The sequence below is a fragment of the Giraffa tippelskirchi genome, chromosome 14, assembly GCF_054371585.1.
Source record: "Giraffa tippelskirchi isolate mGirTip1 chromosome 14, T2T-mGirTip1v1.2.pri, whole genome shotgun sequence".
Lineage (NCBI taxonomy): Eukaryota > Metazoa > Chordata > Mammalia > Artiodactyla > Giraffidae > Giraffa > Giraffa tippelskirchi.
The window spans coordinates 15069305-15136986 of NC_137288.1; the positions used below are offsets into that span (position 1 = coordinate 15069305).

General features: G+C 53.0%; 1 long non-coding RNA gene, 1 other non-coding gene and 1 pseudogene across 2 annotated transcripts; 2 read left to right on the forward strand and 1 right to left on the reverse strand.

Annotated features, from left to right (window-relative positions):
- The first annotated feature begins 30415 nt into the window (after window positions 1-30415).
- LOC145534924 (uncharacterized) lies at window positions 30416-43040 on the forward strand. The gene is made up of 2 exons (XR_014075077.1): window positions 30416-30716; window positions 38437-43040. It is a non-coding gene; the product is annotated as an uncharacterized LOC145534924 (long non-coding RNA).
- On the forward strand, window positions 34212-34283 carry TRNAC-ACA (transfer RNA cysteine (anticodon ACA)). The gene has a single exon. It is a non-coding gene; the product is annotated as a tRNA-Cys (tRNA).
- Window positions 43041-43907: 867 nt separating the features above from the next.
- LOC145534836 (sodium- and chloride-dependent glycine transporter 1-like) lies at window positions 43908-55933 on the reverse strand (annotated as a pseudogene).
- Between the last annotated feature and the right edge of the window lie 11749 nt (window positions 55934-67682).

The following is a 67682-nucleotide window of genomic DNA, read 5'->3' on the forward strand; positions in this document are numbered from 1 at the left end:
GAGCTTGATCCCGGAGGTGATGAGCTCAGAAAACACAAGCAAATATTCAGAAGAATATCCGTGCACGTTGTCCTTTGCTGACTGTGTCTTTCTGTCTCTGCCCGCACCACCTACACACGCTGCCCACGCCCCCAACGCGTACACACACAGCGCACGCACTCCCCCACGGCCCTACGCAGCACCCGCACACACGCCGGCCACACCCTGCACACCCACTCACACACACACAGCGTTGTCCTTGGACTGGCTCTCTCTGCCCGCCACCCCCCACACCCACGTGGCGCACAGACACACCACCACCCCGACACTGGCCCCCTACACACACGGCCCTACGCGCCACCGCACACAGGCACACACCCCACAGGCACACTCCCACCCCCCACCCCGACCCCCCCCCACTATGTTGTCCTTGGCCTGGCTGTGTGTCTCTCTGCCCGCCGCCCCCCTCACACCCACGTGGCACCCGCACACAGCACAGACACACCCCCCTACACACACACTGCCCCCCCCCGCGCGGTCCTAGGCGCCTCCGCACACACGCACACACCCCACACGCACACTCCCCACCCCGCACCCCGAACCCGCCCACCCACACTACGTTGTCCTTGGCCTGGCTGTCTCTCTCTGCCTCTGTCACTGCCCGCCCCTCCCACACCCGCACCCACAGGCACACACACCCCCGTGGCATTCGCACACAGCACAGACACAATACCCCCCCACACTGCCCCCCTACACACACGGTCCTATGTGCCATCGCACACACGCACACACCCCGCACGCACACTCCCACCCCCCGCCCCGCCCCCCCCACACTATGTTGTCCTTGGCCTGGCTGTGTCTCTCTGCCTCTGCCTCTGCCCCTCCCCCCACTCACACCTCCGTGGGACCTGCACACAGCACAGACACCCCCACACACACACACACTGCCCCCCCCACGGTCCTATGGGCCACCGCACACACGCACACACCCCGCACCCACACTCCCACCCCCCCGCCCCCTCCCCCACACACTACGTTGTCCTTGGCCTGGCTGTCACTCTCTGCCGCTGTCACTGCCCGCTCCCCTCCCCCACACCCGCACCCACAGGCGCACACACCCACGTGGCACCCGCACACAGCACAGACACACCACCCCACACACAATGCCCGCCCCCCCGCACGGTCCTAGGCGCCTCCGCACACACCCTGCACGCACACTCCCACCCCGCACCCCGACCCCGCCCACACACACTACGTTGTCCTTGGCCTGGCTGTCTCTCTCTGCCTCTGTCACTGCCCGCCCCCCCCACACCCGGACACACGCCCGTGGCATTCGCACACAGCACAGACACAACACCCCACACACGGTCCTAGGCGCCGTCGCACACACGCAACACCCCACACACGGTCCTAGGCGCCATCGCACACACGCACACACCCCGCACGCACACTCCCACCCCCCACCCCGACCCTCCCCCACACTGTGTTGTCCTTGGCCTGGCTGTGTCTCTCTGCCTCTGCCTCTGCCCCTCCCCCCACTCACACCCCCGTGGGACCTGCACACAGCACAGACACCCCCACACACACACACACTGCCCCCCCCACGGTCCTATGGGCCACCGCACACACGCACACACCCCGCACCCACACTCCCACCCCCCGCCCCCTCCCCCACACACTACGTTGTCCTTGGCCTGGCTGTCTCTCTCTGCCGCTGTCACTGCCCGCTCCCCTCCCCCACACCCGCACCCACAGGCGCACACACCCACGTGGCACCCGCACACAGCACAGACACACCACCCCCCAACACACTGCCCGCCCCCACGCACAGTCCTAGGCGCCATCACACACACGCACACACCCCGCACGCACACTCGCACCCCCCACCCCGACCCTCCCCCACACTATGTTGTCCTTGGCCTGGCTGTGTCTCTCTGCCTCTGCCTCTGCCCCTCCCCTCACTCACACTTACGTGGGACCTGCACACAGCACAGACCCACACCCCCACACACACACTGCCCCCCCCACGGTCCTATGGGGCACCGCACACACGCACACACCCCGCACCCACACTCCCACCCACCCCCCGCCCCCTCCGCCACACAGTACGTTGTCCTTGGCCCGGGTGTGTCTCTCTGCCCGCCCCTCCCCCCCCACCCCCCGCTTAACAACCACTTGGCACCCGCTCACAGCACAGACACCCCCCCCACACACACACTTGCCCCCCACACACTGCCCTCCTTCACACACGGTCCTGTGCGCCATCCCCCCCACGCACACACCACGCACTCACGCACCCACCCACCCCCGCCCCTCCCCCCACACACATTATGTTATCCTTGACCTGGCTGTGTGTCTCCCTGCCTCTGCCTCTGCCCGCCTCCCCTCACACCCGCACCCACAGGCGCACACACCCACGTGGAACCCACACACGGCACAGACACGCCCCCCCCACACACACTGTGTGGTGTCCCTGTCCCTCACTTTCTCCTTCCCTTCTTCATCGTCCCTCTGCCCCTTCCTCCCCACCTCCAGCTTCACAGGACAGGGTGCCTCTAAGGTGCCTCTGCCTGTTAATACACCCTTGACGGAAGATTTCTACAGTCTGACCCGTCACGCCTGTCACCTGGGGGGGGCGGGGCGGGTGCGTGGTCAAGCATCCTTGGTATGCTAGGTAGAGCTTTCTCTGTGGAAGGTGGAAGCAAACGCTGTTTGCCACTTGGGGCATACCTTCCACGGTCCCTAGTGGTTGACACGCCACCCACTTCACTGAGCAAATCCTAGGAGCCTTCACCGAATCTCTTGCAAAATTCTTCAGAACTGTCAGTCTTCCGGTCACCCCCCATCATCATCAGGCGACGTGTAGAGGACCGATGGAAAAACGGGAGGATTGACTTCTTCCATGGGATCGGATGACCTGAGGAGTAGGATGCTCAAATGGATGCCTGACTTCTTGACGAAAATACGTTGGGGCGGGGAGGGGCAGGACGGTCCACTTAGGAGGTCGGGTTGAACGTGTACACATACGACATGTACATCATACAATCCACAAGCACCTACTAGGCAGCACAGGAAATGTAGGCTTCCTACTTTGGATTCACCTCTGAGGGAAAAGAATCTGAAAACCCGAAACGAGCACGACTTTGTAAACCCACTCTAGACTTCATTTCTGCCATAAGGGTGGTGTCATCTGCATATCTGAGGGGATTGCTATTTCTCCCAGCCATTTTGATTCCAGCTTGTGCTTCATCCAGCCCAGCGTGTCTCGTGATGCTGTACTCGGCATATAAGTTAAATAAGCAGGGTGATGATAGAGAGCCTTGATGGACTCCTTACCCTATTTGGAACCAGCCTGTTGTGTTCCATGTCTAGTTCTTACCTGTTGCTTCCTGACCTGCAGAAATACAGATTTCTCACTACTTTTGTTGTTGTTGTTGTGAATTCCCTAACCTGAGTGAAAAGCGCGAGAGACAGAGAGAAGAGGGGGAGGGACAGGCAGACAGGCAGGGGGGAAAAATAATCATAATCATAAAAAAAAAAAAGGACCTTACCGTTAACTCTGCTGCTTTCCAGATCCAAAGAGACCACAAAGGACCGGAAAGGACACAATGTTTAAAATGGGAATTGGAAAAGACGGACATCCACTTGGTCGCTTCAAACAATAATGCCCCTGTCAGCGGAATAGAATCGTTTCTCTTTTTCTCTCTACCTGGTCCTTCCAGACTTCAGAAACTCTCAGTGAGGATTCTTCTCTCCTTGGCGAGAGAGTGATTTCCATACGTTCCTTAGGGGCCCAGAGGATGTTTCTGTGAAACGGGGATATCCACTTCTGGATGGGAGATTCCTGGGCCACGTGTGTTTGGTCCTTTGCCTGTGGTGCTTCCCCCGAAAGTGGGACTGGATCCTGAAGTTTTCTGAGTTGCCTCCGATATCGGAAGCTCTGTCAGAGGGGACAACCCTCTCTGGGGGGACATTTGCCACCATCTCTTGCCCTTCTGACGGAGAACTCAAAAGGCCCTGTGCCTGAAGCTCTGCAGATGGAAGCTAGAGTGAAGGAGGAAACAGACAGAGCTGGACTCCATCTTAGGCCAGGCTGCGAACATGAGGCTACACGCACGGTCACCCTCCCAATGGACTCTGAACTTTGTGCCCAGTGTCTATAGAAGGGGCATACCAATGGAAAACCGGACACGCACACACACACGCAGGCGCCCGCGCACGCACACACACACACACACACACACACCCGGATAAAACAGCCTTTGGGGCTTGTACTTGGACTCTCCGTGGCCTAAAAGAATATGCTAATTATCTCTGTCACAGAACAAAGCCATCAGTTCCATTATGTGTATCGGGATATGACCACAGGCCTGTGAATAAATGTCCACTGTGTATCTCGTCTTATAACACATGAATGATGGGGTTATCGGGATTGTCTTTACCCTTCCTTTGTTTAGGTAAGTCTCAAGGAATTTGGGGTGGTGGGTTCAGGCACATACCCCTGAGGTATAAAAGATTTTCACGAATGCTGGTCGGGGTCCTTGGCTAAGAGAAGACTCTGCCTTGGGCCCGCTGGTGTAAGAAACTGCACTCCACTACCTGCATGGTCCTTCTGAGTGAGTTTGTTTCCCAGAACGCGTGGCTACAACAAGAGGACTCGGTGAACAGTTCCGACGGAGCTTCCTTGGTGGCTCACACGGTCAAGAGTCTGCCTGCGATGCAGGAGACCCGGGTTCCATCCCCGGGCCAGGAAGGTCTCCTGGAGAAGGGCATGGCAACCCGCTCCAGGACCCGACCCTGACATCTAGAAATCTCCTTGACTGACTCCCCCTGCACCGACTGGTTTCGAATCCGCTCCAGGGATGAACCTGTGTATTTCCTTGGTTTCCCTACAAGTGCCTCTGAGGAAATACCTGATTGCTTGCACCCCAGGCCTGCTTTCCCAAACCCGTCCATCGACATCACAGCCTCCTGAGAGGAGCTATGAGAACTGGTTCACTGAACGGAGGATCTGTGCTCAGAGACTCTTTTCCACGACAGGGAGGCCCGTACTAACTAACCTATTTGGTCCCTCCCTCTTTCCTTCCCTCCTTCCTTCCCTCTTTCCTTCCCTCCTTCCTTTCCTCCTTCCTTCCCTCCTCCTTCCCTCCTTCCTTCCTTCTTTCCCTCCTTCCTTCCTTCCTTCCTTCCCTCCCTCCTTCCTTCCCTCCTTCCTTCCCTCATTCCTTCCTTCCCTCCTTCTTTCCTTCCTTCCTTCCCTCTTTCCTTCCTTCCCTCATTCCCTCACTCTCTCCCCCTCCCTCCCCCTCCCTCCCTCCCTTCCTTCTTTCCTTCCCTCCTTCCATCCTTTCCTCCTTCCCTCCTTCACTCGTTTCTTTCTTTCTTTCTTTCTCTCCCTCTCTCCCCCCGTCTGTCTTTCTTTATTTCTCTCCTTCTTTCTCTCTTTCTCTATTTCTTTCTCTCTCTGTCACTCTCTTTTTCGTTCTGTCTTTCTCTTTCTTTTTCTCTCTCTCTTTCTTTCTCTCCTTCCTTTTTCTCTTTTTCTCTCACACACACGTGCCTTCTCTCATGGACACATGTACATGCACGCATTCACACACACCAGCTCAGCTTTTCATGGGTTCCACGCAAGTGTCAGAGGAGGGAACTCCTGGGGTCCGGAGTAGGCCGCCGCCCCCACCCCACCCCACCCCACGCCACGCACGCACCCCTCCGTGCCCTGTGGAGTGTTTTGGATTCAAGTGACTTAAGAACCGGCCAGCGCCAGCGGAACGCTCTGCCCCTCCCTCCTTTTCTGTCTCTCTGAAGGCAGGCAGGAAGGAAAAACGCCTCTCACGGAGGAAGATGTCAAGAAATGATGGCTGCTTCGACGCACGTCTGTGATCCTCACATGCATTAGCGGGGTTTCCTGGGTTACGAAAAGGAGGGGACTCCTTTGGCCTGACCCAAGGCGAGTTTGTCCCTCTGCCTCCCCCCCCCAGGCCCATTCCTCCACGCTGTGCGGAAGGGGCAGCCTCAAGGTGGAGAAATGGGGGTGGGGTCAGGGCGGATCACCATTCAATAGGGAGAAGCTCGAGGGAAAGTCCAAAGGCTCTTCCTTGACTGGAAAGCGTTCTGCATTTGAATGAAGCTATCCCAGGAGGGGCCCTGCAGCGGGAGTGGCAGCGGGAGCGGGAGCGGGAGCTGGAGGGATAGGGGGACGGGGGAGGGTGGCGGTGGGGATGGGGCCCAGAGACAATAGCCTCGGCTGGCGGCTGGACTTGCCGGGCTGAGGACCCCTCTCGCGGTGGCGGGGCCACGCCCCCGACTCCTGCAACTCGATCCCTTCAAGGAAACTTCTGAGGTCACTCCTGTCCAGGGGAATCATCAAAGTTGGCCTGTTTCTGAAAAAGGCCTGAGTCACAGCTGTGACGGATTCTCTGGATCTCTTGACACATGGATTGACCTACACCCTCCCATCCTGGCAGATCCTTTGGACACGCCTGAAGAGGTCTTTGGCCTCCGCCAGAAAACAAGCCAAGATAGACACACAAATACGTTCTTGTCTAGTTTTGTTGACCAGGCCGAAAACGATGCATGGCCTTGGATTGGAGAGAAAACTGCTCCTCTCACACGCCTGATGGCAGGAAGGTCTCAGCAGGACAGAACCTGCCTTCACGTATCAGCAGGACCACGGGGGATGGTCCCCTGGCCCCCACGCACCCCAAAACCCTAGCCCAGCTGCCCCGTCTCCTCTCCCCAACCCCACGACCCACGCCCTCAGCCACCGAGGGCAGCCCGGGGAGGGATGGCGGTCGCAGCCCCGGTTCTTAGATGTCACTTGTGAAACCGCCCTAGCTAGGCCGAGATGCCAGATGTGGCTGCCCTGCTGCTTCATGTCCATCTCCGTCAGCTATGCCCAAAAGGCATGTGAAATCATTGAGAGCAAATAGCGCCCCCCAGAAAACGCAAAATGATCCTTCTGAACACCAAATGGCCGTTTTGGTTGATCCACGTTAGAGGTCGTTGGAATCCCCACTTGATGCATGAATAGTATTCACACGGACTCGATTTCTTTTCGCTTTTCCTGGGTGCCCTATCCAAAGAGATCACGTGGGCCAGAGAGCAAACACAGAACAGAACAAAACCCAAAACCACAGCCAAGTCGATGGGGTGCGGAACCGCAGGAACTCACACAACCTGTGAGGTGACCCAGATGGGGAAGAAGCGTTTGTGCTCACGTATTTCTGTGGAGGTTGGAAGGGGCACTCGCCAGCGATGCAGGTGCCGCGCGAGTGGCCAGTGATGTTTCTCCATGGGATGTCTTGGGATGTCGCAGGGTGGCGGGTGCAGGTGCATCCTGGGAGGCCCAGTCCACCGAAAAGCCCGAAAAAAAAGTCTTCATGTGGGGAAGGCACGGAATGGTTTCTTGCAGGCCGGGCGAGGAGAATTCAGGGGCCCATTCCTCCAAGCCCCACAAGTCTTGAAAGTGTTCCACGTGGCATTCTGAAAGGCCAGGCAATGGAGGGAAGGGGTTCGTGGCTGCAAAAAAACGCCTGGCTGGAGGAATTCTTTGTCTTTGGCGACGGTTCACCCCCTGGGTCAGGTCATAAGGTTCCTCGACACCTTCCACGGGGCAGATGTTCACAGGAGGAGTGGGAACAGGAGAGTGGTTTCGCAGGCCACCCTCCTGTCCCCACTGCTCCCCTCCAGAACTGGAGTTCGAATCTAGATGGGCCTCAAACCGCACACATCGCTGGGTTTACATCATGCCGGCTTGACCTTCGGTTCTCACAAACTGGCACTCTTGCTGCTTCGTGAAGTGTCCTAGAGAAGACGACATCGGTTTCCATATTACATCAGCTTCTTTGACATGACCCTTTGGAGTCTGTGGCTTTGGCTTCAGGTGAAGCACGCTGCCTGTCATATAGCCTGGCCGGGAAGCTCATCCAAGGGTTCCTAAGGATTCCGCGAGCCTCGAGTTTTCTCTTTATGAAAGGCGTTTTCTGGAACCAGGAGACTTGGGAGAACGTGTCACTGGTCTGGAAAAAGGAAGGCCGCTGTCAGAGGTTTCAGTGTCCTTTACACTCCCCCCTTTCACTTGAAAGGTTTCTTCTTTTTCTCCCCCGCCAAACCCCCCACAACACACACACAAGCGAAAGCTTGCCTGACTGTTGTTGCTGGGGAGATGAAATCCCAGGAGACAGGAGGCGAAGTCCCTTCACACCCCGGGGAAAATGATAGGAACAGGTCCCCAGACGTGTGATGTTTCTGTGTCTCAGGATGGCCGATATTCTTCTCCTCTTTTTAGGTGCTCCTGTTCCTCCAACCCCCACCCCCTATCCCACCCCTTCCCAATAGTACAGTTGCTTTTCTAGACGGCCTCTTTGTCCTCGAACCCATAGGAAAATAGATTTTAGGTTTTGCCATGTCTCCGACTGTTGCTTGGTGTTGTGAAGAGGGCTCGCCCCTCAGCCGCCACCGTGTCACGTGTCACGTATCACGTTGGAGCTGGAAAACAGAAACGAAGCATGCTTCGCTTCTCTCCTTGCTGGTGAAGCGAACCTATGGACGATCCATCAACACGTCCAAAGGAGGAGAACCGTGGGAGGGAGGGCTGGGTGAAGGAATCCTGGAGGCCTATCATCCCACACCTGGCAGAGCCCCATGAATTTCTATCTTCACGTCTGAAAGACGCTTCGGTTCGGTTTGGTTCCGTTCCATTCCATTCCATTCATTTCAGTTGCTCACTCGTGTCCAGCTCTTTACGATTCCGTGGGCTGCAGCACTCCAGGCTTCCCTGTCCGTCCCCGACTCCCGGAGCTCATGCCGACTCAGGTCCCTTGAGTGGATGATGCCATCCAACCATCTCATTCTCTGTCGTCCCCTTCTCCTCCCACCTTCAATCTTTCCCAGGGTCGGGGTCTTTTCCGATGAGTCACTTCTTAGCGTCAGGTGGCCAAAGATTGGCTTTTCAGTGTCGGCATCGGTCCTTCCAATGAATATCCAGGACTGGTCGCGTTGATTTAGGATGGACTGGTTGGATCTCCTCGCTGTGCGAGGGACTCGCGAGAGTCTTCTGCAACACCACAGTTCAAAAGCATCGTATTCATCGGTGCTGAGCGTTCTTTAGAGTCCAACTCTCACATCCATATGTGACTCCTGGGAAAGCCAAAACTTCGACGCCACGGGCCTCTGTTAGCAAAGTCGCATCTCTGCTTTTGAAGACGCTGTCTAGGTGGATCGTGACTTTTCTTCCAAGGAGTGGGCGTCTTTTCCTTTCCTGGCCACAGTCACCATCTGCAGTGATTTTGGAGCTCTGGAAAAAGCAAGTCTGTCACTCTTTCCGTTGTTTTCCCATCTATCTGCCATGAAGGAATGGGACTGGGTGCCGTGACCTTAGTTTTCTGAAGGCTGAGTTTGAAGCCTTCGGTTTTGCGCTCCTCTTCGACGTTGTCACCCAGAGGCTCGTTCGTTCTTCTTTGCTTTCTGACCGACCCGTGTACAGATTTCTCAGGGTGCAGGTCAGGGGGTCTGGGATTCCCACTTCTTGAAGAACGTTCCACAGTGTGTGGTGATGCACACAGTAGAAGGTTTTGGCACCGTCAATCAAGCCGAACTTTATGTTTTTCCGAAACTGTCTTGCAGGCTCACAGAGCGAGCATCGGATGTGACTTAGCGACGGCACGACAGCCACAACAAGTGGGATGGACAAACACAAAAGTTGATTTCTTTTGGACTATGGAGCCCACCTCTGTTTGTGTGTGTGTGTGTGAGAGAGGGGGTTGGGAGGGGACCTTTGTGGTTCCAAGGCAAGCACTGAGGATTTAAGGACTTTCTTTAACTAACATATTTTCCTTCATTTCAGTCGTGATGGTCAATGATTTGGATGAGGACATTGAATGTTTCATGGTAGATGATTTTCGAAGGCTGTGAAGGGACTTCCCTGCCTGGTGGTCCAGGGGTGAAGAATCTACCTGCCGAGGAGGCAGGGGACAGGGTGTTTTCGATCGATCCCTGATCCGGGAAGACGCCACTGGCCTCCGGGAAGGTTCGATAAAACCTACAGGACAGACAATTCCGGGCGTGAGGGCGAGGGCAAACAGGGTGGTGGGGGGGACGACTTAGGACGAGGAGGACTGACACTGACATCTCGGTGTAGATGTGGAGTGGCCAGCACACTCATCTGGGGCATGATGTTCCTAGGACTGTGGGGGAGCACGCACGGGATGAACAGGGGACCTAAGGGGACTCTCTCTCCTCTCTGCTGCATTTTGCCCCCAGAACCCTCATCTGCTCAAAGAGAGGATTCATCCTATGGAAAGACAAACCCACACGTGAGTGAACCTCCTTTCGGGTTCACTTGGATTCAGAAAGCGTGACGATCAGATTCACTCAACTTTCTGGATTTCTGTGCTTCCTGAGATCCCGGCCTACTCACTGGAAGAACACATGGAGCCGGATGAGCTCTCCCTCTGCACGGCGGCTCCAGTGTGCACACATTTCAATGGCTACAGCTTGTGGACATCGCACCGAGAGCCTCACCCCAGTGTTTCAGACGCCTGTCTCCACAGTGAGTGAACAGGTCTAACAGCAGGAAGCCCCAAATTTGCCACTGCCTGTTCGATCTGCAGTGACTCTGTCAAGAAAACACGTGCCCGGTCTCGTGACTGATCCCTTTTTCGGAGCCAGCCTGGTGCGTGATCTGTTTTTCATGCCAAAGGCACGCACTGGCACTGGAAAGTTGTGTTCCTCCTCTTCCTCCTCCTCCTCCACTCTGCCCCCACTCTCCCCCCCTCCAACATGGACGCTCCCCCACCCCCACCCTGCCTGGCCCCGGCCCGTCCGGGTCTCCCCACCCGTGGAAAAGACCAGGAATAAATGGTCCCAGAACAACACAGCTGAGAAACAGTGGAAGTCCACTTGGATGCAGTTAGGAGACACCTGAGCATACCCTAGGCCAACAGTGCCACCGTGTGGGGTGAGAGGCCAGTGGGAGGAGAGCTCAAGAGTTCGGAGGAGGAAGGGGAGCGAGAGGGAAGGGAGGGATGGGAAGGAAGCGGCGGGGCGGGGGGAGGGACAGGCTGAACCTGTTTCAGGGCGATGACGTGGGTGAAAACGTTCCCCTTCAGAAGGGGAGAGACCTTGAGAGCACAAAGGGCTTCCTTTTGGTGGCTGATCTTCAAGCTGGGAACGGGGGTGGGGGAGGGAATCATTCAGACATAGGAAAGACAGCAGGCTGAGAAGGCAAGACAGATGCTTTCCAAAAGTGAATCAGATGCTTTTCTGTCAATGTTTTCCATAATCAGACGATCATGGAAATTCATCCCTCCATCCACCCACCCATCCACCCACCCACCCACCCATCCATCCATCCATCCACCATCGTTTCGCTCCTTTTCTGTTCTCTACATTTTTAACAGCAGCGAGTGAGCGAGAGAGTTGTTGGGAGCCGTTCTGAATCTAGCCAGATGACAAAGTCATGGCACCACTCAAGAAGAAACTGCAAAGCCGTTGCTCTCCAGGATTGGAACCTTCCCTCCTTCCTGTTTCTATGCCTTTGTTGTGGCTAGCTGTGTTTCTTTCCTTGTTGGCAGGATTTAAAGCGGCTTCTGTATTGATTTCACGAGAGTTTAGGGGAAAGAAAAATGATCCTCTGTCCCAAAGAAATATTCCCCAAATGATTAAACCTACTGAGGCCCCTGGCTGACGGGTCCCTAACACTCAGCCAGGGAGTAAGGCCATGTTCATTGAAAGAACAAGCCGTAAGCCTATTGTGATTTGGCCTCATTAGGAGATGATGATTGATGACCGAAAACTTGGATCGTGTCTTAAGAAAAATTACAGAAACTAATCCAATTGCCTTTTCTCGTAAAGATTGGGATGCTAGAGATATTTGTGCTGCCCCACCCCCACCCCCCGGAACCTGAAAACAGGCAAAAGGAAATATGTGAGTCATATTGCAGGTGGTTTCAGGGTAGACTGTGAAAGATTTGTTTTTGCCACAAATAGTCTTGTGATATGCGGGTAGATGGTAAACAGACCACCAGAGACAATGGCTGTACTATGAAAGACTCCTGACCTTAAATCCCGCTATAGTGCTTATTCCCTGAAGCAAAATGCTGTGTTCGCTGAAGGAGATAGAACAATATGATTTATGACATCATGGATCATGTTTTTAGTCAAATAAGAATAGGTTTCGGGGTAAAAATGTCACCGAAATGTAACAAAAGATCAGGAAAGAACATTTCCGTCTTAGATTCAAGAGATAAATCATCTGAATAGGAAACTATTGCCAAAGAATCCTTACCTGAATCCATGCCCATCGCGAGATGAGGCCCTTTTCCCATGCAGCGAGTTGAGAGCAAAGCCCCGGCACCTCTCCCGGCTCGGACTAGGGCTTGACTCACTGCGGGAGACCCCAGGTGTCCCCCGAGATACCCGTGCCAACCCGAAAAGAAGGCAGGGCTTCCCGCCACACCACGAGAGTGTCCCCTGGACACCCCTCCCTGCGAGATGGGGGCCTTTTTATCTGCAGCGACTCGAGAGCCATCCTGAGTTCTCTCTGGCACTGGAAAGGAGGCTGGACTCCCTCTAGGTGCTCCCAGAGGTTCCCCGAGATTCCCGTGTCCCCACTCGAGCAGAACCCTGAGTCTCCAGATGCAGCTCGAGGGGGGGCCCCCATCGCCCTCGCCCCCTCCTCTCGAGAGGGGGGTCGAATCCCTTACCTGAACTCAACCGGAATCCCTACATTCCCTCGCACCTCCAGAGCGGGCCTGCTGCCTCTACTGAGGTTCGAGAAGAGGCCCCAAGAGGCCAGTTCCGGCCTCAAGATGAAAGGTCACCGAGGAACCCCCTGTTGGCAAACGAGCCCAATTCCCTTGTGGCGATTCGAGGGGAAGCCCAGCTGCCCCCTGGCAACGCCAAAGGAGGCCTGGACTTTGTAGAGGCAAGAAAAGAGGCTCCCTGTGGCAACCCCCCTGAAATGCCAGAGACACAGCCAGCTTCCTGCTGCAACTCACGGAAAAGCACGAGCTTCGACCCTGCACACGAGATGAAGACTAATTTCCCTTTGCAGGGACCTGAGAGAAAGGCTGAGTCCCCTCCACTCCCTTTGTGCCACTCCAGAGATGCCCCGAGATACCCGTCCCACCTCGAGGGGCACCCCGAGGGTCGTGCCTCAATGGTTGACAAGGACCTGTGCGCTGCAGTGACTCTTGAGGGATCCCGAGGGTGCCCCCTCCCATTGCCACTCGAAAGGAGGCACCACGAGCATGCTGGGCTAACAGGGGAGACTGGCAGTGGTACCCGCCACCACTCGAGAACCCCCTGCTGCAAGTGGAGAAAACCCACCTGAATCCACGCCGATCGCGAGATGAGGCCCTTTTCCCATGCAGGGCGTGGAGACCAAAGCCCCGGCCCCTCTCCCGGCTCGGACCGGGGCTTGACTCATTGCAGGAGACCCCAGGTGTCCCCCAAGATGCCCGTGCCAACCTGAGAAGGCCTGGCTTCCCGCCACAACCCAAGAGCGTCCACGGAATCCCCCCCTCCACCCGAAACGGGGCCCTTTGCAACTGCAGTGCCTCGAGAGCCATCCTGAGTTCCCTCTGGCACTTGAAAGGAGGCTGGACTCCCTCTAGGCGGCCTCAGAGGCTCCCCAAGATACCCGTGTCTCCACGCGAGCGGAACCCCGAGTCTCCAGGTGCGGCTCCACAAGGAGGCTTTGACTTCCCAGAGGCAACAAGAGAGGCTCCCTGAGGTGCCATGCATCGGATCGAGAGAGGCAACCCCCGCTTCCTGCTGCGACTGTCGGAAAAGCACGACCTTCCACCCGGCATTCGAGATGAAGCCCGATTTCCCCTTGCTGTGACCCGAGAGAAAGGCTGAGTCCCCTCGACTCCCTTTATGCCACTCCACAGGTGCCCAATATACCTGTCCCCTCCCCACCAAGGGGAAACTCGAGTGTCCTACTTCAAAGCTTAATGAGGATCCAGTGCACTGCAGAGCCTCCTGGGGAATCCCGAGGCTGCTCCCTCACCTCGCTGCTCGAAAGGAGCCACCACGACCCCGCTGGGTTAAGAGGGGTGACGGGCCAGGGTACCAGCCGCAACTCGAGAGCACACTGCCGCAAGTCGGGAAAACCCACGTGATGCCACGCCCATTGTGTCATGAGGCGCTTTTCCCTTTCAGGGCATTGAGAGCATGCCCCGGCACCTCTCTCGGCTCAGAACGGGGCTTGACTCTTTGCGGGTGACACCAGGTGTCCCCCGAGATACCCATGCCAACCTGAAAAGAAGGCAGGGCTTCCCGCCACACATCGAGAGCATCCGCTGGACCCCCCTCCCTGCGAGACAGGGCCCTTTGTATCTGCAGCGACTCGAGAGCCATTCTGAACTCTCTTTGGCCTTGGAAAGGAGGTTGGACTCCCTCTAGGTGGCCCCAGAGGTTCCCCGAGATTCCCATGTCCCCACACGTGTGGAACCCTGAGTCTCCAGACGCAGCTCGAGAGGGGCACCCTGTCGCCCTCGCTCCCTCTTCTCAAAAGGGGGATCGAATCCCCTACCTGAACTCAACCGGAGTCCCTACATTCCCTCGCACCTCCAGAGCGGGCCTGTTGCCTCTACTGAGGTTCGAGAAGAGGCCCCAAGAGGCCAGTTCCGGCCCCAAGGTGAAAGGTCACCTGGCACCTCCCATGGACCCCTAACCTAATTCTAACCCTAACAGTAACCCTAAACCTAACACTCACCCCTAACCCCAACCTTAACCCTAACCCTTAGCCTAACTCTAATGCTATCCTAACGTTAACTCTTACCCTAACCCTAAACCTAACCCTAACACATTCCTAGGTTAACACAGGCCTGCCCATGGGGAAGGAGGCTGCACATTGCATTTGAGCTGGTCAGGTGACATGATCGCAGTCACCTGGCTGAGGGTACGTGGAACCTCCCAAGGGCCCCTACACTAAATCTAACCCTATCCCTAATTCTAACCCTAACCCTAAATCTAACCATAACCCTAACACTAATCCTTCCCTAACCCTAACCCCTAAGCCTAAAATTAACCCTAACTCTAAATACTAAACATAACACTAACCTGACCCCTAACCCTAACCCTAACCCTAACATATTTCTAGATTAGCGTGGTCTTGCACATGGGGAAGGAGGATTCAAAGTGCATCTGATGGGACCAGTTGCCATGCCGGGTTCACCTGTCAGAGGGTACCGGGCACTTATCATGGGTCACTGCACTAACCCTAAACCTAACCCCTAACCCTAACCCCTAACCCTAACCTAACCCTAACCCTATCCAAACCCAAACTCTAACCCTAATCCTAACCCTAACCCTAACACATTTCTAGGTCATCACATTCTTGAACATGGGGAAGGAGGCTTCAAAGTGCGTATGAGGGGGCCGAGAGCCATGACGGCGTCACCTTGCTGAGGGCATAGGGCACCTCCCATGGGCCACTACCCTAACCCTAACCCTAGCCCAACCCTAACCCTAAGCCTAACCCTAACCCCTAACCCTAACCCTAAAACCTAACCCTAAGCCTAACTCTAACTGTAACCCTAACCCCTACCATAAACCTAACCCTAAGCCAAACCCTAGTCTAATACTAACCCTAACCCAAAGCCTAAACCCTAAAACAAACAGTAACCCTAACCCTAACCCTACCTTAACTCTGCCCTAAACCTAACACTGACCCTAACCCTAACCTAACATATTCCTATGTCAGCGTCATCCTGCCCATGGAGAAAGAGGCTGTGGAGTACTTCTGAGGGGGCTAGGTGTCAAGCCAGGGTCACCTGGCCGAGGGCATCTGAAATCTCCCAAGGGGCCCCTACCATAAAATTAAACCTATCCCTAAGCCTAACCGCTAAACCTAACCCTAACTTTAACGCTAACACCAACACTAACCGTAACTCTAACTTCTAACCCTAAAACAAACTGTAAGCCTAATTCTAACCCAAAATCCTAACCCTAACCCTGACCCTTCAGTTCAGTTCAGTTCAGTCACTCAGTCGTGTCCGACTCTTTGCAACCCCATGAATTGCAGCACGCCAGGCCTCTCTGTCCATCACCAACTCCCGGAGTCTACCCAAACCCATGTCCATCGAGTCAGTGATGCCATCCAACCATCTCATCCTCTGTCGTCCCCTTCTCCTCCTGCCCCCAATCCTACCAAGCATTAAGGTCTTTTCCAATGAGTCAACTCTTCTCATGAGGTGGCCAAAGTATTGGAGTTTCAGCTTCGACATGAGTCCTTCCAATGAACACCCAGGATTGATCTCCTTTAGGATGGATTGATTGGATCTCCTTGCAGTCCAAGGGACTCTCAAGAGTCTTCTACAACACCACAGTTCAAAAGCATCAATTCTGCGGCACTCAGCTTTCTTCACTGTCCAACTCTCACATCCATACATGACCACTGGAAAAACCATAGCCTTGACTAGACGGACTTTTGTTGGCAAAGTAATGTCTCTGCTTTTAAATATGCTATCTAGGTTGGCCATAACCTTCCTTCCAAGGAGTAAGAGTCTTTTAATTTCATAGCTGCAATCACCATCAGCAGTGATTTTGGAGCCCAAAAAAATAAAGTCTGACACTGTTTTCACTGTTTCCCCATCTATTCCCATGAAGTGATGGGACCATATGTCATGATCTTAGTTTTCTGAACGTTGAGCTTTAAGCCAAATGTTTCACTATCCTCTTTCACTTTCATCAAGAGGCTCTTTAGTTCTTCACTTTCTGCCATAAGGGTGGTGTGGTGTCATCTGCATATCTGAGGTTATTGATATTTCTCCTGGTGTTCTTCCTTCCAGCTTATGTTTCCTCCAGCCCAGCGTTTCTCATGATGTACTCTGCATATAAGTTAAATAAGCAGGGTGACAATATACAGCCTTGACGGACTCCTTTTCCTATTTGGAACCAGTCTGTTGTTCCATGTCCAGTTCTAACTGTTGCTTCCTGACCTGCATACAGGTTTCTCAAGAGACAGGTCAGATGGTCTGGTATTCTCATCTCTTTCAGAATTTTCCACAGTTTATTGTGATCCACACAGTCAAAGGCTTTGGCATAGTCAATAAAGCAGAAATAGATGTTTTTCTGGAACTCTCTTGCTTTTTCAATGATCCAGTGGATATTGACAATTTGATCTCTAGTTCCTCTGCCTTTTTGAAAACCAGCTTGAACATCTGGAAGTTCACAGTTCACGTATTGCTAATGTCTGGCTTGGAGAATTTTGAGCATTACTTTACGAGCATGTGAGATGAGTGCAATTGTGTGGTAGTTTGAGCATTCTTTGGCATTGCCTTTCTTTGGTATTGGAACGAAAACTGACCTTTTCCAGTCCCGTGGCCACTGCTGAGTTTTCCAAATTTGCTGGCATATCGAGTGCAGCACTTTCACAGCCTCATCTCTCAGGATTTGAAATAGCTCAACTGGAATTCCATCACCTCCCTAGCTTTGTTCGTAGTGATGCTTTCTAAGGCCCACTTGACTTCACATTCCAGGATGTCTGGCTCTAGGTGAGTGATTACACCATCATGATTATCTGGGTCGTGAAGATCTTTTTCGTACAGTTCTTCTGTGTATTCTTTCCACCTCTTCTTAATATCTTCTGCTTCTGTTAGGTCCATACCATTTCTGTCCTTTATCAAGCCTATCTTTGCATGAATGTTCCTTTGGTATCTCTCATTTTCTTGAAGAGGTCTCTAGTCTTTCCCAATCTGTTGTTTTCCTCTACTTCTTTGCATCGATTGCTGAGGAAGGCTGTCTTATCTCTCCTTGCTATTCTTTGCAACTCTGCATTCAGATGGGGATATCTTTCCTTTTATCCTTTGCTTTTCACTTCTCTTCTCTTCCCAGCTATCTGTACGGCCTCCTCAGACAGCCATTTTGCTTTATTACATTTCTTTTCCATGGAGATTGTCTTGATCCCTGTCTCCTGTACAATGTCACGAACCTCTGTCCATAGTTCATCAGGCATTCTGTCTATCAGATCTACGCCCTTAAATCTATTTGTCACTTCTACTGTATGCTCATAAGGGATTTGATCTAGGTCATAACTGAATGGACTAGTGGTTTTCCCTACTTTCTTCAATTTAAGTCTGAATGTTGCATTATGGAATTCATGATCTCAGCCACAGTCTGCTCCCAGTCTGGTTTTTGCTGACTGTATAGAGCTTCTCCATCTTTGGCTGCAAAGAATATAATCAGTCTGATTTCGGTGTTGACCATCTGGTGATGTCCACGTGTAGAATCTTCTCTTGTGTTGTTGGAAGAGCGTGTTTGCTATGACCAGTGCGTTGTTTTGGCAAAACTCTATTAGCCTTTGCCCTGCTTCATTCTGTACTCCAAGGCCAAATTTGCCTGTTACGCCAGGTGTTTCTTGACTTCCTACTTTTGCGTTCCAGTCCCCTATAATGAAAATGACATCTTTTTTGGGTATTAGTTCTAGAAGGTCTTGTAGATCTTCATAGAACCGTTCAACTTCAGCTTCTTCGGCATTACTGGTCGGGGCATAGACTTGGATTACTCTGATATTGAATGGTTTGCCTTGGAAACAAACAGAGATCATTTTATCATTTTTGAGTTTGCATCCAAGTACTGCCTTTCAGACTCTTTTGTTGACCATGATGGCTACTCCATTTCTTCTAAGGGATTCTTGCCCACAGTAGTAGATATAATGGTCATTTGAGTTAAATTCACCCATTCCAGTCCATCTTAGTTCGCTGATTCCTAGAATGTCCACGTTCACTCTTGCCATCTCCTGTTTGATCACTTCCAATTTGCCTTGATTCATGGACCTAACATTGCAGGTTCCTATGCAATATTGCTCTTACAGCATCGGACTTTGCTTCTATCACCAGTCACATCCACAGCTGAGTATCGTTTTTGCTTTGGCTCCATCTCATCATTCTTTCTGGAGTTATTTCTCCACTGATCTCCGGTAGAATATTGGGTACTTACTGACCCGGGGAGTTCATTTTTCAGTGTCCTATCTTTTTGCCTTTTCATACTGTTCATGGGGTTCTCAATGCAAGAGCACTGAAGTGGTTTGCCATGCCCTTCTCCAGTGGACCACATTCTGTCAGACCTCTCCACCATGACCCATCCATCTTGGGTGGCCCCACATGACATGGCTTAGTTTCATTGAGATAGACAAGGCTGTGGTCTGTGTGATCAGATTAGCTAGTTTTCTGTAATTTCAGTTTCAGTGTATCAGCCGTCTGATGCCCTCTTGCAACACCTACCGTCTTACTTGGGTTTCTCTTACCTTGGACATGGCGTATTTCTTCATGGCTGATCCAGCAAAGTGCAGCCACTGCTCCTTACTTTGGACAAGGGGTATGTACTCACGATGGCCCCACCTGACCTTGAATGTGGAGTAACTCCTCTTGGCCCTCCTCTGCCCATGCAGCCGCTGCTCCATGGGCCTGGGGTAACTCCTCTCGCTGCCGCCCCTGGCACCCAGCCCAGCCTAGCTCCTCTCATAGCTGCCCCCAGCCCCTGGCCCGGCCTAGCTCCTCTCGGCCACTGCCCCTGGCCCCCGGCCCAGCCTAGCTCCTCTCAGCCACTCTTCTTCGTGGAGACGTCGCAGCTACCTCACTTCTGCACAGAGCTGTCACAGCCGCCTCGCTTCTGCACGGAGCTGTCGCAGCTGCCTCGCTTCTGCATGGAGCCGTCGCAGCCACCTCGCTTCTGTGTGGAGCCGTCACAGCCGCCTCGCTTCCCTTAACCCTAATTCTAACGCTAACACTTACCCTAAACCTAACACTAACCCTAACCCTAACCCTTAACCCTAACCCTAAACCTAACTTTAACCTTTACCCTAAACCCTAACACTAACCCTAACCCTATCCCTAAAGCATAACCCTAATCCTAATCCTGGCGCTAACCCTATCAACTAACCCTAACCCTAACACCTAACCCTAACCCTATCCCATGCATAACCCTAACCCTCATCCTAACCATAACTCTAACACTAACCACAGGGGCCATTGCCACTGCAAAAATCACCTCACAGGCAGCACTTCCCTGCCTGGGGTGACTCTTAGCTGACAGGCACCTGGGGATGCTATCATCTTTGGAAGCAGGAAAGGCAGCCCCAGAGAGTAGGTTTTCAGGCCTCCATCGCATAGCCAATGTGTGGCACCTCAGACTCCAGACCTCCGGGCCTGTTTCCAGGGCCTCAATTCCTGAGTCAGGGTCGGGTGTCTGCCTGCATTTAGCAAGCCTTGCAAACACATTCCCAGGTCAGTGTGGCCCTGTCCATGGGGAAGGAGGCTGCAGAGTGCATCTGAGGTGGCCCCGGGCCATGCCAGGGTCACCTGGTCAAGGGCACCTGTCACCTCCCATGGGCTCCAACCCTAACCCTGACAAAACCATAACCCTATCCCTAAACCCTAACACTAATCCTAACACTAACTGTAACCCAAACTTCCAACCCTTACCCTAACCCCTAAACCTAACCCTCACCTTAACTTTTACCCTAAACCTAACCCTAACCTTAACCCCCAAACTCTAGCCATAACCCTAACTCCTAACCCTAAAAGTCACCCTAACCCTAACCTCTATCCCCTACCTTAACCCTAACCCTAAACTAACCCTAACTCTAAACATAACCCCAGGGTTCATTGCCACTGCAAAATGACCTCTCAGCCAGTGCTTCCCAGCCAGGGGTGACTCTCAACCCACAGGCGCCTGAGGATGTTGTAGTCCATGAGGGCAGAAAAGGCAGCCGCAGAGACTAGGTTTTCAGGCCTCCATCCTGTAGCCAGTGTGTGGCTCTTCAGATGCTAGACCTCCAGGCCTGCTCCCTGGACCTCAATACCAGAGTCAGGGCTGTGTGTCTGTCTGCACTCTGTGAGCTTTGCAAAAACATTCCTAGTTCAAGGTCATTGTGGTCCTGCCCATGGGGATGAGGCTCTGGAGTGCATCTGAGGGGGCCAGGTGCCATGATAGGGTACCTGCCCGAGGGCAGCTGGCAACTCCCAGAAGCCCCTAACCTAACTCTAACCCTAACCAGAACCTTTTTCCATAACCTTAACCCTAAACCTAACTCTAACCCTAACAATAAACCCTAACCCTACCCCTAACACTAACTGTACCCTAACTTCTAAACTTAAGCCTAACCCTAACCCTCAACCTTAAACCTAACGTTAAGCCTAACACTAAACCCTAATCCTAACCCTAGCACTAACCCTAACCTTAGGGGTCTTTTGCACTGCAAAATGACCTCCCAGCCAGCGCTTCACATCCAGGGGTGACTCTCAGGCCGCAGGTGTCTGTGGACCCTATTGTCCTTGGAGGCAGGAAAGGCAGCCCCAGAGAGTGGATTTTCAGGACTCTATTGTGCAGCCAGTGTGTGGCTCAGGCCTGCTCTCTGGGCCTCAATTTCAGAGTCATGCCGTGTGTCTGCCTGCACGTTGGGGGCCTTGCAAACACATTCCTAGGTCAGCGCAGTCCTGCTCATGGAGAAGGAGGCTGCGGAGTGTGTCTGAGGGGCACAGGTGCCATGCTGGGGTATCTGTCCGAAGTCACCTGGCAACTCCCAGAGGCCACTAACCTAACTCTAACCCTAACCTTTACCCCTAACCCTAACCTTAAACCTAACTCTAAAACTAACCATAAGCACTAACCCTACCCTTAACACTAACTGTAATCCTAATTTCTAAACTTAATGCTAACCCTAACACTAAGCCTAACCCCAGCCCTAAACCTAAAGCTCAACCTAGTCCAACCCTAACCCTAGCCCTAGCCCTAGCCCTACCCCTAACACTAACACTAAACCCTAAACCTAAACCTAACCCTAACCCTCACCATAACCCTAACCCTAACACTAACCCTAACTCCTAACCCAAACCCTAACACTAAATCCTTACCGAAACAGTAAACCTAATTCTAACCCTATGCCCGAAACTTAAACCTAACCCCTAACACTAAATCTATCCCTTACCAAACCCTAGTCTAACACTTACCGTAATCCAAACCTAACCCTAACCCTATCCCTAACCCTAAACCCTAATCCTAAAAGTATCCCTAACCCTAAACCCTAATCCTAAAAGTATCCCTAACCCTAAACCTATCGCTAAACCCTAACCCTAATGCTAAACTTAACCCTTAACTCTAAACCTAAGCTTAACCCAAACCCTAGTCTAACCCTAAACCTAACACTAAACTTAACCCTAACTGTAATCATAACCCTACCCTAACCTTAACCCTAACCCTAACCGTAAACATAACTTTTAAACCTAACCCTACTGCTGCTGCTGCTACTGGTAAGTCGCTTCAGTCGTGTCCGACTCTGTGCGACCCCATAGACGGCAGCCCACCAGGCTCTGCCATCCCTGGGATTCTCCAGGCAAGAATACTGGAGTGGGTGCCATTTCCTTCTCCAGTGCATGAAAGGGAAAACTGAAAGTGAAGTCGCTCAGTCGTGTCCGACTCTTAGCGACCCCATGGACTGTAGCCTACTAGGCTCCTCCGTCCATGGGATTTTCCAGGCAAGGGTACTGGAGTGGGGTGCCATTGCCTTCTCCGAAACCTAACCCTAACCCTAACACAAAACCTAATCTTAAAACCTAACCCTAACCCTAACACCAAACCCTAAACCTAACCCTAAACCAAACACTTATCATAACCCTAACCCAACCCTAACCCTAACCCTAAACTCTAACTCTAATCTTAATCTATCCCAAACCCTAAAACTAAAGCCTAACCCTATCTGTAACCGTAACCCTAACCTTAACACCTACCCTGACCCTAACCCCTAACAGTAACCCTAAACCCTTACAATAACTCTAACACTAACCATAAACCCAAACCCTAACTGTAACCCTAACCCACGTGTGTGGGTCATGTGTCTGGGACCATGTGTCTGGGTCATGTGTCTGGGCCACGTGTCTTGACCACGATCTGAGTCCATGTGTCTGGGCCACGTGAGGTGGAGCATGAGTCTGGGTCTTGTCTCTAGGCCACATGTCTGGATCACATGACTGGGCCACATATATGGGTTACATGTCTGGACCACGTGACCCATAGCATGAGTGTCCTTCATGTATCTAGGCCACGTGTCTGGGTCACATTTCTAAGCCACGTGGCTTATTCCATGTTTCTTGGTCATGTGTGTGGGCCACATGGCTTGATAAATGTCTTGGTCACGTGACTGGGTCACGTGTCTGGGCCCTGTGACCCAGAGCATGAGTGTGGGTTACCTGTCTAGACCACGTGTCTGGGCCACGTGTCTTGGTCCATTTGACTCTGTCATGTGTCTGGGTCACGTGTCCGGGCCACATGACTGGGTCACGTATCTGGGTCACGTGTCCCAGATCATAAGTTGGCTCTCCTCTCTAGGCCACATGATTGGATCACGTGTCTGTTACATGTGTCTGGGCCACGTTACCCGAAGCATGAGTGTGGGTCACGTGTCTAGGCCACGTGTCTGTGCCACCTGTCTGGGTCACGTGACTCGGTCCATGTGTCTTGGTCACGTGTCTGCGCCATATGACTGGGTCAAGTGTCTGGGCCTCGGGTCTGGGTATCGTGTCTGGGTCACATGACTGGGACATGGAACCGGAACATGAGTCTGGGTCTCATCTCTAGGCTACGTGACCCAAAGCATGAGTGTGTGTCACATGTCTAGGCCACGTGTCTGGGCTACGTTCTGGGTCACGTGTCTAGGCCTTGTGGCTTGGTCCATGTGTCTTGGTCACGTATCTGGGCCACATGTCTGGGCCACGTGTGTGGGTCCATCTGTCTTGGTCACGTGTGTAGGTCATGTGTCTGGGCCATGTGTGTCGGTTCTTGTGTCTGTGCCACGTGCCTGTGTCACGTATCTGGGCCACGTGGCTTGATCCAGCTGTCTTGGTCACGTGACTGGGGCACGTGTCTGGGCCACAGCACCCCAAGCATGAGTGTGGGTCAAGTGTCTAGACCACATGTCTGGGTCACGTGTTTGGGCCACATGTCTGGGTCCATTTTCCTCGGTCACCTGTCTGGGTCATGTGTCTAGGCCACGTGTCGGGGTACACGTGTCTGGGCCACATATATGGGTCCATTTGTCTCAGTCACGTGTCTCGACCACGTGACCAGAACATGAGTTGGATCACGTGTCTGGGCCACATTTCTGGGTCACGTGTCTGCGCCATGTGACTTGGAGCATGAGTTTGGGTCCCATATCTAGGCCACGTGTCTGTGTCACGTGTTTAGGCCACGTGGCTTGGTCCATGTGTCTTGGTGATGTATCTGGGCCACGTGAACCAGAACAAGAGTCTTGGTCACGTGTCTAGGACAGGTGTCTGGGTCACGTGTCTGGGTCAATTTGACTCAGTCACGTGTCTGGGTCAAGTGTTCGGGCCACGTGACTGTGTCACATGTCTGGGGCATGGGTCTGTGTCCATTTGACTCGGTCAAGTGTCTGGGTCATGTGTCCAGGCCACGTGACTGAGTCACGTGTCTGGTCCACATGACCCGGAACATGAGTCTGGGTCTCGTCTCTAGGCCACGTGGCTGGGTCCATGTGTCTTGGTCCCATGCATAGGTCACCTGTCTGGGCCACGTGACCGGGAACATGAGTCTGGGTCTCCTCTCTAGGCCACATGGCTTGGTCCATGAGTCTTGGCCACGTGACTGGGAACATGAGCCTGGGTCTCGTCTCTAGGACACGTGTCTGGGTCACGTGTCAGGGCCACATGACCCACAGCATGAGTATGGGTCACATACCTAAGCCACGTGTCTGGGCCACGTGGCTTGATCCATGTGTCTTGTTCATGTGTCTGGATCACGTGCCTGAGCCACGTGTATAGGACATGTGTCTGGGTAATGGGTCTCCGTCAAGTGTCTGGATCATGCGTCTGGTCCACGAGACCCAGAAAATAAGTCTGGGTCACGTTTTTAGGCCATGTTTCTGGGTAATGTGTCTGGGCCACACGTATGGGTCACATGTCTGGGTCATGGGTCTGGATCACATGTCTGGAGACCACATGTCTGGCCCTTGATGGGGCCCTTTGCACCTGCAGCACCTGGAGAGTAATCGTGAGCTCCCTCTGGCACTTGAAAGGAGGCTTGACTCCCTTTAGGCGGCCCCAGAGGTTCCCTGAAATACCCTTGTCGCCACTCGAGTGGAACCCCGAGTCTCCAGACGTAGTTCAAGAGGGGCCCGGTGATCCCCCTTCCACTCGAGAGGGGGGCCGACTCCCCTGCCTCCACTCAACAGGAATCCATACTTTCCCTCACACCTCAAGAGGAGGCCTGTCTCCTCTACTGAGGCTTGAGAGGAGGCCCCCAGACGCCAGTTCCAGTCCCAAGACGAAAGGTCACTGTGTACCCCCTCAATGGAACATGGGGCACAATTCCATTGCAGCGACTCGAGAATAACCTCAGCTGATCCCTGGCAACGCCAAAGGAGGCCTGGACTTCCCAGAGGCAACAAATGAGGTTCCCTGAGGCACCCCTCGTTGGAACTTGAGAGGCACCCCAGCTTCCCGCTGTAACTCGTGGAAAAGCACAAGCTTGGACCCTTCACGAGAGATGAAGCCTGATTTCCCTTTGCAGTGACCTGAGAGAAACTCTGAGTACCCTTGGCTCCGTTTATGCCACTCTGGAGGTGCCCCGAGATACCCGTCCCTCCTCGAGGGACACCTCGCATATCCTGCCTCAATGCCTGACGAAAAACCAGCTCGCTACAGTGACTCCTGAGGAATCCCGAGGCTGCCCCTGCCCCTCGCTGCTCGAAAGGAGGCACCTTGATCCTGCTGGGGTAATGGGGGAGACTAGCCATGGTACCCGCCACAACTCAAGAGCCCCCTGCCGCAACTCGAGAAAACCCACGTAATTCCATGCCCAAGATGAGATGAGGCCCTTATCCCTTGCATGGCGTGGAGAGCAATCCCCCAGTCCCTCTCACAGGTTGGAATGCGGCTTGACTCTTTGCGTGCGACCCCAGGTGTCCCCTGAGATACCACCCAACCTGAGAAAATGCTGAGCTTTGCACCACAATGCGAGAACACCCACGAGACTCCCCCTCAATGTGAGATGGAGCCCTTTGCACCTGCAGCGCCTCAAGAGCCATCCTGAGTTCCCTCTGGCACTTGAAAGGAGGCTTGACTCCCTTTAGGCTGCCCCAGAGGTTCCCTGAGATAAACTTGTCCCCACTCGAGTGGCACCCTGAGTCTCCAGATGCATCTCAAGAGGGGCCTCGCGTTCCCCCCTTCTCTCGAGAGCGGGGCCAACTCCCCTTCCTCCACTCAATGGGAATCCCTACTTTCCCTCACACCTCAAGAGGAGGTCTGTCTCCTCTACTGAGGCTCAAGAGGAGGCCCCCAGATGACAGTTTCGGCCCCAAATCAAAAAGTTACCGACTAACCCCCCAACGGCAAACGGGGCCCAATTCCCTTGCAGCGACTCGAGGAGAACCGCAGCTGCACCCTGGCAACGCCAAAGGAGGCCTGGACTTCCCAGAGGCAACAAGAGAGGTTCCCTGAGGCGCCCCCCGTCAGAACATGAGAGGCACCCCCAGCTTCCCGCTGCAACTGGTGGAAAAGCACGAGCTTCAACCCTCCATGCAAGATGAAGCCTGATGTCCCTTTTCAGTGACCTGAGAGAAACGCTGAGTACACTCAGCTCCGTTTGTGCCACTCCAGAGGTGCCCCGAGATACCTGTCGCCCCTCGAGGGGCACCCCAAGTGTCCTTCCTGAACACTTGACAAGGAGCCAGTGTGCTGCAGCAACTCAGAGGAATCCTGAAGCTGCCCCTGTCCCTCAGCGCTCAAAAGGAGGCACCCCGACCCTGCTGGGGGAACAGGAGAGACTGGACGGGGTACCTGCCACAACTCAAACCCCCCCACCGCAACTCGAGAAAACCCACGTGATTCCATGCCCATCGCTAGACGAGGCCCCTTTTCCTTGCCGGGAGTTGAGAGGAATCCCGTGGTCTCTCTCCCGGCTTGGAAGGGGGCTTGACTCCTTCCGTGCGACCCCAGATATCCCGCGAGATAACCATCCCAACCTGAGAAGAATGCCAAGCTATGCGCCACAACGCAAGATCATACATGAGATTTCCCCTTAATGCGAGACGGGGCCCTTTGCACCTGCAGCACCTCGAGAGCAATCCTGAGTTTCCTCTGACACCTTAAAGGAGGCTTGACTCCCTTTCGGCGGCCCTGGAGGTTCCCCAAGATACCCTTGCACCCACTCGAGTGGAACCCTGACTCTCCAGATGCAGCTGGAGACGGGGCCTGTTTTCCCCCACTTCTCTTGAGAGCGGGGCCCACCCCCTTGCCTCCACTGGACTGGAATCCCTACTTTCCCTCGCATCTCAAGAGGAGGCCTGTCTCCTCTACTGAGGCTCGAGAGGAGGCCCCCAGATGCCAGTTCCAGCCCCAAGATGAAAGGTCACTGAGTAACCCCCCAATGGCACATGGGGCCCAATTCCCTTGCAGTGACTCAAGGGGAACCACAGCTGCCCCTGGCAATGCCAAAGGAGGCCGGACTTCCCAGAGGCAACAAGAGAGGTTCCCTGAGTCACCCCCATCAGTACTCGAGAGGCACCAACAGCCTCCCACTACAACTTGTGGAAAAGCACGAGCTTCGATCCTCCATGCGAGATGAAGCCCTATTTCCCTTTGCAGTGATCTGAGTGAAACGCTGAGTCCACTCTACTCCCTTTACGCCACTCCAGAGGTGCCCCGAGATACCTGTCCCCTCTCGAGTGGCACACCATGTGTCCTGCCTCAACGCTTGACGAGGACCCAGTGTGCTGTAGTGACTCCTGAGGAATCCTAAAGCTGTCCCTGCCCGTTGCCGCTCAAAAGGAGGCATCTTGACCCCGCTGGGGTAACAGGGGAGACTAGCCGGGGTACCCAACACAACTCGAGAAAATCCATGTCATTCCATGCCCATCGGGTGATGAGGCCCTTTTCCCTTTCAGGGCGTGGAGAGCCATCCACTGGTCCCTCTCCTGGCTTGAAAGGGAGCTTGACTACTTTCGTGTCACCCCAGGTGTCCCCCGAGATACCCGTCCCAACCTGAGAAGAACACCCAGCTTCCTGCCACAATGCGAGAGCATCCACGAGATTCCCCCTCAAGGCGAGACGGGACCCTTTTCACCTACAGCGCCTCGAGAGCATTCCTGAGTTCCCTCTGGCACTTGAAAGGAGGCTTGACTCCCTTTAGGCAGCTCCAGAGGTTCCCCAAGATAGCCGTCCCAACTCAAGACGAACCCTGAGTTTCCTGCCTCAACGCTTGATGAGGACCCATTCCACTGCAGTGACTCCTGAGGAATCCCTAAGGTGCCCCTCGCAGCTTGAAAGGAGGCATCCTGACTTCCCTGAGGTAACAGGGTAGACTGGCTGAGGTACCTGTTGCAACTCGAGAGCTTCTGCTGCAATTCGAGAAAAACCATGGGTTTCTCTTCCCACTTGAAAGGAAGCTTGACTCCTTTCATGGAAGTCCAGGAGCCACAGACTGCTCAGGAAGAGGACACACACAAATAAGACACCTGCAGTTCGTTCATAGAATACAAATCACAAACCTGCAAGGCTGGGGACAAAGTAAAAAAAAAAATAATAATTTTGCCAAAGAGAAGAAGGTCTCCAAGTCTTCCCGGTTCTGACCAAGCCTCTAATGTGAATAGGGTGTAAGGTCTGAGTGGTTGGGCCCTGAAGAAACCTGGTGGAACGGACTGGCACTCCTTGGCAGGAAGTGTCTGTGCCCGATACCTGCTATCTTGCTTAGAGCCTCCGTAAATTAATAAAGTGTAATCTCACTTGTCAGCTGATCTTGTTTGGGTTTGGCATGTGTGAACCAGCTTCTTGGAGGCTGACTATCCCCAGGGAACAAAGAAAACTGGTTTCCTGGGCAGGCAACAGTGAGGACAGACTCAGGGTGCAGAGAAGAGACTTTCCCCCTTCCTGAGCACATGCTGGGACAATAGTCCCCTGACAGCCAGTACTAACTGGCCGTTCTCCTTGAAAGCTGGTGGCCTCAAGACAAGCAAGTGTGGGAGCCCCTTTCCACCAACTGCCAAACTTTGCTGCTCAGAGGCAGCCTGGAGCAATGTGTTTTGTTTATTTTGTAGGACAGGAAACTGAGGCTCAGCAAAGCTCCCTTTGGCAAAGCCTCCTTTGGCTAGGATTGGAACCTCTGCATGTCTCCCCAGGGCGAGAACAGAGGGCCCAGGTTGGCGTCTGCAGCCCTTGTAATACAACAATCCCTGTGTGTGCTAAGTCATTTCAGTAGTGTCCGAGTCTTTGTGACCCTATGGACTGTAGTCCACCAGGCTGCTCTGTCTATGGGATTCTCTGGGCAAGAATACTAGAGTGGATTTCCATGCCCTCTTCCAGGGGTTCTTCCCAACCCAAGGATAGAACCTGAGGCAGTGTAGGTGTGACCAAACCAGTGAGAGGGTCGGTGGAGAAAGGACCCCCAAGCCCTATAGTTCCAAGGAGTAAGACCCAGGCCTTACCCAGCTGTGCTCACAGTCCCCAGCGGCACTGATCCAAAGGGGATGGAATGTGCTCAAACTTCTCTCTAGGGTGAAGGCAGGTGCAGAAGGCCGGGGCCTGGCAGGCTAACTCCAGCCCCAGTCCCCCAAGTGCCCCAGGCCATTCTGGCTTCATCCCAGCCTAGTCCAAGAGGATGACATCTACTTCCTCCAAGGGCCCAAGCTGGAGGGCAGTGAGGATGAGGCAGAGCAGGGGGCTGCTTTGCGGAGCCCAGTCCCAGGGGTTCATGGGGCTCAATCCTTGGAAAGCTTGGAGCAACTTGTAAATGTATTCCCTGCGAGGAGGAGTCTGAGAAGTCACCCAGGGGTGGGCAAGGCGGCCAGGGGAGCTGCTCAGAGAGGGGAGGATCTTGTCCAGGTCTCCCAAGCCTTCTTCACTCTCCAAACTTTCACCAAACTCTTGGCCCCCGCCTGCCCGAAACCAAAACACAACAAGCTCAGGAGGAGCGACGAGCAGCACCGCGGGGTGGGCAGACTCGCAGCGGCACAGAGCCTCAAGAGGCTGATGCAACTTTCCCTTTAAGAAAGCCACCTGGGCGCCCCGCGGTGCGGACTCAGCTCGCCTGGGTCGGGAGCTGCAGCGTGGGAAGGGGTTTGGGTAGGGCGTGCTGCAGCCCATGCCTCGCTCTATCCTGCCGGCCGGCGGTCTGGGTGTTTGGGGGCTCCACGGGGCTGAGCCCCAGGAAAAGCGAGAGTGCGCGAGCGAGTGTGTGTGCGTGTGTGTGATTGCGCATGCATGCGGGCCTCTGTGGATGAGTCTGGGTGCACGCGTGGGGATGTCTGTCTCTCCGAAAGGTCGGGTAGGTGCGTACGTCTGGGTGTCACCACTGTCACCAAGGAGCTGCAGTGGACGGAACGGCGGCGGCGGGGTGGGGTGGGGGGCGGGCCTGCTGCTGGAGGAGGGGAGCTGCTTGCTGCTGACGGTTTGGTCTCCAGCGGAGGGCACGTGTCAGTACCGGAAGCGCCGAAACCAGAGCTTCCGTTCAGGGCGCCAGTTGGGTCTTCACGCTAGGGAACTGCCGACGCCAGGGACCTCCAGCCGGCCTGCCTCCCTATCTGCCCGCCGGCTCGCCGGTCGGGTGTGGGTTCCTGCGTGCCAAAAGGTCCTGGGAAGCCGTGCCAGGGAATCTCGGTGCCCTCGGACCCTTGTCTGCCGCTACCGGCTTTGGGAAGGGGCTACCGCCGCGGTGTTCTCTGGCTGTTGCTCTCCCAGGAAGAATCCGCGCCATCCTCATCTCGACCCTCAATCCAGGTGCGCTTAGGGCAGTCCCAGTGGGCCACAGGTGAGGATAGGAGCCTAGCAGCCAGGGGCGCTCATCCCCAGCCGGTGCCCCGCACCCTGCAGACAAGGCCTGTGGGAGTGGACTGTAAGGATGGGCCCGGGCGGGAGGGGGGTTTTCCCGGAGGGCTGGAGGGGCCTTTTCCCACGGTTCAGGGGCCGGCCTCTTCTGGGTGGGCCGGCTGCTTCTTAAAGGAGCCACGCCCCCTTTCGGGCCAGTTCTTCGCAGGCCACGCCCCCTCGCTGGTCACTGTGGAAGGAGCCGTGTCCCTGTCTATCTGACAGCTCTCATAAGGCCTAGGTCTGTTTCTTTGCTCAAACAAGCTTGATGCTGCAGCTGGAAGAAGACAAAGGTTGTTGGGCCGAAGAGTGGAGAAGGAGAGAAGGGCCTGAGAGGTTAAAGAACCCCAAAGTGAGGGAATATCAGAAGATTGGAGGGTAGTGAGTGAGGGGGACTGGTTCTAGGATGGGACTAATGGGCCCAAGTGTTTCTGAGCACCACAAGAAAATGCCCCATTAACTCGGCCTACACTGTGACTGAGCCTCAGTGCCCAGCTCTGAGGATCCAGAAGAATCACACCTCTGCCCTGGGATCTCTCCAGCTGGTGGGGAAGGCAGATTTGAACACAAGTAACCATGCTCCAATGGCTGCGTGTGAGGAACGTGTTGATCAGATGTACACTGGGTGTAACCAGGGGCACAGTGGAAAGACTAACTGCAAATGGAAGAGAAAGGAAGGCTTCTTGGTGGTAATGGCTTTGGAACAGGTTTTGAAGATGTCTGGGGTAAATACAGATGGAAATGGGGACAAGGGTGCTCAAGGAAGAGGGAATTGCCTAAGCAACGGAATGAAGGCAAGAACTCTCTGGGGATGCTGGATAGTCCCACATGGCCCGCAGGTGGCCATAAGTGGCTGTAGGTAGCTGATTTTGGCTCTAGGCAGAAGTAAAGGCCCTTCCCCACTCCCACAAGCCCCTCCCTCCTCTTCTATCTTTCTCCTAAACTGTGAGGTTCTTGAAGGAGGGAAAGAACCTTGTCACCTTTCCATCCCCAGTAAAGACTTAAAGGCTTGGCCCAGATGGACCCTTAAAATTGATTGACCTGAAAATCCTGTTTGGAGGAGAGGAAGACTGAGCAATGAGATAGTAAAGATGGATCAGGTCCTATGATTATCCTCTCCCAATCCTCCCTTGAGTGGCTCACAGGCAGCTTGAACCCAGCTCACCCAACCTAGCTCATCCTCTCCCCCTCTCCAAACCTGCAGCATCCCCAGCATTTCTGTCTCTGGTCTCTGGGATGGATACTGGCTTCTTCCTATTATACCATTAGAAACCAGAGACCCCTCCTTATTCCTCACCCCCAAGTCCAGTGCATCACCAAGTCCTACCAAAGTTACCTTCTATATTTTTCTCAAATCTGTGTACCTTTCCCCACACCGTCATCAACTTCCTGAGCCAAGGTGCCTCATTCCTGGCCTGGCCTAGTCCTAATCAATATCCTTTCTTCCCCTCTTCCCTCCCTCCAGTCCTTTCTCCGTACTAATCTAGGTTGGTGTTTTCAAAATGCACACATCACCAATTGTTCCTCCTCTAAGTTACAACTCTGGTTTAAAGACTTCAGTGACAGTCATTGCCCTCAGGATAAAGATCAAAACAAGGCCCCAACGACCTTGACCCTGCTTTTGCATCCACCTCCATCTTTGGCCACTTTCTCCCTCACTCTCTGAGCCCCAGGCTCCTGGTCTTTTTCTGTATTATTTCATTTGCTTGAATCTCTCTTCCTCTTCTGTGGCTCACTGTTGCCTAATCATCCCCCTCTGACTCTTAAACATCACTTCCTCAGGAAAGTCCTCTATAACACTCAGACAAGGCCAGGCCCCGCTGGTGTAGACTCTGGTTAAAGAGGATCTTTCACTTTCTCACCCTTTATTGTAGGCTCTAATGATATGCATGTGAGTCACCTGTTTAACTGGTTTCTCTTTCCACCCAGCCTGTAAGCTGCAGGAGGCCAGAGGCTGAAGAGTTCATGGTGCTCAGCACAGGTCTGGCCCAGAGCAAGCCCAAAATAAATATTTGTGGAATAAATGAATTGAACTGTGGCCAGCCCTAACGGCCTGCTGAGCGATTTAGGCCATATCCTGTTGGCTGTGGAAGACTATTGCAGGGAATCAGGGTTTGGGGGACTTTGGGAAGATTAATGGATTGGAGGGGAGGAGAAAGTGGAGGACCTGTAGAGTCAAAACTTAAGGAGAAACTTCAGAAGGTACAAAGCAAGTATAATTATCCCCATCTTCCAGATTGAGAAAACCAAGGATCAGAGAGGTTAAGTAATTTGCTTGAAGTCACATACCTAGTGAGTTGGCAGAGTCGGATCTCCTCCCAGGTCAGAGTCCAAGCTCTTCATCACAAACTAACCTGACTCTGACCCTCATGGCACAGACAGCTTGGCAATAGTGGTCCATATGTGGGTGAGGGGCAGGCCTGGTACCTGGGTAATGTGGATGCCCAACCCCTATCAGAGGGCCTGACCTATCATAGGCTTTCAGGTGGTACTTTTTGAATGGATGGATGGGTCCAGTTAACAGAAACAGCAGAGGCAGGAGAAGTAGCAAAGCTTTGCACCCAACTCATTGTCCTGGGAGCAGCTGCCAAGCAGTCTTTTTTCCACTGAGAAAGAGAAGCACCTTGAACACAAGGGCCATGTTTGCATTACTCTGGGATATCACCCTGTATCCCAAGTTCCAGGACAGAGTGTCCTCAGTTTACTCATCTGACCAGAAGCCATGATGTCCAAGCCATGAGGTGGCTGTGCTTCATTACTGTCATCATTGTCATTATTATTTGTTAACCAAAGAGTGACAGCTTTGAAGAGAATAAGTCCAGAGTTTATAGCCTGGAGGGAGGGAGGTGGTGAATGAGAACAAGGGTATGATCACATTACCTCTTCTCCTGACTGCCCCCAGAAGATCAAACCCATGAGCAGGGACTTGTCTACAGAAGCAGGAAACCTGGCCTGGGTGACTAACCCAAGGGAAACGGTTACAAGTCCCACCCTTGCCTGGCCCTGAGGCGGTTATGCAGCACACCTGGTGGCCAGGGGAAAGGCCAAAGGGAACCTAGGGTGGGGTTTGATTGAGGTGATACCTGAATGGTCTAGTGGTTTTCCCCACTTTCTTCAGTTTAAGTCTGAATTTGGCAATAAGGAGTTCATGATCTGCACCACAGTCAGCTCCTGGTCTTATTTTTGCTGACTGTAAAGAGTTTCTCCATCTCTGGCTGCAAAGAATATAATCAATCTGATTTCGGTGTTGGCCATCTGGTGATGTCCATGTGTAGAGTCTTCTCTTGTGTTGTTGGAAGAGGGTGTTTGCATGACCAGTGTGTTCTCTTGGCAAAACTCTATTCGCTTTTGCCCTGCTTCATTCTGTACTCCAAGGCCAAATTTGCCTGTAACTCCAGGTGTTGGACTTCCCTGGTGGCTCAGATGGTAAAGCGTCTGCCTACAATGCAGGAGACCCGGGTTCAATACCTGGGTGGGGAAGGTCTCCTGGAGAAGGAAATGGCAACCCACTCCAATACTCTTGACTGGAAAATCCCACGGATGGAGGAGCCTGGTAGGCTACAATCCATAGGGTCACAAAGAGTCGGACATGACTGAACAACTTCACTTTCACTTTTTCCAGGTGTTTCATGACTTCTTACTTTTGCATTCCAGTCCCCTATAATGAAAATAACATATTTTTTCGGTGTTATTTCTAAAAGGTCTTGTAGGTCTTCATAGAACTGTTCAACTTCAGCTTCTTCAGCATTCCTGGTTGGGGCATAGACTTGAATTACCATGATATTGAATGATTTTCCTTGGAAACGAACCGAGATCATTTTGTCGTTTTTGAGATTGCATCCAAGTGTTGCATTTCGGACTCTTTTGTTGACCATGATGGCTACTCCATTTCTTCTAATGGATTCCTGCCCACAGTAGTAGATATAATTGTCATCTGAGTTAAATTCACCCATTCCAGTCCATTTCAGTTCCCTGATTCCTAGAATGTCCACATTCACTCTTGCCATCTCCTGTTTGGCCACTTCCAGTTTGCCTTGATTCATGGACCTAACATTCCAGGTTCCTATGCAATATTGCTCTTTACAGCATCAGACCGCGCTTCTATCACCAGTCACACCCACAACTGGGTATTGTTTTTGCTTTGGCTCCATCCCTTCATTCTTTCGGGAGTTATTTCTCCACTGCTCTCCAGGAGCATATTGGGCACCTACCGACCTGGGGAGTTCATCTTTCAGTGTCCTATCTTGTTGCCTTTTCAAACTGTTTATAGGGTTCTCAAGGCAAGAATACTGAAGTGGTTTGCCATTCCCTTCTCCAGTGGACCACATTCTGGTTTGTGACATTGTACAGGAGACAGGGATTGAGACCATCCCCGAGAAAAAGAAATGAAAAAAAGCAAAATGGCTGTCTGAGGAGGGCTTACAAATAGCTGGGAAAAGAAGAGAAGTGAAAATCAAAGGAGAAAAGGAAAGATAAACCCATTTGAATGCAGAGTTCCAAAGGATAGCAAGGAGAGATAAGGAAGACTTCCTCAGCGATCAAAAGAAATAGAGGAAAACAGTGTAATGGGAAAGATGTGAGATGTCTTCAAGATAATTAGAGATAGACATACCAAGGGAACATTTCATGCAAAGTGGGCTCAATAAAGGACAGAAATGATATGAACCTAACACAAGCAGAAGATATTAAGAAGAGGTGGCAAGAATACACAGAAGAAATGTACAAAAAAGATCTTCATGACCAAGATAATCACGATGATGTGATCACTCACCTAGAGCCAGACATCCTGGAATGTGAAGTCAAGTGGGGCCTAGGAAGCATCACTACAAACAAAGCTAGTGTAGGTGATGGAATTCCAGTTGAGTTATTTCAAATCCTGAAAGATGATGCTGTGAAAGTGCTGCACTCAATATGCCAGAAATTTGGAAAACTCAGCAGTGGCCACAGGACTGGGAAAGGTCAGTTTTCGTTCCAATCCCAAAGAAAGGCAATGCCAAAGAATGCTCAAACTACTGCACAATTGCACTCATCTCACACGCTGGTAATATAATGCTCAAAATTCTCCAAGCCAGGCTTCAGCAATACGTGAACCGTGAACTTCCAGATGTTCAAGCTGGTTTTAGAAAAGGCAGAGGAACCAGACATCAAATTGCCAACATCCACTGGATCATCAAAAAAACAAGAGAGTTCCAGAAAAATATCTATTTCTGATTTATTGACTATGCCAAAGCGTTTGACCATGCGGATCGCAATAAACTGTGGAAAATTCTGAAAGAGATGGGAATCCCAGACCATCTGACCTGTCTCTTGAGAAACCTGTATGGAGGTCAGGAAGCAACAGTTAGAACTGGACATGGGACAACAGACTGATTCCAAATAGCTAAAGGAGTACGTCAAGGCTGTATATTTTCACCCTGCTTATTTAAGTTATATGCAGTGTACATCATGAGAAACGCTGGGCATTTCACCAGCACAAGCTGGAATCAAGATTGCTGGGAGAAATATCAATAACCTCAGATATGCAGATGACACCACCCTCATGGCAGAAAGCAAAGAGGAACTAAAGACCCTCTTGATGAAGGTGACAGAGGTGAGTGAGAAAGTTGGCTTAAAACTCAGCATTCAGAAAACTAAGATCATGGCATCTGTCTGGTCCCAACACTTCATGGCAAATAGATGGGGAACAGTGGCAACAGTGACAGACTTTATTTTGGGGGATCCAAAATCACTGCAGATGGTGACCATAGCCATGAAATTAAAAGACGCTTGCTTGCTCCTTGAAAGGAAATTTATGACCAACCTAGACAGCATATTAAAAAGCAGAGACATTACTTTGCTAACAAAGGTCCATCTAATCAAGGTGATGGTTTTTCCAGTAGTCATGTATGGATGTGAGAGTTGGACTATAAAGAAAGCTGAGCGCTGAAGAATTGATGCTTTGGAGAAGACTTATGAGAGTCCCTTTGACTGCAAGGATATTCAACCAGTCCATCCTAAAGGAAATCAGCCCTGAATATTCATTGGAAGGACTGATATTGAAGCTGAAACTCCAATACTTTGGCCACCTGATGCAAAGAGCTGACTCGTTTGAAAATGATCCTGATGCTGGAAAAGATTGAATGCAGGAGGTGAAGGGGACGACAGAGGATGAGATGGTTGGATGTTATCACCGACTCAATGGACACGAGTTTGGATAAACTCCAGGAGCTGGTGTTGGACAGGGAGGCCTGGCATGCTTCAGCTAATGGGGTCAGAAAGAGCCGGACAGGACTAAGTGACTGAACTGACCTGAACCTAGGGTGGATTTGCAGAGGCAAAGAAAAGCTGTTCCCTCCTCTTTTCTAGCTTTCCAATGACTTCCTGGGTCTGTGAACTCTTGAGGTGGCTGTCAGGGGGACCGAGTGACACAGAATAGCCTTTGCAGTAGAGTCCACTCCCTGAGAGTACCCAGAGAAGACCCCAGTCCTTCCTGTTACCAGGTCCTATGAAGGGTGAACGTCCTTGTCCATCTGACCATGGGTTTTCCTCCCATGAGAGCGTTCTTTGTGGCTCTCGAAGGTTGATTCCATTCCTGTGGCATGATTCCATTCCTGTGGCGTGTCAAAAAGTACCTTGTCTTCCATCTGCATCTGTCAAACATCAAATCTTCAGACGCCAGCAGATGCATGGCCATGCCTCCTGTCAGTCTGTTTGCTCCCCACCCCCCACTGTCAGCCCCACTTAACTGTGAACAATCTCTGCAGCTGACTTGTCTCCTGATTCCATGGCCTTGGTGTTATCCATTTCTCTTCAACTCAATTCCAGCAACACTTTCTGCAAGCAGAACTGGGCACAGAAGGGTCAATAAAACACATCCAATCCCTCAGGGAACTGCCTAGCACACAGTTGACAGACATAAGCAAATATGTCTAGAGTGAGTTTATAAGAACACTGGTAGCACAAAACACAAAAGAGGAAGCAATCTGTTCATTTTGGAGTGGAGTGGGGGCCTTGTCAGGAAAAGCAACAGAGGAGAGGTGACATTGAAGCAGGGTCCCAAAGGGTTTGTAGAATTTCACCTGGGGAGCAGGAGGGAAGATATTCGGCAGGGGCCCTTCTGAGCAAGGGCACGGAGGCGTGCCTGCACATGCTGTGTTTGCTGTGCCCAGAGCTTCTGGTCCAAGTTAGTGATGTAACTCCAGATGCCTGGAGCCCAGGCTGAGCAGCATCAGGATAGGGAAGGCCCATCCTGGCTGCCTGGCTGGGGCGAGGTGGGGGAGCATGTGTTGATCCAAGCTGACTCCCTTTCAGGGGAAAGGTTGAGGCCATTCACACAGATGATGAAGGAATTGGACCCTGTCCCAGTTCTGTGTTCTTTTTTCTTTTTTTTTCTTTTATATAATTGGGCATCTGGAGAGTCAAAAATAAACTTTTGCCCATTGGGACAGGAAGCCTGGAGACCAAGGGTTTCAGGGGTAAGGTTTGGAGAAGAGTGAAGTAGGAACTGGATTGAGGGTCATCCAGAAAGGAACAGGATGGGAGGGAAAAGCGGCAGGTTGTCTGGGTCCTGCACTACCTGTTCTGGAGAGCCACACACGTCCTGCTCTGCCTTTCCCGTGCCAAATCCTCACCTCATTCTCTGCTGTCTCCACAGCTCTGGAAGCCTGTACTCTGAAAGGTGCTAGAAACAAAGCCTGTGAGTGTGATCCGGGACTCCAGAGCCCCTAACTCACTACCACCATGGCAGGAAAAGGTGCCAAAGGGATGCTGGTGAGTACAGGAACCAGACTGCAGCAAGGGGGTGGGGGTCATGAGCACCATCCATCCCTTCTGGGGCATGCTGTCAGCTGCTGGCCCCGACAGGAGGGCCTAGGAGGCTCCACGGGACCCCAAGTCTGGCACTGCCAGGACTCCTGAGCGCTAGGACTATTGCAGGCACCTAGCAGGTTAGATACTGCCATGGTTCAGAGCCCACAGCAGGCAGATTCTGCTACAGAGCCCGAAAGTCATGCTGGGAGGCAGGAAGCACACTCCCCACCCTCATCACAAGATACCCTGGAGATCAGGCTGCAGTCCATCCTTCCGGGAGGGCTGTCCTGTGGTTGACACCCTGGCACCCTCATCCTGTGCTCTGCCTGCTGTGGGGAGCATTCAGTAGGGGCTGATCAAGGAGTTCTCAGAGACTGATTTTTCTCTTCTTCCACTCGAAAAATAGCGTAGAACTTTTCATATTGAATCTTCTTGTGAGGTCTTTCAGGAAACATCCCTCTCCTCTTTCCCCAAGTCACGGCTCTTCACTGCCCACTGCCTCAGAGCACAGGAGAGGTGGTGCGAAGCAGAGGGCAAGAGCAGAGCGAGCTCACGGATGGATGGCTCATGGGTGATCGGAGCAGGCCAGCTCTGGAATCAGAAGCCAGGAAAATACCCCAAGGGCAGTTGCTATCTTCCTTCTCTGGGGATATTGCCTCAAGAACCAGTGAGACTGGGCAGCTGACCGGGAGGAAGCCAGTGGCTAAGCATGGACCTTCCCTTGGCTCCTCCCTTCCCCACGCGGATTCTCCTGTTGCTGTCTCATTCAGTGAAAGACTGATTGACTTAGGGTCTCTTACTGAGCCCTCCCCAAACAATCCCTGTCTCTCACCAGGGATTTCTGGGACTCCGAATTCCTCAGTCCAGAGAAATGCTGTTGGGGAGGGAGCCAAACAGTTGTGCTCCAGGCTCAAGACCCTCACTTTTGCCTGGTCCTTAACTTCCAGCATCCAGCCCCTCAGGCCCACTCTGGTCTGTCCCACTCCTGATTGGAACAAGTCTGAATGAATTAGGCTTCTCAAAGTATTCCTGAGCCAGCCTGAGCTCTTGAGTGCTCAGATGTGGGCAGAGACAGAGGTCTCAAGACCTTCATACTTGCTAGGGGGGAGTAGATGCCATGATAGGATCAAGACTGGCTTCCTTCTTGCCAGAAGTGTTGGAATTGCCATGGGCCTGTAGCAGAAAGTGGAGTGCAGCTCTGCCCCTCCCTCCATGGAGATTCTGAGTGCCATGAAACTTAAGAAACCCTCTGGGTATTCATTGGCTGCTCTGCTTTCTCTGGAGTGACCCTGAAAGGACTGGGGAAGGCAGGCAGGGGTGATGTGGGACCCACATGGGCAGCACAGAGAGCCTGAATCCCAAGGCCCTAGAACCCCCACCGGGGTTGAGCTTCCCAGACCCCAGGCTCTGAAGGCTATCCCATCTGTGAAAGGGAATGCCGCCTTGGGACACCTGTTCCCAGCACCAGGATATGACTAAAGATAGCCAGAGCGTAGTTTCCTTCATACCCTTTGACCTTTGACATCTGCCCACTGCCGCTGCATCTGAGGCTCCATAGCAGGTCCCCTGGGCACCCCTAGTGGTTGCTCGAGATTCTATTCCTGCTTCTTTCTCAGTTTTGCTTATGACCCTGGGCTACACTAGTCTCAGGACTTAGTTGGAACCAGTGCTGCCTCCATGTAGTGCTTGACTCTGAGGAGCGTCATCCCTCTTAGCTAATCTGGGCAGCTGTACCTGGACTTCATTAGCTGCCCGTGGTCCCCTAAGGGCAGATCATGAAGGATGTTCCTTCTCTAGAGGCCATGGTGGGGCAGAACAGAGGGAGCTGAGGGCCATGTGCATAAACCAGGGGCACTTGGAGCCTCCCAGTTCTGTGACTTCTGTTGCCAATTGTATCCTGGTATGCAGGAGTAAGCAGCTGGCCCTGGCCACGAGGTCCTCACTTCCATTCCCCTTTGCCCCAGGCTTGGGTGTGAAGACATGGGCCCCCTGGGACTCCTCAGTGTCTACCATGTGTCATCCTTGGAGCCTCTGCTGGGCTCTCCATGTGGCAGGTGCCCCATGGAGGGCAAGCCACTTCCCAGCACGTGCCCAGGCCCACATGCCTGCCGCACATGTTCCTCCCCACCACTCCCAGCCTAGATGGTCTCTGCCAGGCCAGCTCAGCTGCCTCCCTCATGCCTAAGCAGCTCTTTGGACAGGGCCATGCAGGAACCCAGCTGGCTAGGGTGCTTCCAAGCCTGGGAGCAGCTGGGATGGTTGGCGGCTCCAGGGGTGGGGGTGGGGGTGGGGGTGGGGTGGTTCCTTTCATGGGGATCTAGTGCCTCTATTTATACATATGTAGAGCTGGGTCACCAGGGGCTCAGAGGACAGGGAGCTGGTAGAGAGGAACCCAGGACAGGAGAGCACCACTGGGTCAGCTTTAATCCAATGGTTTCACAGAAAGTCCAACTCAGTCCCCTTCCCTGCGGGCATGGAGGAGCTCCTGGTCTCGGACTGACACTTCAACAGCCACCTGTGGTAGGGGTCAGCCCATGAGGGCTGCAGAGGCCCAGGAAACATGTGTTGATCCTGGGAGCTTGGTTAGATCTGGGTTTTGGAGTACGAGGAACAGAATTCCATACAGATACAAAGAGAAGCGCTTTGCAGGAAGAGGGATAACTACACACAGTTATGAGTGGAAGGAAAGACTTCATCCAGTGTCCAGTTGTCCCTCAGGCTGGGATAGTCAGACTGCGAGGACTGGGTTAGAGAGGGCTAGGGACTGAGTGAGATAAATGAGCAGCAGCGTGTTCATCAGTGAATGGTAGCAACTTACGTCTCACACATTCTTTTTTTTCTTTTTCACACATTCTTATGAAAGGGGTGATGTCCCCATTTTGCAGGTGAGGATACTAAAGCTCAAAAAGGATGATTGACTTTCCCAGACTCCCACACAGTAAAGGGTGGCAGGACCCATGTGCAATCCCATGCTCCAGATCTCCTCCTTTTAGTACCATCTTGTGTTGTCTTTGTGAGAAAGCAAAAAATTGTCTAGGAGAAATGGCGTTTGTGTCCTGAAGGCCTGGGGTGAAGCAGCATGGGAGAGTGAAGTTGGCTTCATCTGCCAGCAGCTGTCACTGGGACCTCAGCATCATCAAGGACCATCTAAACGTGTCCCACATTGACAAGGTTGCTAGGCACCTGCAGTGAGGCCCCCAAGTGTGTGAAGTGGGGGTGGAGACAGGGAGGGTGGGACTGTGGATGTACCCTGATATACCACCCCTCACCTGGAGGAGGGTGTCCCCATCTGTTCTCCTTAGGTGGAACAGGGCATAGAATGGAATGCACCTGACAAGGACAGAATCATAAGGAAGCCAATGGCCTCGGCCCAGCTTGGGTAACTGTACTGGTTGTAGGTGATGGATCCTGGTACTCGATCACCAGGAAGATAAGCATAAACTGCAAAGAGTGGGGGTTGGGAGTGGGCATAAGTCCTGCCCAGCCTCATGCAGGCCTTAGGCCTCCTATCAGCACTGTTTCCCTCCCTCTCCATTTTCCCAGACTAGAAAGAGACAGTTCAGAGAGGGCAGGGGTGACATCAACCTTTGGGTAGCAGAAGAAGCTGATGGCACCAGGGGTCCGGGGTATGATGGGCAGGTGGGCACTGTGGAAGGGGAGGGGCCTGGCTTCTGGATAATCCTGAAGCAGGCAAGAAACTGTTCAGCTGCCGTGGCCCTTGGAATTCAGTTATACTCAAAGATTTGCAGTGGTCCCCACTGCCTGCTGAATTAAGGCCAAATCCATGGCCTTTAAGGCTTCAGTGGCATTTCCCATCTACTAAGCATTTTTTGAATGTTTCCTCCAGACCTGGGAGCTCCTGGGATTGCATCAACTCTAGGTCTCCAGTGCCCAGCACAGCGCCTGGCACAATCTCATGTGCTGATCTGAACTGACTGACACAGGGAGGTGGGAGCAATGGGGAAAGGAAAGGGAGAAGTCCTGCCAGTCTATGGCTGCAGAGACGGCAATGGACAGCTGGGGGGAGGCTCTGAAGCCCAGAAACTGTGTCAGGCTGGGAGTGCTCTCAGAAACCGCTTTGGAAAGAGCCAAGGGACACCAGAGGTAAAGCCTAGGGTTCCAGCAACAAAAATACTGCAGGAAGCAGAAAGATGGGCAGGTGGCTCATGGGCCACTTGGAGGGCCTGGGACAATGGGTGCTGCTTGCCAGGAGGCCTCAGCATACACTTCCCAAGCCGTCAGCCACATCCTGGAGCTCAGGCCCCTCCAGCCTTTTTAGTGACTAAATTTTAGAAGTCAAGACCCACATCCGGGGGATGCTGCACTTAGAGGAGCTTATAACAAGTTTCCTGAATGGAACTAGAGCCTGATTTCATGTGCGGACAAATTCTTTATTTGAGCTGATAGAAGGATGGAGTTTGTAGAATAAAAAAAAAAACAAAAAAAAAACTTTTCAGCACTATGAAGAAGTAAAGCCTCCAAAAGGAAACTAACAGCCTGGAAGCACGTGGTCCACAGAGCCTAGCATCCTCACCCTAAGATGATTCCAGCCTGGCTTTCTGAGCACAGAGAGGATGCTGCAGGCTTTGCCTCAGTTTCCTGGAGACACTGGACCCAGGCTGCCTCCTGCCTCCTGCCCTGCCTGGGTGGCGCTCTGGGTCTCCCCACAGGGTGGCAGCTTCCTGGGAGCCCTGGGGGATGAGCTCCCCCAGGGAAGGTCCTGGGCCAAAGCCACAACCCCCGAGGGCACAGTGCTTGGTGGTGGTGTCTGCCCTCCCCTGCCTCCCACCACTTACAGGACACTTCCTCTCCTCCTGTTTCAAAGCTGCGCCAGTGGCCAGAGCTGGTGCCTGTGCCAGGCTTGGGAAGATCCCACACCTCATGTGATGGAGTCCTCAGACCCTCAGGGGCCTTTTTCTTTTCTCAGAAACATGAGCCAATGTGGAAATCTGGTGCTGACCTCTCTGTGGCACAGAGGAGCTGGCGTGACAGGGGGCATGACTCCAGACACTGCCCTGATCATCGGGCTGACCCCTCTGTCACTCAGAGATGGCCCTGCCTCTTCTCTGTGGAGGGACCATTACACTAGCAAATCCACCCCCCCCCCAGCCCCTACCCCCATCCCCACCCCCAACTTCTCACCCTGATCATAAAGGAACAAAATCAGAAGGTTTGTAGTCACAGACCACTCCTCCTTCTAAACTTGTTTCTAGTGCAGCATGGGCCCAGCATGAACGCTCCAGATCAGACCACCTGCTTTGCATGAGGGCTCTGACTCTTGGAAGCTATATAACCTTGGGTCAATTACTTAACATCTCAGGGCCTCAGTTTCCTCATCTGTAAAGTGGGGATAATAATGAAACCATGGCGAGTTGTCTCATGAGACTTAGTACATTGTTCCTGGTCATGGTGGGCTTTCCCTCCACCACTTCCACTCCCTGCTGGGGGGTCTGTCTTCCAGGTGTTGAATACTGTTGGAAACCCAGAACTCCCGTAAATGTACATAATGGACACACACATGATAGAGGAGATGATGACCAAGGAGTATCTGGCCACATAGTTGTCCAGCAGCAGCAGCAAGTAGATGCTTGCCTACCGGCCAGTGGGCAGCTGAGTTGGGGGTGCCTGAGGCTACGGTCCCCTTCTCTCTATTGTCTTCCCCCCATACCCTGGCAACTCCAGCCCAGCCTTCCCCTTGGTTCTTACCTGGCTGGTGAGGGGGATGCCCAGAAGGAAGCCAGCCACAGCCATGCCCAAGGTCACATAAATCTTTCTCTGCAGGATCCACTCATTCCCTACCTCACCCACAGTGGCTGTGACCAGCGTCTCTAGGAGGCAAAACTGCAGGATACGGCCATCAGAGCAGGGGCCTACACTTGGCCCTGCCTCCTCCCGCCCCAAGCCACAGGCCCGAGTCCTGCGCCTCGTACTTGAGTACCCAGCCCCATCAAGATGAGCATGAAGAAGAGCATGGACCAGAATGGGGCGATGGGCAGCAGTGTGAGGGCCTCTGGGTATGCCATGAAGGCCAGGCCCGGGCTGTGGTCTGCCATGTTGGACACATCCACGCCCAGGTGATTGGCCATGAAGCCCAGGATGGAGAAGATGACAAAGTTGGCATAGACACTGGTGGCACAGTTAGTCATGCTGATGATGACACTGTGTCTAATGGGGAGGGAAACATGTGGTCAGGACACGCAGCTTAGTTCCTCTTGCCCATTTTGGGCCAGCAGACTTGGAGACAGGGAAAGTTCTAGGAACAAAAGGACCCCCGATCTCCTCTCTGGTCTGTTCTGGGCCTCTTTAAGTGAGTGTGAGGCTCTTGAGTCCTTACAGACCCCTGGGGCATCACTAACATCACTCCTTCTCTCTTCTGCCTAAGTGTTCTCTGTTCTGCAGTGACTGGAACCAGACCCGGCATTGCCAAGATCTCAAGGCTGTGAGTGGAAGGGAGGGTGCATGTGGGCCAGAAGGCTGTACTGCATCTGGTGGGTCTGGGGGAAGCAGGATCAGGCTGAAGAAAGGGCAGGAACTGGGGGCAGCCCCAGCGCTGGCAGAGAGACTCTCAATGGTAACAGTTGTTGTGGAACTTGTTTTAGGAAGCCATGGTGATGAGACCACCCCACGCACAGCCCAGCAAGTAGAAGATCTGGGAGGTGGCGTCCCCTCATACCTGAAGGAGGAGTTGTGGTCAGAGGCTGGCGCCTCTATGCCCCTCCCCATCCCTCCAGGTCACCTTCCACCCACGGCCCACCTTGGCCTCCAGGATCTTGTCCCACTGTGGGGTCAAGTAGTACTTGATGCCCGTGGAGGCTCCTTCCAGGGTCACGCCACGGACGAACAGGATGGTCAGCACCATGTAGGGGAATGTGGCCCTAAAGTACACCACCTGGGGGTGAGAGGGACCCCACTGGACTCCTTTGGGCTCTTCCCAATCCACCCCCCAACCTGCCCCCTCAACCACCACGGGTCCCCTGGTCCCTCTTTCCCTCCGACATGCTTTCATCACTCTCCCACCCACCCCTCCACACACAAAACCCAGGCAGGGGAGGCAGGATATTTCTCGATGGACACAGATCCTGGAGGGAGGGGGACTTTCTTTCCTGAAGACCTGACCCCTTGGCTGAGGCAGACGAAGACAACCACTCAGGAGACAAGGAGACAGCTGAGGTGAAACCGCACCTCCTCGAAGTTTCCGATGTCATTCGACAGCTTCAGCACATTGTGCCTGGAAGGGGATACTCTGTCACTGAGGGCCAGCTGCACCATCCAGCAACACATTCCCAAGGCCAAGGCCCAGCCTTGCAGCTCCCTCCTTTCTCAAGGAGTCCCAGCAGCCGGCTTGTCTGAGATGAGAGCCTTGGCGAGGCCCCAGCCCCAGCCTTCCCAGGCCTCTCTGCCTGCTGCCTTTCCCAGGATCCTTGAGGGTATCTGAAGGCCACACCCCAGGCCTGGGCTAGCTTCCTCAGCCCCTTGGGTGTGGAGGTCTCCCTGTCCCTGCTCAGACCCGGCCCAGGCCTTTCCTTTAGGAAGGCCCTCTCCTCCTGACTGGACGCACCCTATCTGGCGTCACCTCCTCCAGGAAGGCTTCTGCGACATTTTCACCCACACTAGTCCTACAACTCTGATGAACAGAGGGAGGCAGTGGAGTAATCAGAAAAGACAGAGGCTTCCCAGGTGGTGCTAGTGGTAAAGAACCTGCCTGTCAATGAAGGAGACAAGAGATAGGGGTTTGATCTCTGGGTTGGGAAGATCCCCCAGAGGAGGAAATGGCAACTCATTTCACTATCCTTGCCTGGAGAATCCTATGGACAGAGGAGCATGCAGGGCTATAGTCCATGGGGTCGCAAAGAGTTGGACATGACTAAAGCGACTTAGCACACACACTGGAGCACACAAGCCTAGACTTGAACCTGAATTCCTCTCCTGAGTGTGCATGACTCTCTCTGGAGCCCTATACCATGCCAGCTGTGTTTCTTCAATCTACTGGACGTTGATGTGCCAAGCCCTTGCTAGATGCTGGGCATATTGACCTAAATCAGGTGTTGTGGGCACTGCCAGGAGCATCTTAACCCCATGGGGAGGAACACACTGAAAGTATTCCTGGAAGAGGGGAGGCTTGAGCCAAAGTTTGAAGGATATGGAGAAAGTAAGTGAAGAGAAATGAAAGCACATGCCAGGCTGAGGACATGTGTCAGGGTCAGGTCATGACCCAGCAGGACAGGATCAGGAACTGCCTGGGCATGTTGGTAACTCAGGAAGACTGGAGGAGAAGGGAAGGTGAATAGAGAAGGATGAAGATAGGAAGGAACAAGATCAAGAGAAGTTGTGCAGTCAAGATGGAGAAGTTTGGATTTTATTCTGAGAGCAGTGAGAAGCTTCTGGAGGGTTTTTAGAAGAGGTCTCTTAGGGCTTCTCCTTGGCTCAAAACCTTGTAGCAGCTCCCATCTCTGGCCATGGAAAAAACAAAGTCCATACAGTGCCTACAAAGCCCTTCATGATCCACTATGTCCTAACTGCAATCTCTCAAATCTCTCCTCCTGCTCCTTCCCCCCTTACTCACTGCTCCAGCTGCATTGGGTTCCTTGTTGTTCCTTAAATGTGCCAGGCCCACTCCCACCTCAGGGCCTTTACACATGCTCTTCCCTGTCTGACATACTCTTTCCCCAGATCTCCACATGTCCACATGGTTGCGAGATCTGTGCAGGCACACAGGTCCCCCTGCTTAGGAGGCCTTGTGCTTGGCTTAATGTCCTGCCATTGCCATCTTGAAATCCTGAAGGCATTTGAACAAGAGGCCCCATCTTTTCATTTTGCGCTGGGCCCCACAAATTACACAGTTAGGCTTGTCGGCATGGTTGCCTCCCTCCTTCTTTCCTTCAAATCTTTACTTGGGTGTCCTCTTTGCATAGGGGCCTATTCTGGATACCCGGATTAAACCTGCAACCCCAGCCCCAGCCTGGCACATCTTACCCAATTCTTGGCTGTGTTTTCCTCCAGAGTATGTCTCTTTCTATCAAACTGTACATTTTACTATTCAGTTTGTTATCTGCCTTCTATGAAGGCAAGGGTTTTTGTCTGTTTTGTTCACTCTCGTATCCCTCCGGTGGTTCTCAAAGTGCCTGGCACAGAGCCATGCCCAATAAGCATTTGCTGAATGGATGAATGAATTGACATCATGGAAAATGGACTTGGAAGTATAAAGGGGAGTATCTGGAGGGGGACTGGCTTAGCTGTTGGAGTTGTCCAGGCTAGAACTGATGAGCAGGAGACAAACTTTGACCCTCAGTCTCCTCATCTTTAAAATGAGCATCATAACTTCAACCTAGGATAATCTGTAGATAAATTTAGAAAAATACAGGCTCCTTTCCCCTCTTTCAGTGAAGACTTCTCAGCATAACTCATAGGCTGTCCCCTACTCTTAGCTATTTTTACTTTTTTTTTGCCAACTCTGTTCTCAAACTCATGAAAACATGTTTAATACCTTGTGATGGGTGGTCACCCTGGCCCCTCATGGGACAATGTGGCCACGTCCGGGATTTGCGTGTTTGGTCAGCCCACCAGCCTGTCAGACTTGCAAGCACCTTAGTAGGCCTCCTCTGCCTCAAATCTTCTCCTAGGCTGCCCTTCATATCGTGACCTGAAGAGGGCGCTGACCAACACATCCGTCTTGTGCCAAACTCCTGCCTCTGTGTTGGTACACTCAACAGGCATCAGGGTCAGAAACTTTCCAGGCTCTCAGTCCATGGGGGAACTAAAGATAAAGGGATGAATAAGATCCACCCCCTCCTCCCAGGAGTAGCTCCTGGACCCTTGCGGCTGTGCTTTCCAATTTTTTTCCCTTTGGGATATGCAGAAAAAAAATAGTTTGGGCCCACGGGGCAAATAGACAAGGCCACTCAAAGCTGAAGGCAGCAGAACTGGAGATTCTGGGCTACCCAGCCCCGACCGGACTGGCACACTATTTAAGGTACATCATGTTGGGAGGCTCTGCCTTCCAGAATATCCACCGGATCTTACTGCTACAGCTGAGAGGTGATTTACTTTAAGCACCAGCATTCAAAGTAAAGAACCCATTCCTTGCTCAAAAGACTCTCTAAAAACTTTGTCTAGTTACATATGTTAAACTGGTAGTGCTTTGTATTATTTTCTTATTGCAAGGGTTCAGCATACAATACAAGGGGAAAAGAAGAAGTAAAACTCTCACTATTTGCAGATGACATGATCCTCTACATAGAAAACCCTAAAGATTCTACCAGAAAATTACTAGAGCTAATCAATGAATATAATAAAGTTGCAGGATATAAAATTAACACATAGAAATCACTTGCATTCCTATACACCAATAATGAGAAAACAGAAAGAGAAATTAAGGAAACAATACCATTCACCATTGCAACAAAAAGAATAAAATACTTAGGAATATATCTACCTAAAGAAACAAAAGACTTATATATAGAAAACCATAAAACACTGATGATAGAAATCAAAGAGGACACAAACAGATGGAGAAATACACCGTGTTCATGGGTTGGAAGAATTAATATAGTGAAAATGAGTATACTACCCAAAGCAATCTATAGATTCAATGCAATCCCTATCAAGCTACCAACGGTATTTTTCACAGAACTAGAACAAATAATTTCACAATTTGTATGGAAATATAAACAACCTTGAATAGCCAAAGCAATCTTGAGAGAGAAGAATGGAACTGGAGGAATCAACCTGCCCGACTTCAGGCTCTACTACAAAGCCACAGTCATCAAGACAGTATGATACTGGCACAAAGATAGAAATATAGATCAATGGAACAAAATAGGAAGCCCAGAGATAAATCCACACACCTATGGACACCTTATCTTCGACAAAGGAGGCAAGAATATACAATGGAGAAAAGACAATCTCTTTAACAAGTGGTGCTGGGAAAACTGGTCAACCACTTGTAAAAGAATGAAACTAGAACACTTTCTAACACCACACACAAAAATAAACTCAAAATGGATTAAAGATCTAAACGTAAGACCAGAAACTATACAACTCCTAGAGGAAAACATAGGCAAAACACTCTCCGACATAAATCACAGCAGGATCCTCCATGACCCACCTCCCAGAATATTGGAAATAAAAGCAAAAATAAACAAATGGGACCTAATTAAAATTAAAAGCTTTTGCACAACAAAGGAAACTATAAGCAAGGTGAAAAGACAGCCTTCAGAATGGGAGAAAATAATAGCAAACGAAGCAACAGACAAACAATTAATCTCAAAAATATACAAGCAACTCCTGCAGCTGAATTCCAGAAAAATAAACGACCCAATCAAAAAATGGGCCAAAGAACTAAACAGACATTTCTCCAAAGAAGACGTACAGATGGCTAACAAACACATGAAAAGATGCTCAATATCACTCATTATTAGAGAAATGCAAATCAAAACCACAATGAGGTACCATTTCACACCAGTCAGAATGGCTGCTATCCAAAAGTCTACAAGCAATAAATGCTGGAGAGGGTGTGGAGAAAAGGGAACCCTCTTACACTGTTGGTGGGAATGCAAACTAGTACAGCCACTATGAAGAACAGTGTGGAGCTTCCTTAAAAAACTGGGAATAGAACTGCCATGTGACCCAGCAATCCCACTGCTGGGCATACACATTGAGGAAACCAGAAGTGAAAGAGATGCGTGTACCCCAATGTTCATCGCAGCACTGTTTACAATAGCCAGGACATGGAAGGAACCTAGATGTCCATCAGCAGATGAATGGATAAGGAAGCTGTGGTACATATACACAATGGAATATTACTCAGCCATTAAAAAGAATACATTTGAATCAGTTCTATTGAGATGGATGAAACTGGAGCCCATTATACAGAGTGAAGTAAGCCAGAAAGAAAAACACCAATACAGTATACTAATGCATATATATGGAATTTGAAAGATAGTAACGATAACCCTATATGCGAGATAGAATAAGAGACACAGATGCATAGAACAGTCTTATGGACTCTGAGGGAGAAGGTGAGGGTGGGACGTCCTGAGAGAATAGCACTGAAACATGTATATTATCATATGTGAAACAGAACACCATTCCAGGTTCGATGCATGAGACAAATGCTCAGGGCTGGGGCAATGGGATGACCCAGAGGGATGGGATGGGGAGGAAGGTGGGAGGGGGGTTCAGGATGGGGAACACATGTAAACCCATCGCTGATTCATGTCAATGTATGGCAAAAACCACCACAATACTGTAAAGTAATTAACCCCCAACTAAAATAAATAAATTTATTTAATTAAAAAAAATTTTAAAAAAAGAGTTTGGAAGGCTAATCTTCTGAACTCTAACTTTCTTTTTATGGCACCGTATTTAATGTTTGGTTTTGGTTTTGGACCATGGGCTTTTGAGACCAAAGAACTAACTGAAAAACTTTTGGAACCACGCATATTTGCAAGCTGGCTTTCACATAACATCACTGGACTTATTCTGCATTATTTTTTAATTTCCCCAACCAGATGGTAAACGCCTTGAGAACAGGACACTCTTGTCTATTTCACTGCATCTCCACCAGTGGGTATCACTATGCACCCGTCACTGTTCTTAGTGATTTCTGCTACATCTTTATAATAACAAGAATGTTGTTGTAACCACTCCCACTTAAATGATGAACAGTTGAGACTTAAAGAGGTTTGGTGACCTCACAAGGCCAAGCTTGTATGTAGCACAGCCAGGATTTGAGTGAGGTCTGTGTGGTTCTAGAGCTGGCATGAAGACACTGAGAGAGGGGTGCTGGGACCCAAGTCCCATTGGGTGTCAGGTGTCTGCTGGGGAGATGAGGGCATGGGCCTGAGCTTAGGGCCTGCCTGGCAGGCATCAGATCAGCTCTCAGAGGACTGTAAGGTAATGCTGTAAAGACATGGTGAGGGCAGAGAAAGCTGGAGTCCAAAGGGTAGGCAAAAGGCAGATCTGGGCTCAGAAATCTGCCCTAAGAGCTCTTCTCCTTTAAAGGAGTCAATCTTTCTCTTGATTTGCTTTGTTCACTTGTAAAACGGGAGTATTTTATAAAACTGGCACACACTATCTAATAGGGTTGCTGTAGGGCTCAAATGAGATTGTGCAGCTTTCCAAAGGGTCACTGGAGACTGTGGACCCAGAACGCCTGCAGAGTATCATCAGCCTAGTTCATATTAGGCACCAGGCACAGCAGGGCATGCATATCCTAACACATGTATATCCTGACACAGCATTGCGGCCCAGTTCCTTAACATCAGGGAATCAGTCTCTGAATCTGAAATTGGGGGTGATATCATATAATATGCCTAGCACATAGTTCCCTGGTGGCTCTGGGGTAAAGAATCCACCTGCCAATGCAGGAGATTTGGGTTTGATCTCTGGGTTGGGAGGATCCCCTGGAGAAGGAAATGGCAACCCACTCTAGTATTCTTACCTGGAGAATCCCATGGACAGACGAGCCTGCAGAGCTACAGCCCAGGGGGTTGCAAAAGAGTTGGGCACGGCTGAGCAACTTAACAATAAGCACATAGTAGTTACCCAGAAATGGGGGTGCTTGCTCACCTCATCTTGCTGAAGCCAGCTTGGGCAACCCTCTCAAAGGTCACTTCCCTAGGCTTTCCAGGAGGGGGCAGCATGGAGCCATCCTGAAGGGAAGGAGTCCTGCCTGGGACTGCGGTTCCTTAGGGAAGCCTGGCTCCAGCCTCCTACAAGGAGTGGAGTTCAGCGGGCCATCCCGTGGACCTCCTGACCCATGGCTAGTTTTCTTGGAGGGAAATTCCCCTCTAATTGCACTGGATAAAATCTCCTGAGCTTTGCCAAGCAGCAGCCCCACCCTGGAAGATAGCCCCTGGGGTGATCATTTCTGGAGCATCTCCGGACTTTGTGTTTCTGGAACCTTCCAGAAGGTTCTCCCTAGTCTAGATCAAGTTGCCCAGTCCACACCATGCCCCAAATGTAGCAGAATAACTAAGTGGGCAGAGTCTCTTACTCCCCGCTCTGTTCCTGCTCTGAGTACAGTTCTCGGTACCTACTTGGTGCTCAGGAAATGACCCGTCCAATGACTGAATGACTGAATCTGCCCAGAGGTAATTTTGCCCAAACCTCACTGGGAGGCAAAGGCTCTATGGTCTCCACCATGTGTCTTGAGGATGGTGACCACCTCTTAACTGTCTTTGGACATCTATAGCGCAGCACAGGGCCTTCCCAGGTGGCTCAGTGGTAAACAATCTGCCTGCCAATGCAGGAGGTGCAGGAAACACTGGTTCAATCCCTGAGTCAGGGAGATCCCCTGGAGTAGGAAATGGCAACCCATACCAATATTCTTGCCTGGAAAATTCCATGGACAGAGGCACCTGGCAGGCTACAGTCCATGATGTTGCCAAGAGTGAGACACAATTGAGCACGTATGCAGCAGCAGCAGCCCAGGAACACTGGGCCCTGAGGCTCTGAGTGCTGGCCCTCGGCTTAGAGGACGTGGACCTGCTAGGACTTCGAGTGTCACTGGGACCTCCACCGCTCAGCCCTGACTCTCCATCACAACATGGAGAAGACCTCGAACCCTCTGACCGGCAGGGGAAGCCCTGTGCCTTTTGATTTCCTGGCCTCCTCTGTCCCAATTCTCTGTCCTATCTGCTCCCAACCCCAGCTCCAGTCTGCCACCTCCTGGCTGCAGCTCATCTGCCCACGTCTCCCAATCCTTCTATACTTCCTTTCTCACTCCTCTGGGAAGTCTTGTTTTTTTTCTATGATTTATTTTTTGACTGTGGCATGCTTGTCATGTGGGATCTTAGTTCCCTGAGGAGGGATTGAACCTGTGCCCCCTGAAGTGGAGTCATTGTAAGCTCGGAGTCTTAGACACTGGACCTTGAGAGAAGTCCATGGGAAGCCTCCTTGATCACCTTCTGTTGCCCTCACCACACACTGCATATACGTGCACTGAGGCCCCTGCCCCAAATAGCATTAACAACCCATCTCCCTTCTAGACTGTGACTGCCTCGTGGCATGATCTCAGGACTGTTTGTACCCCATGGGCACACAGGGCCCGGCAGAGTGGATGCCATAAATGTTTGTGGAATGAATGAACGAGACCTGCCCACCAGTCCACAAAGCCCTCTTCCCATGAGCTCCTCAACAGGACGTGGGGAATTTCCTCTAGGATGTCCTGCTGTGCCCTCACACCCACCCAGCTGGGACAAGATGTTTCAAACAGCCCCAGCAACAGCTTCCCTTCAAGCTAGCCCTGGGACTCCATTCTCTGTCACCACAGAGCTCAGGGGTTCCAGGCTGCCCTTCCCAAACCCAACTTGATAATGACAGCTCTTGGCTCAGGAAACTTCCACAGCTCTTCTTTGGTTCTGCTGGGTTAGGTCCACACTTCATACTTGTAAGCCCTCCAAAAGTCACATACTCCCTGTAGGCTACCACATGGCTGGTGAGTTCCCCACACACCTGTTACTCCTCGTCACAACAGCTTTCCCTCAGGCTCATCTGAGACTAAGGGCTTCTGTTCGTGCTTTTCTGCTTACCAGGAAGCCACCCCTCTTTACCCTGACCCTCCTCTTCTGACCTGACTGACAGTTGGAGCCTCAATGCTGCTGTGTAAGGACTCTCACAAACTCACAAAGCTTGTGTGTCAGCCTCTCCTGAAGTGGGCTGTGAGCTCCTTACATTTCTTCTCACACCTCTGCCCTGCTCCGTTCCTGGCACTGTCCCTAGACTGCAGACTACTGCCCTTCAGCGAAGACGGCGGGCTGAAGATAGGCTCCCAGGGTAATCCCTAGAAGCCCAGGTCCTGTAGGGGCCTCACCTATAATACTCCTCGCTGGGGCTTGTCCTCTTGAGGGTGTGATTGAGTGCCTGAGAGACGTTGCCAGGCAGGGCAGGAGGCTGCAAGCTGTTGGTGATGTTGGGGTTATCCAGCAAGCTCACATAGTCTGGCATGTTCCAAGGGTTATTGCAATAGGTCCAGGGCAGCACAGACGTCATGGACGAGAAGTAGTAGTAGAAGGCGATGCAGACGACCACGTTATAGTAGATGCTGATGTATGTGGACACCACCATCATGCTGTAGCCCACACCTGGGGGATGGGAGGGGCAGGAGCAGCCTCACACACCTAGCTGAAGGACGTGAAGCTAATTTTGAAGGGCTTAACGGGCAGGCTTTCGTGGAGGGCCACAGAAGGGGCAGGTCAAAGCCTTGGCAGGAGCGAGCTGGGAGCTGGGTGGGGAAGGCTGGCAAAGGGCTTTTGTGTATGCATGTGGTAGAAGGAGAGGGTGGAGGTCAAGTAAACAATGGATCCCAGCATGTGTCCCTGGCCTTGGCCATTGATGCGGACCTCGGGTCAACACTCGGATTCCATAGGGGTTGGCAGTCTTTATACAGATGGCTGAGTCAGCACGGCCCCCAGGAGCCTCTGTGTGTGTGTGTGTGTGTGCGCGCGCGCGTGTGCATGTGTGTGTACCCCACCCGGGCTTCACCTTTGAACATGGGGCTGATCCTCCAGACCACCAGGCAGCCCTACTTGCAAACTGGCCAAAGGAGAGTTCCGTGAAGAAGAGGGGGATCCTGCAGAAGATAAGCATTATGAAGTAGGGGATCATGAAGGCTTCTGGTGGGCAGATAGAGGGCTATCTCAGGGCCAGATTTGGGGGATCCCACCCTCTTCCTGCTCAGAACCCGACAGCAGAACCTTTGCAATTGGCTGGGCTTCCAAGAGGGTGTGCCATGCCCTGGACTGGAGCCTCAGTCTGAGGCACACTGCTCACGGCCTGTTTTTGAACTTGACAGGGGTTCCCAGGAAATCTGTTCTGAGCTGAACCCATGTCCTAGAGCTGCCATGTTTGGGTGGGAATTGATGACTTAACCAAGCAATTTCACACACATTAGCTGATGGGGTCCTCAAATATCCCCTGAATCATTTTGGGGGTGGCTGTTGAAATGCAGGAGGTATAAAACTGAGACTTGGGAGGTTGGGTTGTTTTCCTCTCTACCTTTCCTCCCCTCGAGAGATTAGGCTGCCAACATCAGGGGGTAAAGGGTACCTAAGACAGGGGTGGGGGCAAAGGAGATTAGGGCCAGAGGCCAGCCTGTCTGGAGTGGGGTCTGTGCCAGAAGCGGGTGGCTGGGCCCTGGTGGCTGGGCTCTACCCACGTGGGTGGCCCCTGCCCTGTGCCCACTGGGTACCTCCCTCATTGAGAAAGCAGAGGTATGGGAAGCACCATACATTACCAAGGCCCACGGCATAGCCCATGCTCATCAGTACAAACTCAATCTGGTTGCCCCAGCTGCCCCGATGGAGGCTGCAATCCTTCTTAGTAGCCTTGCTGGCCATAGCACCATTCTGTGCAGACAGGAGAAAAGCTACCATCAGCAAGGCATTGGCATGAGGTGCCCGGCCCTTCAGGCCTCCCCCAGTGGGGATACTGTGGACACTGCAGGCCCCAACCCCCACCCTGGGCTTCCCCTCTGCTGGCAGGAACTGCAGGCAGGACTGGCAGAGGAACACAGAGGAAAGAGTGGCTGCCATGGGGTGCCAAGCTGGGCCTCCCTCACCAGCCCCCCAGCCCACCTGAGGAGCTGCTGTCAGCATCTGAGAGGTGGGACACTGAGAGGGAGCTCGAATTGAGAGCCCCCCCAGCCCCTCCAAAGCCTCCCCTCTCCCCTCTGGGTGAGGATCTGGGAACAGCTGAGCCTCATACCAAGCAGTCAAGCTGGGCTGGGCACAAAGGCGTCTGTGTCCAGACAGCCCCCCAACCAGTTGCCACCATATCCCCAGGTTGAGCATGCTGCCCATGGCAGGTGGCTGTGGGGGAGGGGACGCTGGGCCCCTCCTGCAGCTGAAGGCTTTTTCTAGGGGGCACATGGTGGTCAGGGCTGTAGGGTACAAGAAGGGGGAAGAAACTGAGCTGGGCCAGACCTGAGGAAGGCATTCTGGGACTCAGGATGGGAGGGCCAGGGGAGCCATCTCTAATTCTCTAATTGCCCATGACTGAGGAGGGGAGCCCTGGGGAAGCTGACCTGCACTGGCGGGGGGAGTTGCTGGCCATGAGTTGGGGGAGGAGATCAGAGTTGTAGGCCCCATGCCAGACTTGGAGAACAGACTCTGGGGAGTTCTAGTTCCAGTTACTTCAGGGGAACTAGAGGGAGTGACTCCGGAAAAGGGTCTCTGAGCTGAGAGAGCATGGGCTGAAGAAAAGGAAGCTGGTCAGGAAGGGCTGATGAGGGGGTTCGCCCCAAAGGAAGGATGTGGGCTTGCTTGCCTGGGGAGCTGTGGGGCCGGACTGGGTGGACTGAAGCCCCACTGAGGACCCCAAGCCCACAGTTGGGACTAACCCAGTAAGTCCCTTTATAAGTGTGAGCAGACCCATCCCCCATGCCATGTCCCTTCCACCCTTCCCACTGAGTCAGCCACCCTGAACCAGAGCCTGAGGGGTCAGAGGAGTCTCACTAAGAGGCAAGGGAGGACCCTGAGAGTCACCAACAGAGAATCCCAGAGAGTCCCTGAGTGACAGAGACAGTCTCCCAATGGTGGGCTGTTCTCCTGAGAGAAATGGCCAGGTGTCCCTGAGGACACCCAGGATCAGAGACATAGCCGCACGACCTCTGAGGGACAGCGTGGTAGTGACACTGACCCTCAGTATGAAAGAGACAGATTCATGGCACGCAGGCAAATAAACACACGGACCTGATGTTTTGATATGCTGCTGGACTCTGACACTGACCAACATGCGCAGAGTGGGGGAATGGTCTCACCGGGCCTGCGCCTTCCAGGAAGGCCTATTTGGGAAGGCAGGCCCAGAGGCCCCAGCACCTGATGGTGGCCCTCCTAGCCACGCACGCTTTGCTCTCAGTGGGCACATCTGGGGGGCCACTTCGGGCGTGTACAGCACGTGGGCACTACTGCACAGACACCCTTGTGTGCAAAGGTGTCACCTCCCACGCAGCCTTGCCCAGAGGAGACCCTGAGCCTCATGTGGACCTGGGAGGTTTGGGGCCCAGTACCAGGAACCCTTCACAGAGCACCCAGAGCCGACCAGCAGAGCCTGTGTGCATTCATTCATGGAGATTTACAAGCACCTACTATGTGCCAGGCCCTACCTCAGGCTCAGGAAATTCAGATGGGAACAAAACACACCCCGACCCACTCAGAGCTAGAAGTCCAGCGGAAAGTAAGCCATTAATGAGATAAATACATAATTTTGACATGCAACTTCAACGTGACCACAAAGAGGAATTTCTCAAGACACATGAGTGTGAAAGGATGACTAGGGTTGGGGTGGGAGCAGGGTGAGGTCACAGAAGGCTTCCCTGATGAAGAGGCTTGAAGGCCACCTTGGCCCTGGGAGAGGGCAACTCCTAGTCCTGGTGTGACAGGTCCCTACAGAATCCTGGTTAAGCCTGTCACCACCTCCTAGGGCCTTTTTTGGGGACAGGCCTAGCAATAGCGTGGGGTACAGGGGGCATTTTTTCAGAGGGCATGAGGCCTGCCTAATGTAGTTTATCCATTCCCAAACAAAACCCAGCCAAACAGGCTTCCTACATGTTGATCCTACAATAACAGTTTTATTCTGTCTAAGGCTTGTTTACTTAGGGGCACAATGGAGGATTGCAACAGCTGCAGAGTACATGGATGAGGTCACGAAGCAGCAGTTATACCCGTAAGAGAGACAACTGAGGATCCCGGGTGGCCTCACGGGTAGAACAAGGGCAAGGCCTCTTGCAGAAACTGAGGTCCTAAGGTTTGATGTTCAAGGCCTGACCAAGTGTAGTAGGACAAGACTTGGGCCTCTGAGGTCTCTGCCCCTCCCTTGGTGTGGAAGGGCCTGGGAGGGTGGCCAGCAGTGAGTCACAGGCTGAGTGAGCCCTCAGGAGTCAGTGGTGGTGTTCACGAGCAGCACACTCCTAAGCCTTGCACTCAAAACTTCAGCCCTGCTGGCTGTGCCCCTTGGAGGCCCGAGCCTGAGGGACTGGAGCCTGGAACTGGAGTTGGGGATGGGACTGTGGCAGGAAGTAACAGACAACACGAGGGGTCCGCTGTGCAGAAGGAGGTGCAATGATGCCCTGAAAGTGGTGGAAGGAGCTCCCAGCTGAAGCAGCACCACCACTGCTCCCTGGCCCTGTATCCCAGCACTTCGGAGCCCCATTCAGGAGCTGTGGAGGGAATGCTGCCATGGGGGCCTGGTCCACAGCTAGGCCTCTGATTTTTCATTCCAGTGCAAGCTATGTGCAGGCAGTCTGACTAGTGAGGATGTGGTGCTCAGCAAAGGACAGAGGAAGCCCACCTTCCTCCAAGAACACTAGAGGGAAGGGTCCCTTTGTGGGGGCACCGGGGAGCTCTAGTTCCCTTCCAGCTCTCCAATGGGGACTCCCCTCCACTAACTTCCTGGACAGCAATGTCCAAGGCTGGGGAGACATTTTTAACGCTGCACAACATTTTGTCTCCTTGTGTAATTTTCCTCATTCTAAGCCCTCCATTCTTATTTACCTTCTGGGTCGAAGGCCTGTCACTGATAGTAACAATCCTTGCAGAGGTTGTTGGCTCTGAGGTGCCCACAAAAGAATTACTTTGTGCTCATGGGTTTGACCCAGACAGGTGGCCCCTCTGAGCTTCCCGCCGCAACTTGAGAAAAACCACGTTGTTACACACTCATCGTGAGATGAGGCCCTTTCCCTTGCAGGGCTTTGAGAGCAATCCTCGGGTTCCTCTCCCAACTTGAAAGGAGGCTTGACTCCTTTCATGAAACTCCAGGTGTCCCCCGAAATACCCGTCCCAACCTGAGAAGAACCCCGAGCTTCCTGCCACAATGCAAGAGGACACACGAGATTCCCCCTAACGCGACACCGGGCCCTTTTCACCTGCAGCGCCTCAAAATCAATGCTGAGTTTCCTCTGGCACATGAAACGAGGCTTGACTCCCTTTCAGCAGCTCCATATGTTCCCCAAGATACCCATACCAACCTGAGTGTAACCTCCAGGATCCAGACACAATTTGAGAGGAGCCCCGTGTTCCCCACAACCACCACCCCTCATCTCGAGATGAGGGCCGGGTCCCCTGCTTCCACTTGACAGAAATCCCTGCTTTCCCTCACACCACAAGAGGAGGCCTGTCTCATCCATTGAAACTCGAGAGGAAATGCGCAGTTCCTGCCACAAGACGAAAGGTCATTGAGTAGCCCCCCTCAATGGCACATGGGGCCTAATTCCATTTCAGCGACTCAGGAGAAACACTGGCTGCCCCTGGCAACTTCAAAGGAAGCCTGACTTCCCAGAGGAATCAAGAGAGGTTCCCTGAGGTCCCCCATCAGAACTCGAAAGGAACCCCAAGCTGCCTGTGGCAACTCGTGAAAAACCACGAGATTCGATCCTCAACACGAGATTAAACACGATTCCCTTGCAGTGACTTGAGAGAAACACTGAGTTCCCTCGAAACTCAGAAGGAAGCTGGACTCCCTTTGTGCCACTCTGAATGTCCCCCAAGATACCAGTCCCAACTCGAGAGGAACCCTGAGTTTCCTACCTCAACGCTTGATGAGGACCCATTCTGCTGCAGCGACTTCAGAGGAATCCCGAAGGTGCCCCTTGCAGCTCGAAAGGTAGCATCCTGACCTCCCTGAGATCACAGGAGTGATTGGTGAGGTACCTGTTGCAACTTGAGAGCTTCTGCAGACTCGAGAGAAACCATGTGATTCCACGCTCATCGCAAAATGAGGCTCTTTTCCCTTGCAGGGCCTTGAGAGCAATCCCTGGGCTCCTCTCCCAACTTCAAAGGAGGCTTGACTTTTTTCATGCAACTCCATGTGATCCCCAAGATACATGCCCCAACCTGAGATGAACCCCGAGCTTCTCTCCACAACGCGAAAGCATCCACGAGATTCCCCTTCAAGGTGAGACGGGGTGCTTTTCACCTACAGAGCCTCGAGAGCAATCCTGATTTCCCTCTGGCACTTGAAAGGAAGCTTGACTCCCTTTAGACAGCTCCAGAGGTTTCCTGAGATACTTGTCCCAACTTTAGAGGAACCCCGAGTCTCCAGACACAATTCAAGAGGAGCCTCGTATTCCCCATGCCCCACCCGCCTCATCTCGAGATGAGGGCCGAGTCCCCTGTTTCCACTCGACAGCAAACAGTACTTTCCTTCACACCTCAAGAGGAGGCCTGTCTCATCTATTGAAACTCGAGAGGAAATGGGCAGTTCCTGCCACAAGACAAAAGGTCGATTACCCCCCTCAACTGCACATAGGGCCTAATTCCCTTGCAGTGACTCAAGAGGATCCCGAGATGACCCTGGCAACTCCAAAAGAGGCCTGACTTCCCCGAGGCAACAAGAGAGGTTCACTGAGATCCCCCATCAGTACTCGAGAGGAACCCCACGCTTCTGACTGCAATGCGTGAAAAACCAAGAGGTTCGATCCTCAACGCAAGATGAAGCCCGATTCCCTTGCAGTGACTTGAGAGAAATGCTGAGTTCCCTCTCGAAACTCCAGTGGAATCTTGACTGCCTTTGTGCCACTCTGAAGGTGACCCGAGATACCCGTCCCACTTCGAGAGGAACCCTGAGTTTCCTGTCTCAATGCTTGATGAGGACCCACTCTGCTGCAGCGACTCCTGAGGAATCCCAAATGTGCCCCTCACAGCTCGAAAGGAGGCATCCTGACTTCTCTGAGATCACAGGAGTGATTGGGTGAGGTACTCGTCACAACTCGAGAGCTTCCACAGCAACTCGAGAGAAACCACGTGATTCCATGCTCATCACGAGATGAGGCCCTTTTCCCTTGCAGGGCCTTGAAAGCAATCACCGAGTTCCTCTCCCAACTTGAAAGGATGCTTGACTCCTTTCAAGCAGCTCCAGGTGTTCTCCGAGATACCCGTCCCAAACTGAGAAGAACCCCGAGCTTCCCGCCACAATGCAAGAACATCCACGAGATTCCCCCTCAAGGCGAGAAGGGGCCCTTTTCACCTGCAGCACATCGAGAGCAATCCTGAGTTCCCTCTGGCACGTGAAAGGAGGCTTGACTTCCTTTAGACAGCTCTAGAGGTTCCCCAAGATACCCATACCAACTCGAGTGTAACCCCCAGTATCCAGACGCAATTCGAGGAGTCCCTTTTTCCCCACTCCCCACCCCCTTCATCTCGAGGTGAATGCCGAGTCCCTTGCTTCCACTCCACAGGAATCCCTACTTTCCCTAGCACCTCAAGAGGTGGCCCGTCTCATCTACTAAAACTCGAGAGGAAACGCGCAGTTCCTGCCACAAGAAGAAAGGTCATCGAGTACCCCCCTCAACTGCACAAATGCCCTAATTCCCTTGCAGCGACTCGAGAGGAACCTGCTCTGCAACTGGCAAATCCAAAGGAGGCCTGACTTCCCCGAGGCAATAAGAGAGGTTCCCTGAGGTCCCACATCAAAACTCGAGAAGAACCACAAGCTACTCACTGCAACTCGTGAAAAATCATGCGAGTTGATCCTCAACGTGAGATGAAGTGTGATTCCCTTGCAGTGACTCAAGAGAAATGCTGAGTTCCCTCTCAAAACTCGGATGGAAGCTTGACTCCCTTTGTGCCACTCCAGAGGTTCCCAAGATACCCATCCCAACTCGAGAGGAACCCTGAGTTTCCTGCCTCAATGCTTGTTGAGGACCCATTCCGCTGCAGCTACTCCTGAAGAATCCCCACGTTGCCCCTCGCAGCTAGAAAGAAGGCATCCTGACTTCCCTATGATCACAGGAGAAACTGGCTGAGGTACCCGTCACAACTCGAGAAAACCCATGTGATCCCACGCTCATCACGAGATGAGGCCTTTTCCCCTTGCAGGGCCTTGAGGGCAATCCCCGGGTTCCTCTCTCAACTCGAAAGCAGGCTTGACTCCTTTCATGCAACTCCAGCTGTTCCCCGAGATACCCGTCCCAATCTGAGAAGAACCCCGAGCTTCTGCCACAATGTGAGAGCATCCACGAGATTGCCCCTCAAGGCGAGATGAGGCCATTTTCACCTGCAGCACCTTGAGAGCAATCCTGAGTTCCCTCTGGCACTTGAAAGGAGGCTTGGCCCCCTTTAGGCAGTTCCAGAGGTTCCCCGAGATACCGGTCCCAACTCGAGTAGAACCCTGAGTCTCCCGACGTAATTTGAGAGGAGTTCCATGTTCTCCCCGCCCCTAACTCATCTTGAGATGAGGGCCAAGTCCCCTGCTTCCCCTTGACAGGAATCCGTACTTTCCATCGCATGTCAAGAGGAAGCCTGTCTCATCTATTGAAACTCGAAAGGAAATGTCCAGTTCCTGCCACAAGATGAAAGGTCATCGAGTACCCCCCTCAACTGCACATAGGGCCTAATTCCCTTCCAGCGACTCGAGAGGAACCCGAGCTGCCCCTGGCAACTCCATAGGAGGCCTGAGCCAACTCGAGAGGAACCCTGAGTTTTCCTGCTCAAAGCTTGATCGAATGTCCACCCATTACCCTGGAATCGCGTCAGGGGAGCACGTCTCCTTCGTGGCAGCCTCCTTGGGAGGTATTTCCTAGCTCCTCTCCCTCCCTCTGCGTCCTTGGTCGCGTTGCGTTGCGTCTGTCGCAGGCGGAGGCTGCGGGCCGAACTCGTGCGTTTGGGCGGCTGGTGCTGTGGCGTCCTCGGCGCCCGGCGACAGCGACCCGTCCTCGGGACACTCGAGCTGGTTGTCGGGCGCCACCTGGCGGCCAATTTTATACTGTCCCTCCCCTCCGGAGCTTTGGCGACCTTTTGGAGAGCTCTGACTCAGCCGCTGGGCCGGAGGCAGAGCTCTCAGAGACCAGCTAAGCTGGCGGCGACAGTGCCAGTGGCACCGAGCCCTAGGGACGTCCTGCTGTCGCCGGAGATTGGTTCTCAAGGTTTCTGAGGAGGTTGACCGTCGTGGCGGCGGCGTTCCAGAGCCGGGCTCTGGGGTGGCCTGACCGCATTGACCAACATCTCCCCATGCCCCTCCGGCCATGGAGACGGACTGGCCTGACCCTACCTGGGCCGGGCCACCACGGTGGGGAGAGAGGGTCTTCCCTCCCTGGAGGGCCTGGGACTTGGCGTTCTGGCCTCTTCCTGGGCTACACTCAGGAGCGTTCGCTTCGCCCTCGGCCCCGCACTCCCGCAGCGCCCTGCTCCGGAGTTGGGGACTGGCCCAGATTGTGTCATGGAGGCCAGTGTAGGGAGCTCCTGGGTCTGGGCTCTCGGGCTCTTTCTGACAGAGGTTTTTTTTCCGTGTCGCGCTCCAGAGGTGGGGACCTGCCTGCTGGAGTCGTGAGGGGTGACCCGGAGAGGCCAGCCAGCATGGGTGCCTGTGGGTTACCCCTTGGGGTCTGGTCACCTGAGCCGTCTCCCTGCACACATGCTTTTCTTTCTCAAAGTCTCAATTGGTCCGGAGACGTGGATGGACCAGACCCTGCTTCCACAGGGAGGGCACACTCGACCCTTCAGTGTGCCCTCGTGGGTCTCAGTTGTCGGATGTGACTTTTTCTCACCCCTCCCTAACTCCCTGAATCCCGATCAGGAACCAACTCGAGTCGTCCTGGGTGCCCCATGTAGGACGGTCTAGGGCCCGGGCGTGGTCCCTCGTTGGGGCCTGCTCGTCTTGGAGGTGCCTCGCTGACAGTATTCTTTTTTCTTTTTGCAAATCGAAGCCAAATCCACTTTCAGAGACTTGGACGGATAGGTACACCTACCCGTGTGGGCAAAGCGTGGAGGGCATCCCCTGCCAGCTCCCTCTCCCTTGACGTCAGGGCCCCGACTTTTGCCACCACGTGCCCCCTTCGCACCACCCCCCTCCCCGCCCTGGTCGACCAGATGACCCCCGACAGCTCCGGGCCTGGTGTTTATGGTAGTGCTGGGGACAGGTGGTCGGGCCAAGTTTCCAAGGTCCCACTCTGCGAGTCATAGGTGGGGTCCACTGTCGGGCGCTGTCATTTTGTCACCCAAAATGGGCCTTTTTTTGCCATCAGGTAAGTGCTGACAAGCTCTCTCTCAGTGTTTGCCACCAAGGACTTTGGGCCTCTGGATGCATGCGGGGTTCTGGGCCTTTGGGTTGCCAGCTGGCACCCAGTTCGGCCCTTCCCACTGGAGCCACCCACCTGAGCCTGTGCGCCGGCTCCTGTGTGGCATGTCTGGCAGACTCAACCCGTGGCACTACCTCCAGTCTCTGGGCAACCCGAGGGCGAGGCGCCATGGGTCTTCTATAACCTGTGCACTCCCCACTGTGGGCACCCAATGGTGGCCAGGACGACCCCCACCCTGTAGGCTCTGTGCCCTGTATCAGGCGTTCCTCCTCCTGGGATCGTCAGCCACTCTCGCCCGAGGTGAGGTGCTGGGGGAAGGTTGCCGGTGGGACTTAAAGTGGGCCCCTCCAGTGACTGTCCTCACCGTGTCTTTCCCCCTCCCCCTTGGCTCAACGGATTGATGTGGTGTGGTCGTGCTATCCCGGGCCGGGCCTAAGCCATGCTAGACGAGGGACAGGCATTCCTAGTGAACGTGTACGGTCTTCTTGGTCTGTCTGTGGGGCCCCTCTCTTGTCTTTCCCCCTGCCCGTCGGGGAGGGTGAGGAAGACAGGAGGTGGGTGCAGTCTCTGGCCGTGACCTTCACTCTCTTGTATCCTGCCTCAGGGCATCAGTGGGGCCATCAGTTTTCAGAAACAGCAGATGCTCTCGCTTCCCCTTCTAGGAATGTGCCCCGTGAGTGGCCCTCCCCTCGGTGGGGAGAGCTGTGCCCGCTGCTGCGCCGCGCGCCCCGCATGGGTGGGTGAGCGTGCCTCGTTTGACCCTTGGTGGTGCCCCTGGAGTGCTCCAGGTCACCCCTCAGGTGCCTGAGGCCGAGCGGTGGTGTCGTTTCCCTTAACCCGGCATCCTCCTTGGGTCCCCACCAAGGTGGTGTTTGTGTCCCGCGAGTGGCTCTCTTTGGGGGGAGGGGTAGAGACGGGAAGAAAGAGGCGTGCCTGTTCCCCTCGCCTCTTCCGTTGGGGGCAGGTGCTGCCTCGTCGTGGAGGCACGGATAATGCTCCAGCGCTGACCGTGCACATGCACCTGTGTGGTCGTCCGCTTACCTGTACTGCAGACCCCTCCCACCCAGTTGAGGATCGGTGGCTCATGGAGCACCTCCGTGGGCCTGAAGGAGAGACGATTGGGTGAGGGATAGTGCGCCCTCGGTGAAAAAGCCTTTTCTAGTGATCCGTGAGGGAGCCTTGGGGTACCGGAGCCCCCAGCCACTGCCCCTCCTGAGTGGGCAATGGCCACCATGGTGACTGCCAGAGCACGAGGGCAGAAGCCCCCCTCTCCTCTGTTGGAGGGGGGATGGGTGTGCTGGCCACCCATTGGGGCTGTGTGCTGCGTGTTGTCTACCGCAGCCAACGCCTCCCCTCTCTGAGTCGGTGTTCTTCTTAGATTGGGATGGGTATCTCGGGGGATACATGGGGTCGAACGGAAGGAGTCAAGCCCCCTTCCAAGCCAGGAGAGGGACTGGGTGACTGCTCTCCATGCCCTGCAAGAGAAAAGGGTCTCATTTTGCGATGGACATGGAATCACGTGGGTTTTCTCGAGTTGTGGTGGGGGGCTCTCGAGATGCGACAGGTACCCCGGCCAGTCTCCCCTGTTACCCCAACAGGGTCGCGGTGCCTCCTTTTGAGTGGCAAGGGGAAGGGGCAGCCTCGGGATTCCTCAGGAGTCGCTGCAGCATACTGGGTCCTCGTCAAGGGTTGAGGCAGGACACTTGGAGTGCTCCTTGAGGGGGAACGGGTATCTCGGGGCACCTCCAGAGTGGCCTAAAGGGAGGTGACAGGATTCAACGTTTCACTCAGGTCACTGCAAAGGGAAATTGGGCTTCATCTCGCGTGGAGGGTTGAAGCTTGTGCTTTTCCATGAGTTGCAGCGGGAAGCTGGGGGTGCCTCTCGAGTTCTGATGGGGGGGAGCCTCAGGGAACCTCTCTTGTTGTCTCTGCAAAGTCTAGGCCTCCTTTGGCATTGCCAGGGGGCAGCTGGAGTTCCCTTCGAGTCGCTGCAAGGGAATTGTGCCCCATGTGCCATTGAGGGGGTACTTGGCGACCTTTTGTCTTGGGGCCAGAACTGCGGGTTTCCTCTCGGGTTTCAATAGATGAGACAGGCCTCCTCTTGAGGTGGGAGGGAAAGTAGGGATTCCTGTCGAGTGGAAAGAGGGGACTCGGCCCTAATCTCGAGAAGAGTTGGGGGGGCATGGGGCTCCTCTCGAATTGCATCTGGAAACTTGGGGTTCCACTCCAGTTGGAACGGTTATCTTGGGGAATCTCTGAAGCTGCCTAAAGGGGATCAAGCCTCCTTTCAAGTGCCAAAGGAACTCAGGATTGTTCTCAAGGCGCAGCAAGTGAAAAGGGCCCTGTCTCACGCTGAGGGGGAATCTCGTGGATGCTCTCGTGTTGTGGCAAGAAGCTCAGGGTTCTTCTCAGGTTGGGACGGGTAGCTCGGAGAACACCTGGAGTTGCATGAAAGGAGTCAAGTCTCCTTTCAAGTTGGGAGAGAAACCCAGGGATTGCTCTCAAGGCTCTGCAAGGGAAAATGGCCTCATCTCGTGATGAGCGTGGAATCACGTGGTTTTTCTCAAGTTGTGGCGGGAAGCTCTCGAGTTGCTACTGGTACCACAGCAAATCTCCCCTGTTGCCTCAGGGAAGTCAGGATGCCTCCTTTCGAGCTGTGAGGGGAACCTTTGGGATTCCTCAGGAGTTGCTGCAGAAGAATGGGTCCTCATCAAGTGTAGAGGCAGGAAAGTCAGGGTTCCTCTCGAGCAGGAACGGGTATCTTGGGGAACCTCTGGAGTGGCATAAAGGGATTCAAGCTTTCATTCAAGTTTCGAGAGGAAACTCAGTGCTTCTCTCAAGTCACTGCAAGCGAATCAGGCTTCATCTCGCATTGAGGATCGAATTCTTGTGGTTTTTCATGAGTTGCAGCGGGAAGCTTGGGGTTCCTTTCGAGTTCTGACAGAGGACATCAGGGAATGTCTCTTGTTGCCTCTGGGAAGTCAGGTCTCCTTTGGAGTTGCCAGGGCAGCTGGGTTCCTCTCGAGTTGCTGCAAGGGAATTAGGCCCTATGTGCATTTGAGGCGGGTACTCGATGACCT